Source organism: Anser cygnoides, chromosome 2, assembly GCF_040182565.1.
Source record: "Anser cygnoides isolate HZ-2024a breed goose chromosome 2, Taihu_goose_T2T_genome, whole genome shotgun sequence".
Taxonomy (NCBI): domain Eukaryota; kingdom Metazoa; phylum Chordata; class Aves; order Anseriformes; family Anatidae; genus Anser; species Anser cygnoides.
In genome coordinates, this window is record NC_089874.1 from 13,985,184 (window position 1) to 14,057,272 (window position 72,089).

General features: G+C 35.1%; 1 long non-coding RNA gene across 2 annotated transcripts; it reads right to left on the reverse strand.

The window, feature by feature from the left end:
* Window positions 1-13,397: 13,397 nt before the first annotated feature.
* On the reverse strand, window positions 13,398-49,766 carry LOC136790007 (uncharacterized). Of its 2 annotated transcripts, none has more exons than XR_010829073.1 (4): window positions 49,493-49,766; window positions 35,397-35,509; window positions 34,926-35,031; window positions 13,398-18,087 (listed from the first exon to the last, which is right to left on the reverse strand). It is a non-coding gene; the product is annotated as an uncharacterized lncRNA (long non-coding RNA). The 2 variants fall into 2 exon arrangements; XR_010829074.1 differs by lacking the exon at window positions 49,493-49,766 and adding an exon at window positions 37,074-37,377.
* Window positions 49,767-72,089: the final 22,323 nt, after the last annotated feature.

Sequence of the window (72,089 nt, forward strand, 5' to 3'; positions counted from 1 at the left end):
CATGCCTGTGAGAGGGACATATGAAGGGGCTGAAACCCAGCAAACATTTTCCAAGCAACTAATTATAATTTAATAACAATATTGTAGAGAAAAAAAGTGCTTTGCATTCGATTTAAATGTATAGCATGTATGCTTTATGCTTACTAGTCACTTTTAATAAAAAAATAAACCAGTAAAAAAAAATATTATTTGAGTGTCAAAGGCATCATGAAAGGAAAATGAAAAGAGGTTCTTTTCATATATATGAGAATATATATATTGTGTATATTTCATATATATATGAGAATATCTATAATAAAAAGGAATAAAAATCATTTTTATAGATAATATATTATTTATAAGTAAATAAATAAATAGCTTGGGATACTTTATACATACTTAGCAGCTAAAGCCCACAGTGTTTAAGTCTCTTGACTATACTAGAGACATGCCTTTGAGGTAGAAGTACATTTCATTCATAAATGAATCTACAGCAGAAGGACTGATAATCTGCTGTCTTTTCTAGACTGGAAGGGCCATCTAGTAAAAGAGCATCCTGGCACGTTTCCCTCACCTAATTTTAAATTTCTGAACTGCCCCCCTTAGACTCTCTGTGCAACCTAGGCTCCTCCAGAAGCAGTCGCTTCTCTTTCACACGTCTGCGTTACAATGAATTGAATAGCTCTCTGGAGATATTTCTTTGCACCAACTGTAAAAGAAGCCTTGGGAGTCCTGCTTCAGCCTCGATTATCTAATCTAAGGCAAAGTAACACCAGAGAGTACACTGGCATAAAGCTTTGATAATAGGAGTGTTCGGTAACGATTGAACAACTGAAAGTTGGTGAGAGGGCATTTGGTTTTGGACTCAGTAAGGGTCAGGAATCTGAATAAAAGGGTTCAAATTATATTGTCGCAAGAAATACATCTGTTTAGTTACACATTTCATTTATTATGATCTGTATATAACTAGAATCCAATTCCTTTTCCTATAGCAATTGCTTCCTCTGTTGGAAGTTAATTATTCTATAATCATAGCACAAATTATCCAAGAGAGATGGTGACATGTTTTACTTTATCAACTTCCTGACAAAGTCCCTGGGATGTAATCAACTTATAATGCCAGTGGAGTCTAGAGGATTACATCACTGGCAGATTTGACTCTTAATTGAAACCTCAGGAAACTAAAAATGTTGCCTTTCCTTTAAAAGTAAAAGCTAAAAGTTTGTGCAATTATAAACTGCTAACAGATTAGTAGTTGTTGAGGGGAGTTACTCACCACACTTAACTAACTTAGCTAGCATTAGCTAGCGAAGTGTTAGATATCTGCTCTAAACTGGTGTTTGTCCTCAACAAGACATGACCAAGTAAAGAAAAAACAATGTAATATATTGTTATTTTTGGAGAGGAAATTCCTGGCTTCTTCATAACTTCTCACTGATTAACACAGAGATCAATCAATTACTCTGCTTGGACAAGTATATAGAGCAATCAGAAAAGAAAGTTTGAAAAAAATCTCGTCTTCTATTTTGACTTTATAATCTTGGTCACATATCCCCAGATATATGTGTGAAAGGATTCAGTCGCTAGTTTTTTATAGTAATATTCATGTTCTAATCTACATTTATTGTGAAATACATTAAAACATAAAATTATAGATTTATGGTTGCAATAAGAGCTAACATTAAGTAGTGAAGAGGCTGGTATAGTCACAGTGACATAAAGGAAAGAAAGAAAAGATTCCAATCTTTATTTCACTACAAAACCTCTCCAGCTGGTTTTCTTGGCAAGAAACAGAAGAAAAGCTATGTGGAAGATGCAGCTTAATTTGACAGCCTTGAAAGTGTAAATCTGCTTGAAAAAAAATAATAAAAAAATGCATAAACTCTATAGAAAAACTCTAGATTCTGCCAAATGATTCATTATTTTAACATCTTCTGTTTTCATGCACACCCTCTCTTTTCCTTCGTGAAAGCTGTTTGAATAACTATTAAGGATTTAGCCTTATAATGAAGCTTTTATAACTTTCTGGATCTTTGTCATGTTGGCATGTGGGTCATTCCCTTTATGTAAGGACAAGAAGAAGGTGGAGAACAGTTGTCCTGCTGGGATAAGGAAGAAGTCAAACCTGAACTGGCCAAGTATTGCTCTGACATACAAAGTGAATTGCTTTTTTCTTTAGGAACTAAAGGCTGGCAGGTAGCAAGCGTGGAGGAAACCTGAAAATGTTTGAATGCTATCTGCATTGCAGCAGATGTCAGTAAGAGGCAGTGGTGTTTATGGGATGGCCAAATCAGAGACAAGCAGGTATTTAAAATCACAAAAGTATGGAAAAGATTTTCCTAGCTACCAAAGCAATGTTTCACCACTGAAACATTTTGTAGCTCCCAAATAAGACTTTACTTTGGATCCAGGTCTGGAAACAAACTCTTATTTTCCAGTACATTTCAAAGTTTATGGTAATATATACTCTTTGTAGAAAACTCTGTGGAGTTCAGGAGACAAGCTGAGTGCTGCTGCAAAGGAAATAGTGAAGGTTTAAAGTGCTGCTGCAAAGGAAATAGTGAAGGTTTAAAAGAAAGAGAAGTATATGCATCTCCATAAATGGTACATTTGTAAAGAAGGAAATTATATAATTACTGAACATTTTAATAATTTAAACTTTTTAGAGACAATTATATTGTTATTATTGTTGCTGTTGCTATTATTACTTTTATTGTTATTATTATAAGGCTAAGTGCCGGGTCCTGCACTTTGGCCACAATAACCCTATGCAACACCATAGGCTTGGGGCAGAGTGGCTAGACGACTGTGTAGAGGAAAAGGACCTGGGAGTGTTGATCGATGCTTGGCTGAACACGAGCTGACAGTGTGCCCAGGTGGCCAAGAAGACCAATAGCATCCTGGACTGTATTAGAAATAGTGTAGCCAGCAGGAGCAGGGAGGTGATCGTCCCCCTGTACTCAGCTCTGGTGAGGCCGCACCTCAAGTGCTGTGTTCAGCTTTGGGCCCCTCACTACCAGAAGGACACTGAGGCCCTGGAGCGTGTCCAGAGAAGGGCAACAAAACTGGTGAGGGGTCTGGAGCACAAGTCTTATGAGGAGCAGCTGAAGGAGCTGGGATTGTTTAGTCTAGAGAAGAGGAGGCTCAGGGGAGACCTCATTGCACTCTACAACTTCCTGAAGGGAGGTTTTGACGAGGAGGGGGTAAGCCTCTTCTACCAGATAACTAGTGATAGGACTCGAGGAAATGGCCACAAGTTGTGCCAGGGGAGATTTAGATTTAGATATCACGAAAAACTTTTTCTCTCAAAGAGTGGCCAGGCACTGGAACAGCCTGCCCAGTGAGGTGGTGGAGTCACTGTCCCTGGCAGTGTTCAAGAAGTGCCTGGATAAGGTGCTATGAAATATGATTTAGTAGCTTAGTGGGTAGTATTGGTGATAGGAGGATGGTTGGACTAGATGATCTTGTACGTCCTTTCCAACCTTGTATTTCTATGATTCTATGATTATTGACAGTCTGATTATTATCTGTACCAAACACACACACAAAATTAGGCGATAGAAGAATAAAGAAAACTATGAAATAACAGATGAATATAATGCTTGTGTAAGTTCTCAGGGACAAGGAACACCTCTCTGTTGTGTGGCTGTGCAGTACCAAGCACTCAAGTCTCATTCTGTGGCTGTTATTTTGGTGGTGTTGTGATACTCACATCAGCAAAGCCAATTGCAAACAAAAGTTGATGAACCATTACATCATATCACAGATTATTTCCCACGTGGTTTTAATAAGAACAAAGCATAGGCTACATTTATATTTGCTGTTGTTCAATCTGCTCTTTTTAGCAAACATGCAATTTATATGAATTACTCTTGGATTTTAGTTAATGGGCAGCGTTTAAGATCAGAGATGGGGGCAAGGTATGTAACAAGAAAGCAGAAGAAAGACACTGCAAAAAATAATACTTTCCCCTCCAAACCAGGTGTGCAGCCTGCAACCCCCACAATACAGCTAGATATTTAGAGGACTAAAATAGGAACACTCAGCTAGTGATGTGAGAGCATCAGGAACAGATGGTGGTATAGCACTCTCGTATTCTGTATTTCTCCACCCACCAGCACCTGCTATCTAATTCCCTTTCATTATTCAGCTTCCCAGTAACAAATTATTATATTCTTACCTTTCATTTGTTTTGATATTGGATCTATGTTCACAAACTGTGTCAGTTTAATGCTCCTGATTTATAGAGTTATAAGTGAGAGGAGAGGCAGGCCCTCACCTTCGTTAGAAATGTATAACTCAATCTCTAAGAATAATCTGCCCTTCAGAAAACCATACAAGCAATCATATCTCAATATTTAAGAGAAGAGAAACAACATCATGTGATAAGTATGCTATGCAAGGGTAATACACTTACTGTCTCATTTGTGCTGTCTGTACCTTCAGATTCATCAGCACTTTAACTAGAAATACCAAAAACCTTGAAGATTCTTGGAAGAACACAAATTCAGCTCCTTAGATTTTTATTTTTTTAAAAATAAGTATGGTCCTGACAAGCATCTGTGTCTCATCAAGAATTCATCTTCATAAGGAGGTCCTTAGTAAGCCCCTAATTGTGGGTTATGGCAGTCCAAATTTTGAAGATTGAGAATGTCAGCAGTTTGTAAAAGTATCACAGCCTGTCAATTTTAGAAAGGTCAGTAGGACCCTGTTACAGTCAAATGTTCTCTGCAAGCTTCATAATTCAATACTCTATCATTCCTTGCTCTCTGTATCTCTTCCTTATTACTTTTCCAAATACCCTGTATGAATAAAAGGATCACAGTTTTAGTGCAATAGAGATACCCTTTGGATGGAACAAATCAGTTCTGGGCCAGTAGCACAACTATTTCCAGGAGCCAAAATCTGCCTTGGATGCAAGTCAGTGGAAACATGCACATTCAGTGGTAGACTCCAGCCCCAGAAGTAGAAGGAAAGAGTAACTGGAACAGCTGAAACTGCCAAAGGGATTTAGGTTGGCAGAATGTGCTTAACCTAATTTGGCATGTGATCAGGACACCAGAAGCTAATAGCTCATTGCTTTAAAAAACTGGCTCTTTGTTTAATACAAATGTTCATGGTATTGGCTTCATATCTTATCTGTCAGCTCTAAAATAAAAAAGAAATCCCAGTTTCCATAAGGCTATTATGTGTGAACATTGGCTGTTTTGACTTGTTGCAAATCATGACACCAATGAAACTACCAGCATGTAGTCTCCCCTTGAAGATTCTCCACTTACTGGGCAGGCCTTCAGACCAAACCTGCCCTGTGGAAATGTTGGTACATTACCAGTTGGATGGAAGAACAACCTTGCATTTTCCCATTTCTCTTCATTGACATATGATTGCACAGTGGTTGTTCCTCAGAGATGAAACCACTGGACTGTCTTTTGTATTTCCAGGAATTTGAATTACCCGACTTCTTTCAACAAGTCTTGACACTGATTCTTATTTTATATAATTTCTTCATTCTCTCCCATTGTATACACAGAGAATTACACTTCCTTTCATTTTTTTTTCCCCTTTTTGTCTTTAAGTAAGGCAAATTTTGCTTGTCAAAATATCTTTTTTGACCCAGAGTCTCTTACAGAAGGTACTGGAAATGAGTCATGGAAACACCCACTGTTTTGATACTCAGTATTTCAACTTGAAGGACTATAACATCACTTCTAGGAAAATAATGAAAAGTAATTATGGAAAGCACACTCCTTGTCTGTAAACTTAAACTGTTTCTGCAAGGGTCTGTGTCTTTAATAGAAGATGGACTCTTACAGTCTTCAAATTAAAAAGTGACAGGCTTAGGTTAAACTGATAAGGGTGATTCTTAAGCAACTCAACTCTCTGAATTCCATGAAGGTAGCCCAGTAATAAAAGCCTGAACTTTTCAGGCTGCTGTATGCAGGTCTTTCCAGTTTTTCCTGCACCTAGTATCACAGAATCACAGAATCATCTAGGTTGGAAGAGACCTCCAAGATCACCTAGTCCAACCTCTGACCTAACACTAACAAGTCCTCCACTAAACCATATCACTAAGCTCTACATCTAAATGTCTTTTAAAGACTTCCAGGGATGGTGACTCAACCAATTTCCTGGGCAGCCTATTCCAATGCCTAACAACCCTTTCAGTAAAGAAATTCTTTTCCCAACCTAAACCTCCCCTGGTGCACCTTGGAGTCCTTCTTGTAGCGAGGGACCCAAAACTGAACACAGTACTTGAGATGCAGCCTCACCAGAGCTGAGTACAGGGGAACAATCACTTCCGTAGCCCTGCTGGCCACACTGCTTCTTATACAAGCCAGGATGCTGTTGGCCTTCTTGGCCACCTGAGCACACTGCTGGCTCATATTCAGTTGACTATCAACCAATACTCCCAGGTCCTTCTCTGCCAGGCAGCTTTCCAACCACTCATCTCCCAGCCTGTAGCGCTGCTTGGGGTTGTTGTGCCCCAGGTGCAGGACCCGGCACTTGGCCTTGTTGAACCTCATACAGTTGGCATCAGCCCATCGATCCAGCCTATCCAGATCCTCCTGCAGAGCCTTTCTACCCTCGAGCAGATCGACACACGCACCTAACTTGGTGTCATCTGCAAACTTACCAAGGGTGCAATCGATCCACTCATCCAGATCATCGATAAAAATATTAAAGAGAACTGGCCCTAGTACTGAGCCCAGTACCTCTGCTTAGTGCATTGCCTTTGTGGATTCCACTTAGAAGTTTTTAATTCTCCTCATATTTACTATAAAGAATTTAGATAACTAATTTATATTTTGGTTTGTGCAAAATGCCAGGGTAAGCTACAACCCTATATTATCCATTTTAAAGCCTCCCAGGGAAACTTATAGCTGCAAATATTTCAAGTCCTCCCCTAGCATTTTGAGGCTTTGAATTCCCCTCTGAAAAAGTCAGATGTTTTCTAATTGTTTCAAACAGAAAAGTCAGTCCACCATGTTGTCTACTGTTCCAGGCATTTTAAATAAATAAATAAATAAATTATCAAGACAACTCATTTTGTCATTGTTGCTGTCTCAAGAAATCTTTTTTTGCTTCAGAGTTCATGAATAGTTCTAGAATACACAGTATCTTGAAGCTGTGAACCAGTCTTACAAGAACTTGCAAAAGGAATACAATGTTTTCCCAAGAGCTTTCTTTAAACATATCTCTTGAAATATCATCGTATGGACTGTTAGGAAGCAGCCTCTAAAGACTTTAGAAGAATAGTTCTGGAAAACTGGTGGAGTAGAGCTCTGTTCATCATCATCTCCTTTAAAATCAGAAAATTTAGAAGTATCTTGAGATCGCGAATATATGACATACTCGGTAACTCCTAGAAACAACGAAACATCATAGTACTCAACAGTAATTTGTAACATCTGTGAGCTACACTATACATGCTCAGGCTGCCTCTGCTTTTCTGACTAGTGTATGAAGAGACCCTCAGAAGATTAATTAATTCTCACCTACACATATATCTAGTTCCACAAATTTCTATTCAACAGCCTGAGTAACCTGTTTGGACAGCCCACAGTGTCCCATAGGACCCCTTACACTCATTTGCAAAAGTGTCATTGAGTTCACAGACATCTTAGTGAATGTGATTTAATCACATTCTACACTGAATGTGTTTATGAATCAGTTGCTGTTAGTATATTTCAGCCTTGGATGTTTCTACATTCATAAATATGTAGATTCATAAATACGTTGATAAATGTAATAACCTGATTTTACCTGAAAAAGATATTCTCTATCTAAAGAGATCTGATCCCACTTAATTCCCGTGACTCAAACACATGCAGTGACTTTGGTGTTTCTTTCACTTGTATTACTTGAAATGGACTACTTTTTAATCTTGTATATTAAAGCATTATTACTAAAAGAACACAGAAAATAAAATATGTTTCCATTATTTTAAAAGTTGAAAAGACTCAATTCATAGGCTTTTTCTGTTTTTGTTTAAATACATATATATATATATATATATAAGGAAACTTTGGCTAATTGATTTTTTATTTTGCTGAAAAATTCCCCAGATGAAACTTCACAGTTTTGATGTTAAAGAAATTTTATTACTCAATTTAAAAGAGATATCAATATAAATGTTTTAAGAACCATAACAATGTGATGTTGATACACAAGTAATAAAACAACTTATACATAACTACATAATTGGATAATTCTAAACATATACTCTCAATTTCATAGATTAATTCCTAGATCTATAACTGCAAATTATATAAAAAGTTGAGATTCTGCCTCCACTTTTTAAGATACAGTATTTCAGAATGAAATCCATGTTAGAAGCCAATTCTTAATCTCACATTTTTCCTTATGGAGCAAATATCCTGACCTCATTGTTTCTTGCCAAGGTTTGGCCTTGAAATGTGCTATTTAAAAAATAAATAAATAAAATAAAATAAAAAAATAAAAGAACATGAACTTGTTCAGACTCTGGGAATATTTCGGCCTAAAGCTCAGCAAAGAACCTTTGTCTGAAACCAATGAACTTCTCAGGACTATTGAGAATTGACCAGAGGGGCCAATTAGCTGTTTCACAGTCTCACTGATTCTCTGTTAATAATTTATAAAATTTAGAGAGCAGACCTTTTTTTTTTTTTTTTGTTACTAGTTTAAAATTACAGTCGCAGTTCTCAGACAGTTTTTGCCACCCAGATTAATTCAGTGGACTGTCACAGATCTAAATGAACTGAGGAGCTAACACAAATAGGTACCTCATATTTTCAAGCCTATTCCTTCCTTCTAAAACTAAATTTGGTTCACCATTGAACAAACATATATTAGATATCCATATTATTTATATGGTGAAATAAGTTCTTTGCTCTTCTCTTTTTTCTCGGTGGTATGGATAGGTGGAAGCTAGCTGTCACCAGAAAGAGATTGGTTTTACAGCAAAGGCAGACACTTAAAGAATAATTTTTCTGCCTCAAGACAACAGCAACAAACATCTTAAAGCATTTTTAGTCCCCTCTGACTGTATCCTGTATTTTTTGTGAATACCTAAGAAATTAATTTGATTCAGATGCCATAGACTGCTTTTGCACTGGCTGAACATTATTGAATTGAGAATGTTTTACTGCCTATAAAATATATTGAACAAATGGATGTGGTATGTGGCTTTCTCAGAAAGACAGGTATCACAGGTAACAGAGCCTGCATGGCCCAACTGAGATAATCTATTTCTGCCACTGCTGAAGAAAGTGTGAGATCAAGATTCATGCTTAATCCACTTGTTTACCAGAATTGGGGCAGATTACAGTTCATTCTGGGATGTGAAGGGATGACATTACTTAGCAGGGTGAGTTTACTGACTCATTTGACATGGGTCAGAAAGGCTATCTAAAACAAAGATTTTTAGACTAAGCTCCACAGAAGAAAAATTGCTTTGTAGCTGCAGAGCTGTCTGGGCACACACTGCTGGTTCTCACTGCTGTTTCCAGCTATTCCTGAAATCTCCAATTTTTTATTTTTAATTTTTCCAGAGAAAAAGTCCATCAGTATTTCAAGCTAATGGTTTGAAAACCAATTAAAGTTTTCCATTCATTCTGAACATTAATTTTGTATATAGACATTTTTTCTTTTTTTCCCCACTGTTACCACCTTTTATTTTCACCTGAAGATTTATTGCGTCTGGTGTTATTTGTCTGGTTTTGGTTTGTTTGTTTGTTTGTTTGTTTGTTTTCCATCAATGGATCCTTCTTGTAGGTATTTTTTTTTCAGTCTTTGCTTGGAACTATCTTGCGCTTTGACAATGGAGATTACGTATATAAGAACCACATTCTACATTTAATTGGCTGCATTACTCCTGAATATTTCATCTGCATATTGACATTACTGTTCAAAGTGACAAATTAAATCATGTAACTTTCTATGAAAACACAGGGAAACATATTCAAAGTAATTTTAAACATCTTTAAAGACTTTTTTGTCTGATAGCAGCTGGTGGGAAACTATGTTTCTCTGTCTGTCTGGATTGCATTATTTCTCCCCAGCTCCCCAGAAAATGTGAACATCCAGATGGAAGAGTCTTCTAGCACTTTCTTCACCATCACATCCTCAAATTCATGAATTTCATGAATTTATTCATGAATCTTCAGCTTTCCACTGGAAAACTAAAAGACTTCTGGTCTGAAGTAGACAAGAGACAGTGCTGCAAGAAGGGAGATAGGCTATATATATATGACCCAGGAGAAACTGATAGGGTCCAATATAGTTATTTCTGATAGAGACTCCATTTTGTACCAGCCAAGAAGCTTTGGGTTTCTTTAAATATATGACCCAGGAGAAACTGATTCATTTTGAAGGCACAATAATCCTTTCCTGAAGCTACTGTATCTAGATATCTCTACTAGACTGTGTCAGGTTATTATACTCAAATCTAGGATAAGACCTAACTAAACTCATTTTCATGAGGTGTAAAAATAATGTCTTTAGCTTACTGTACTGCTGAAATCCTGACATTCCTGACTTCACAAAGATTCTGTTTATATTTCACTGTTAGAAGATAAATTTGCTTTTAAAAATGTATTTTTTTAAACAGTGCTTGATGGGTTTAAGGCTATGTCTTTTTCCATCAAAATCAAAAGTTAACTTGGAAATATATAAAAGAATGTAAATTAAATTTAGTGAATACCATTTTATGATCCATCCCAATGCATATAATTGCCATAGGTAGAAAATACATCTGTGGTAAAGAAGTGGAAAATTGGAACATTATGGAGTTTCCACCAGGCTCCCTTGTTAGTGAATCTAAACTAATCTTTAGTGAATTCCTGAGAAAGCATGAAGAGGTTTCTCCTCCTAAAAAAAATGCTGAGCAAGTGAAAATAGAGCCAGAACAGACACTGCCACTTTGCTTTAAGGATTTAGACATGTTATTTAATTTGATTTCTGCAAAGACAAAACTAAACAGTGATGGCAGTTGATTCTCCCTTGAGCATCTGGTAATCTATATTAAGTAAACTTAATATAGAATGTAAAACAAAAGCCTTTGAAAGAAAAGTTGTTCCATACTGGTGGTCAGACTGAATTATCTGGACAGATTCACAACACATAATGCTCTAGTTAAACTATGGCTAAGTTCACCCCCCTGTAGCAGCACACTATATTGTGCCCTTACGTGCTACAGTTTTAAATTTACCAGTCCAGAACCTGTAGCCAGTCATTTGTGGCAGCAAGGAGCTCGCTGAGGTCTAACTGACCTAGGTATTTACCCAGATGTTGGGACAGATATTTCAGACTGCTTAATGCCATGCTACTAATTTATTTAACCCTACTTTGATCAAGCTATATCACTAAGTCTCCTGGTTGAGTATTACTTGTGTGTATCAAGGATAAGGGTTTCTGGAGGATACAGACTGGTGAAACTCCTTTTATAGCAGCAGATGGAACGGAGGAGAAAAAAGGAAGATATCCCACACTCCTCACATCACACCTGTTCATGTCTGGCAGCACACTGGGAGACTGGGGTGGCACCCAAATGTCCTGTCCCACTCAAGCAATCCTTTCTATTGTGAAACCACCAGGATCTAGAGAGGGCCACATCTCACAAAAGGATTGTGACCCTTAGTGGTTACTAGTGCTACCAGATATAAAGGATGACCGAATGCTTAAAACACTACGGTCAGCAAAACAATGTATATTTAAGTAGAGTACCAAGAACTTGACGTTTCTAGCCCTGTTTCCCCATGAAAATCTCTCATGTATTCACAAAGCTCTGCAGTGAATGTATGTCTGTACCACAAAATTGTTGGAGATAGAATTGCTTCAGCATATTTGTCCAGACACAAGACCTATAATTTTATACCAAATTGAGTCTAATTGCCAGCAAAGGCACTGCCTGTGCTGAAGCATTCTCTAAGGGCTTGCTTTCTCTTCACAGAATGTCAGAACTTCCTACTGTCCACAAAATAAAGCCCTCTGACCTAAGGCTTTAAATGCAGACTAATTTATCTGGCTAGGATTACCCACTGAGAAAAGTATTGAGAACTAGCGATCTGTCCTTTCTTCTTCCCAGAAATGGGAAGCATGGTGCCAGATTCGAGCAAGAACTGGGAAGAATTAAAGAAACAGAGGGAAGTGTCTACAAAGCAACAGGGACAAAGTAAGATACTGGAGAGAGGCACCAGAATAGGAGACACTGGTTCAAGTTACTGAAGTGATGCTGTCCTGAGGCACCAAAAAGTACATTTTCAGTTTTGTAATAACTTCTCCAAATGCAGGAGAGGAAGAGCACTCCACTGTTCAGAGCATTAGTAAACCTGGATTCAAGTAGCTGTTCTGCCACAGACTTTCCTGAGAGTAGTCAGCTGGCAAATTTTTATGGCTCAGAGACATAAAATTGTAGTTACATTGCCTTTTTCTCCCCCATCTGCAAAATTGAGAATGACAGTTCTTCACTATTTCACAGAACACACTAAAGACTTTGAATTGCTCTAACATTACAGTAATAGGAGCTGTGGAAGCACCTAAGCCAGCATACTTTTTTACTTACTATTAAGCACAATTTCTTTTAAGGAAGCTACTTTTTTTTCCTATTCATGACTCTGCAAAGAGAAGAGATCTACATGTCCATTAAGACCTGTACAATAGTAGTCTTTGTCGTCAACAGTTTTTCCTAAAATGAAACTGTAAAAATATGAAATTCTATGCTAATATAGGAAAGTTATAGAAATTTACTTTAAATATGATACTGACACCTTAATTTCAGAACTTGGAGGAAAGAAATTCCAGATGACAGAACTTGCTGTACTTAAGATACTTGCCTTCTCAAAGGCAGCTACTGAGGATCAGTCTTAATCTTGTTTTTCTAGAATTACCATGAATGTACAAAAAGAAACAACAAAACTCTGCCAATGGTATTATTTACTCTTTTAGTTTTCTTTTGTGAGCACAGAAGAATCTCAATTCCAATGAAATGGCAAGAGAACAAGTGAAACATCTGATCAATAATGTGATGTTTGCTTCAGAACAGTCTCTTGACTGTCAGGGAAATGTGAGCAAGAAAGCAATGGTGTAGCTGGCAATATTTCATAACAAAATATTAAGCATACTGTAGGGGCTTTTTTTCCTAAAAAAAACAATAATCCTTTTTTTCAAATGTAATTGTCTTAATTGTTGGAAGACTCATTACGAACAAGAGAAGAGTTATTGAAGCTAGTCATTATACTTGAACTGTTGTGAAGTATTAGGAAGAAATATGGAGAAAAAAGTAGTACAGAGATTTTGTTCTCTAAGAAGCCATCAAGACAATTACTTTTCTTATTTATCAAATGTTAATAAAACATTGCTTTCTGGGATGTAGTGGAAAAATAATTCATTGAATAATATGTTAAAGTGTCTCCCAAATGGAGCTGAATAGCTGGATTTGCTGAGTATACTCAAGCATCTCCTGTTCTGATGTTGCTTGCAGCTAACAGTGTCAGCTAATTTCCGATATAGTCAGTGGTTGTGGGCCATTTGACTCAGACTTGGATAACGCCTAAGGCATCTATATGGATGTGGTCCATCAACAGTCAATTTTGGCCTTATGCTGTTGGAAACTGGATTATGCCATTTAGCTTTAATAGTTATGGAGTAAGTTGACAGTCTCAGATGAAAAATAAATTCATAACCGAAGAGACAGAGGTATGAAGTGGAAACCTAATCAGGATTTCTGCTTTCTTTGTCTTACTATTGTTTCTATCACTCTGTTGGTGAGAGCTACGTCCAACAAAACCAGTATTTAGCTTTGCAAGACTATGAAAATGCCAGTCTCTAAAGTAACTTATGTAGAATAAAGCATTATTAATTATTTCCTTCTTTAAATATACTTGCACTCAAATTACTATTGTTACTTGGTAAATGTCTACAAGACACAGGGGAATAAATGAAAAAAAAAAAAAAAGTCTTTATGTTTTACATCCCCTAACCCACAGATGAGACAAAGAAATGGCAGATGTCTAATTAAGTTTATTTAATTTTTTAAAAACAAACAAATAAACAAAAACTGATTCCAGTCAAAAAAATAGCTATGGTAATTTTTACTGTACTGTAAAAAGACAAGAGACTAAACCCCAGTTTTGTGCACATGGCCATTTGTAAAACAAATTAGCTTCCTGATTCTGCATTTGTCATTCTGCACATCTTGACACAGAACTGGCAAGAAAATCCATCTGCCTAGCAAGCCAGAGTCCAAAGGTGAGGTCAGTTACTGAGACAACCAGTACTTCAGGCCCTGGAGGAAAAGCTTTGTGCCCCCTAAGGAGTACATTTCCAGTTAGATCTCAGTTTAGGTAAGCTCGCTTACTTCTATCTTCAAGTGCATCCTGAAGGATTGCATAAAGAACAATATATATAAACATATTTTGAAGAGTGTTAACTAAAACAAGGACCAATCTATTAGATATAAAACAACAAGCAGCATATGCTGTGTAGAAACTCGAGATGCAGAAAAGCAAACTCCTGCATGCATTCCCAGCTGAATACTGTCCTTTCTCCCAGAATTACTGAAGCAAGATATTTCTCTTCAAATATACTATGGTTATATCCTGTTCATTTCCTTTCACTTGGAATTTTCTGCTTCCATCTTCACAAACTGACCAAAAATACAAGATCAGGCCTTTTTTTGTAGTAGTAGTAGTAGTTCTGTGACGTTCTTTACACAAAACCAGACCCAAGACCCTGCGATCTGGCCCACTTGCTGTCAAATGTGTTTGAATTTGCCCAAGTGTGTAAATATAGCATATCCTTCCATCTAATCCTTACAAGATAAAGTCATATCTATAGGTGTGTCCAATATTTTTGATTAACATAGAAAATTAAAATAACTGATTATTGCAGAATATGCTGGATTATTTTTGGCATTACCATGCTACAAAAATAAAATAAAATAAAATAAAAATTAAAATAAAATAAAATAAAATGTTTTCTAGTTTTATTGCCTTCTAAATGCAATAAAACCCAGGAACTTGAAAAAGAGGAAAAATTCTTAGCATGAACATTTTCCTTTTCCATTTTTCCCTGCTTCATCCACTGGACTGCAGAGGAGTCACCCCCATAACAAAAGGATAAAGCATATGTCAACTTGCCTCACCTACAGAGCCTTCAGGCAAAATACATCATTTTTTGGGGACTGTCAAATACTGAATAAATCAGAGATAAGTGGGTTAAAATGTCAGCACCCACTGGGACCAAAATAAATCTGCCGCATTTCTTTATCCAAGTAAAATGCTAACTGCTGTACCACCAGTACTTCCTTCATTCATTTAGGAAGACAACATAAAACTCTTAATGACTACATTAAGAGAGAAAGAGAGAGATAGGTATTTAAAAAAAAAAAAAAAAGTTGGATTTTTTTTTTCCCTCTCATAAGTCTGTGGAAGTCATCTTGTGTAAAAGGTTAGATAAGCGTGATGTGAAAGATGGTGTTAAAAGGCTTTCAAACTTTGTTTATTAATAGGTATAACCTTTTCACCTCTACTACATCTGTCACAGTTAGTTTAAATATCATTTATCTTACTGGTCACCTGATTTCTTGTTATTAGTACAGGAAAATGCCAAAAAAAAAAAAAAAAAACAGTCACAAATCCGTTACATAGAAATGAAAGAGAAGAATTGCCTGAGCCATCCTATTAAAACATAACCTAACATGGAGTAACTAAAGGCATTGAGGGTAGTCTTTAGCTTTAAAAACACTCACTAGGCCATTGATCATTGAAGACAACACACAGTGACCTCACACAAACACAATGTAAACTCCCAAACTCATTGATGGCATTCCTAGCTCTCTGTCTGAATTTATATTGCCGCTCTGTAAACTGTTTGACATAAGTAGTGAAGGATGGAAACAGCAAAGGGCCTCCTCACTGTGATGAGCATACCACCAAATGCAGCTGGATGCAAGAGAATTAACTGCAGCTTACTTTGATGTTCAAAGAAATCTCAGGCCAACATATGTGTTAATAGAATTTTTGCAAGATTCTTGGAAGTATATTTTTCCTTCTGGATAGCCCAGAAACATATTAGAGTATAGAATTCCTAGAGTCTTTTCTCAGAAGGGGAAGAAAAAGAATGGAAAATGTATGCTGTTTTATTATGCATTAATCGTGCAGAAATTGATTGCTATGTAAGTCAAATTGTGCATTCAAGAAATGTGTACATATGCATTAATAAATGTCCATGCATGGTTTATGCTAATGATTCTGAAAAGTACCTTCTATATTTCTGTTTTTTCCTGGATGAATTTTTGCATAGGAGGGGGAAAAATCTAGCTAAAATAGTTTGCTACAGTAAATTTTTGAGGCAAAAATAACATGGCTTACAAAATACTGTAGACATTTTGCCTAAAACACCTATTTCTTATGCTGGCCAATTCTGAAATGCATAGGCTGTACAGAATTCCTGTTAGGAATTGTTGCTATTAATCAACACTGACTAAAAAGTAACACTGGAATTGTACAGCCAGACTGACTAGAGAACTGATCACATCTCACAGCTTTTCGCATGAAAGACATAGGACTTCAATGCGTGTAAAACTGACACACACTTATGGAAAAAAAAAAAAAAAAAGGGACGAACTTAGAGTATTTCTTTGCCTCAAATGGTTTTGTTACCTAGCTGAAGTGTCACTCTCTTAGATATGCTGTTGAGAATAAAATCAGAGATATTTATTCTTGATAAATTTGAAATATAAATATTTAATATTTTCTTAAATAAATGCCTCTTTCCATCCTTACTCTCTTCCTTTCTTTCCCTCTCCCTTTCTTTTCCTCTCTCCTTCCCTCCCTTCCTTTACCCTCCTTTCCTTCCTTCCTTCCTTCCTGTAAACATCAGGAACGCACAAGAGCACAACCCTCAGTATTTTTTAATTTAATTTTCTAAGTATGTTTCAAATACTGATCAAATGTGTTTGTTTTCTAGTCCAAAATCATATAAATGAATTACGAGGCAAAATCCAAAAAGGTGAATACATAGAAATAGAAGAGAAAACTGAAGGAAACAGCAGAATGATATCATTTAATGTGCTAATTGTTTATTATTTTTTTAATGAATAGTTTTAATGCAGATCAACATTTAAAATAATGTATCCTCTTGCTTGGATTATTGTGGATGGAAAACTCAAGGATTGTTCTCTCTACAGAGAGACTGTTCAGTAGTTTGTGGACAACCTATTTTTGACATCAGAGATCTTTTTCTTGCAGCAAGTAATTGTGCAGGAAGGAGCTATCACTGGAAAGATCTCATATGCCTTTCTGTTTCCAAGCCATGTGTATTAGTAATAGGTAAGTTCCTTCCTATTCAAAAGAAAAAAGAAAAAAAATTAAAAAGATATAATTTTTCCTCTGCTCTTGGAATGATGAAGACACCGTTCCTAGGGAGCTGATTGCAGTTACATTACAACCCATTGCTGATAGGTTGTGAGATGCTACTATTTGATTATTTCTAGCATAGACTGCTATTATTATGCACACTAAAGGAACTGTTATAAGTTTTACGACTTTGCAAAATTGCCTTCCTGCTCAGTAAATATGTCAAGAATCCAGAAGCATCTCTTAGCTTACAGGTCTCAGCACACACAACTTCTTTTAAGCTGTGAGAAAATATCTAGGTTGGTGCCCTGAAAGTTTCCCTTTACTACAGCAGACAACAGCTAACAGAAACTGTATGGAACACATACATGGCAAGCACAGGTACATCTATGAGAACAACAGCTACAAAGACATGTAAATATATAACATTTTTCTATAAATTGAAGTTGAAATAACAGATCTTTTATTTGGATTGGGCACGTAGGACACTAAGACTAAAACCCCTGTGCCATTCATTTTGTTGGTACCTTCCTCTTTATCTCTCAGTTGGCAGCTCAGCAAAATGGATAGCTGATAGGAGCCTCTATGGGTGGACCTTGTCTCACATACTAAGAGGTATGAGACATTCCTGCTTGCGCCAGACTTTTTCTGAAGTGGGGCAAGTCTTATGTTCCTCTAGATCTAGAAGTTTCAGCGTCCCTTTTTTGGAGAACTTTCTAGGCTTTCACATGAAGATTTTCCCTCTGAGGGTCTGAGGTGATCCAGGTTTCTGCAGCGGAAGAAAAAGATTAAATCTTTTTATTTATTTATTTATTTATTTTCCCCAACATCAGTCTTATTTGCTTCAAGCAGAGGGGCTAAGCATCTCGTCCTATCAACCTAGGTGTAGAAATCTACAGTTTGCAATGAAAATCCAGGCAGATATTGACTCCTGTTTGATTTTGAATTTATTGCTCCCTGTTGACATAGCACCCTCCCACTTCTTCCAATATCCCTTCTATTCCGGAAGGGCAGAGAATTTGATTTTTTTTCAAATAACCTTTGGTAAATCTATCCATTTTATTTTAACTATATTTTCACAGCCTTTATCTTCCTTTCTCTATTCCTCCTGGAAATTCTATTCATTACTTATTCTTAGTTAACTATGAAGTGAAAATCACTAGAACTTCTCACTGGACTAGCTCAGCTCCACTAGCTGTTTCTTTCTTTTGATTACTATTAATCTGTGAGTGCACTGCTATACTGTACTAAGAACTTCAAGTCTTCTTTCATTTTCTCTTCACAATTTGCTTTAACATAGTAAAAAAAAAAAAAAAAAGTTAAGCATATATGTAAAAAAGACTTAACAGAACAAGCTAAGAAGGCTCTGCTGAACCATATAGAGACTATTTTCACCTTATGTGCTATGCACTGTACATGCATTGCTTTGCAAACACATACATAACTGTGCAGTGCACACAGAACAAATCTTTCCTCTTGGCACCAGATTTTCTATGCAACTCTTCTAGGACCCTTTTGCATGGGGTCTTGGCCATGAACCGGTGGACCAATGATTTAATAAGACAAAATCATTGGACACATCAATCATTTCACTAATCATTTCTGAAAATATTTATACCTTATTACATATGATTTTTATCTGTAGATACCATAAATATTTTCTAGTAAAACTGCAAACTTGTAGATAATAAATTTGAGCCTAGCAACAGTTGTTTTCAACATTACTGAAAAGTATGGTTTAACAATCATCACAGAAGTCTATTCTTTCCATATTTCCCTGTAGAAATATTCCATGGAACATGAAAGTCTGTGGACTACCATTTGAAAATCATTGCCTTACAGTTTAGGAAATTTTGATAATTTTAAATAAAAATAAGTTCAGAGGTTGTGGGAAATTTTTCATATTAAGAATGATATTTCTCTTTTTTTAAAGTTGTGGTCTTAACTATGTCTTCTTTGTGATTTCACCATCTCATATTTTAAGGCAACACAGAGTGAAGGGGATGATTATAAAACTGTGTGGTACAACTGGAAAAAGAGATGGGGGCCCACACTAAATTAAAAAAAAAAAAAAAAAAAAACCATACTGGATGAGTATTTCCTGCTCTGGGAATGCAGGAAAATAAAGTAGTTGAACAGAACAACAGAACTGAGAAGTGGGATGGGCCAAGGGGAGCATTGTGAAAGGCAGTCACTGAGGAGTCAGTGCATAAAGCTGCTTAAACATGCATAAGATTCCTAAAGACGCTAAGCACCGAAGACTGCAGATGAACTCAGAGGGAGATATTCCCAAAGTCATAACAGTCTTATCCCACTTAAGGAATTCTAGAAACACTTGTGAACATCTGTAGGTACATGGAAATTTGTTGAAATCTGACCCCGTTGCTCCAGTCCCAAATGTGAAGCCTCCTTAACTTCAGAGTAACTCTGATATATTCAGACAACACACACACACTACCAAATCAGTGACTCTGCAGAAAAATTGTCCTGATTTTTTCTTGTTTTTCATCTCTCTCACATACATACACAGTAGCACTTGATGAACAACCAGAATATATTAAACCATCTTAAGTGAATAAGATGAGTCTACAGTGGTAACCTCTCCTTATCTGTTTTTTAATTCACTAGGTAACAAATCTGTTGCCTACAAGTCTATTGCATATAGAAGAGAGGAAGTACTTTATGGTGGCATAATTAAAAAGATTCCTACCACACATGTAATGACATGATCTCTGCTTTCTTATTAAAGGTTTCCTTTTCTTGGATTTACACAAAATTAATTGCACATGTGACTGTTTTTGCTGCAATATCATCCTCAACTACTTAGCACACCATCACGCTAACCTCTCAATTAACCCTTGTTTCAAGGGCTGTTCATTGCAGATGCAGCAACATTTCTTTTCTGGCAAAGGACATGCTTTGCTCACTGCTAGTGACCTTTGTTATTGCTGAAGATCTGGGTGTGTTACATATGCAGGGTCTCAGCTAATTGCCTAGTTGGTGTTGTAGATCCACAGCTTGTAGGAACCTAGAAACTACTCAAATATAAACATAAGTCCTATGTCTAACCAAACACTGAATTTGTCCAGTTTTCTGTCAGTAAGCTTCACTCCAAAGTGTAAATCTTGTTTTAGTTGTCTGGAAGGTTAATAGACTTATACTGTAGGTGCAATGGACTCCTTAGCCTGTATGAGAGCAAAAGGTTAAAATAATAAAAAGAGCACAACCCAAAAGCTTTCAGAACATTGAAATGATACCATCTGAACAGAAGCTGTCTGTTATCTAGCACACATTTAGTGAGTATCTCCAGTAAAGAAATAGCATTAAATCTTCAAAATAAAAGACATCTGAGTCTCGGAAAAGAAAACTGACTAAACTGTGTTATAGAAATAGTGGTATAATGATAGCAATTACAGACAAAAGATCATCATGACAAATTTGTGTATTTGAATCTAATACACCAAAATTAAAAAAGAAAAAAAAAAAGTTTTAACATTAATTTACTTAGGATAAGCCAAACATAAGTTAAAAATAGAGAGAGAAGGGAGAGAGAGGGAGAGAGAGGGAGAGAGAGGGAGAGAGAGGGAAGAGAGAGAGAGAGAGGGAGAGAGAGGGAGAGAGAGGGAGAGAGAGAGAGAGAGGGAGAGAGAGGGAGAGAGAGGGAGAGAGAGGGGAGAGAGAGGGGAGAGAGAGAGAGGGGAGAGAGGGAGAGAGGGAGAGAGAGAGAGAGGAGAGAGAGGGAGAGAGAGGGGAGAGAGGGGAGAGAGGAGAGAGAGGAGAGAGAGGAGAGAGAGGGGAGAGAGGGGAGAGAGGGGAGAGAGGGGAGAGAGGGGAGAGAGGGGAGAGAGGGGAGAGAGAGAGGGGAGAGAGAGAGGGGAGAGGGGAGGAGAGAGAGGAGAGAGAGAGAGAGGAGAGAGAGGAGAGAGAGGAGAGAGAGGGAGAAACATTCATAGGGTACTTTCTTGAAAGTCTTATCTATTTTTTGCATTATTACTTTTTTTGTTTGATAACCTGATAAATACTGATTTCAGTGCTATTTTCCAATTGAATTGCTCACATAGGTATATACTTTGTCATACCAAGGTCAGTCTCTTTGAATGCTCAGTCTTTAATACATAAGGTAACATATACATGAACATAAACATTTAAAAAAAAAAAAAAAAGATAACTCAAAATTAAGAATACTTTAAAAGAGACTATAATAATGGCATTTCTAAATTCTTGTCTTGTTGATCAGTGATATCCATCAAAAAAATCTTACAATATTTTTTTCATTTGCTATCACTTGATAGGTTGGTAGCTTTTTTCATTTCTACCAATCACAAACTATATTTTCTCTAGTTAATGAAATTATATGATTCTAGATTTGATAGAAAATATCTGTAATTATTGACATTTCTCATGATGATTGTTGAACCTGTTTTTTCTTAACATCTCAGATAATTGTTAACTTTCCAAAAATAATTTCTGTATTATTTTGTCTACTAATAACTACCAGGAATTTCACAGCAAACAAGATGCATACAAAAAAGATTTTCACAGGAAAAAAAAAAAAAGATTCTCTCACAAGTGTATTCAAAATTCATAATATTATTATTACCATTAAATTGCTATCTCGAAAAAAATAAAATCAACCTTCCTAATAAATACAGTTTTTAGTGGTTAAGAGAGATCACTGTCCTGGATGCAGCTGAGCACTGGCAAAGCTTATCAAGGCCAACATAAAGAACTCACCATCCAGCTTCACTCTAGCCACTCTGATGACAAAATCAACTGAAAACCAGGCAACTGTCCCCAGAATAATAAACAATCATTTTAAGAATCCCGAATAATTTCTAAAGCACTATAGTCTTTGTTCTTAAACTTTTCTTTGAATTATCAAATAGAAAGTTAAATGAAAATAGGAACCAAAAAATTGTTCATACATTCACATGGATTCATAAGCTGGAATGCTATGCAGAAATGTGCATAGGGAACTTCAGAGGGTGACTAATCTCAGTCTGGGAAAAAAGTCTAAAATAAGCTGGTGAATCACCTTCTGGAGGCATCTTTTTCTTTCTATTAGTGTGAAGTGCTCAAAAGTAAGTTTTATACCAGCTGGCATTCATTTAATCTAAAAAAATTTAATGTTAGTGATAAGACACAAACTGACAACTTATTTTTGTTTTCTGTCATGCTAAACTGTACTTATCAGGCAGTAATGTTATTTTGACAATGGGAATATCATCTGGGAAAATGAAGTTTGAGGCTCATTAATGTATGGATACTGTTGATTTTTTATGCTGACTAGATACATGATATGCAACAGTAATTTAGATGTTTTCAGGATGAATGCAATGTGGGCTTCAGAACGTATTCAAATTTAGAAATGAGCTGCTCAAACAACAAGAACTTTATTCACTCACAGTAGCGCCTAAAAGGAACAGAAGTTAGTGAATTTGCTCTATTTGAAAATAGCTTAAGCAAGCATTAAAATTATTATTATTATTAAATCAGGATCAGCAATACTTGAGTACAAAAAAAGTTTTTTTTTTTTCTTTTTTTTCCCCCCCCTTGGATTCTTGTGGCTGATTCAAGATGACTGATTCAAGAATGTTGTTATGCTGTGTGTCTAGTAACTATTGTCACTATTCCTGATTTTTTAGCCAGATCCAAAATCTTTAAGCAGGTATCTTCAGACACTTTCACCCTAATATTTGTAACATCTTCCTTAACAATGTCTGTTCTAGATGATCAGATTTATAGACAAACAGAGAACAGTAAAAGGATCTCTTATTTACACAGTTGGAAAATGTAAAAGTTACGTATAGAGTTTAGCACCATGTATGATTAAGGAAACCCAAATATTCAATAGGGTGTTTTTTTTTGTTTTGTTTTGTTTTTTTTTTTTTACTCTCCAGCACACTCCTACTCTTCTTTCCCATTCCTCCTTGCTCTTCTTGTTTCATACTGATTTTGTGGCATGTTTTAGGCAATGCAAGGCACACCTACATCTTCTACCTAATATTAGAGGACATCACTGGAAGAATTGTTTATGAGGGCTGAATACAGTGAACTGATTGAGAATGGGAATTATTTTATTTTTATTTTTTAGAAGCAGGATGATTCAGACTCCATGGACAAAGGTTCAGTCATTGTTTCATCACAATCCCTTTCTTTCCGAATATCTTTTATAGGGGAATGTTTCCACTTTTTTTTTTTTTTTTTTTTTTCCTTTAAGAGTAGGTTATCCTACTGATTTTGGCCACAGAAATAATTTATCCATTTATTTATCTCTGCTATATAATTTGTCTTTGCTATATAATGTTGGAAACATGTACATCTGAAGTTTAAGATTCTGCTTTACTCAATCTCCTTCTTTCTCGGAGTTGAAATGGAACAATAGAGGAATTCCTGAATAAATTCTGCCTCTTTAGGGAAATAGGTATAGAGAAATATGTATAACATGGTACTTCCATATAGCTGTGTAGGGATTTCTTTTTTCCCATCACCTTCTGAAAATGTTGGTATATTTAATGTTTTACGGTCAGTCAAAAAGATTATGTTTTCCAGAATCCTGTCAAATGAATATGATTGATGCATTAGTGGAAAATACATATTGAGGAAATTAGAGTTTTTATGCATTAAATATACTAACATTCCCTATTTCAGAGGTTTACAGACAAATGAGCAATTAAGCTATTTGATTCTTGCATTTCAATGTGGAAATTGATTTCAGGGAAATAAGGTGCACTATTTAAGGTGATGGTGGATGCCACAACATTTACATTGCACCATATAACCCATTCCTGGACAGGACTGTAAATTTTTGTCATTTTGCTGGGGAGCTTTATAGAGGAGAGGAAGAGAAAAAAAAAAAAAAGTTTCAAAATGCGTATTCATTGTGGAGGGGAAAAGATTTTATCATTTCATTTGTTCTTCAATTCAGGAAAACCTCTCCTACAGTTCCATCTTAACAGTATTAATTATGACAGGCTAAGGCTCATACAAACTGCAGTCCTTAAAGAATATATAAGCGCAAAACAATTATTTTATCTCATAATTAATAATCTACTGCTGAAGTATAACAGAGATGCTCTAAAATTTAAGGTAATATTGTTTTGTATACTGATAATTACATTATTTTAATCAGTACTTTCTACAGAAATTCTTGTATAGTTCTTATATTGGAATTTTATTTTTTTTTTAATTAAATTTTATTAAATTCATACCAGTGTTTCATGGTATGAATTTTAAATTCTCTTTAGGACAGATATAAGTAAAATGGATAGTTATCATCTTTTTCTTGCTATGATTTGTTCTAGAATTTAACTTTTTTTTATATCTAATCCTCCAAATACTGTGGTTCATCAAGTAATCAGACATCAGCTGAGCTGTATAATTTTTTGTTTGTTCTTCATGCATTGACCATGATTTGCAAAAGTATATCAACTGTGAACCAAACCGTCCTGCAATTGTTTTTGCTAAAAGCAGATGTATGGTTACCACAGTTCAGATATGATACACTAAATTTAAGTCACCATTATCTAATTTCTCATTTGTTACTTTCTAACTCTTCACATGGGTAAAAAGGGGAGTAGACCACAAATGTTAAACTATACATTTATTGTTAGTCTTACTAAAATCTAAATAAAATAACAAAAAAACGAACAACACTAAGAACAACAACAACAAAAAAATCCTATCATTATTAGTTCACTTACAATTATATTAACCTTCACCAAATATTCATGATTCTTCTAGTCCAATTTCTCTATTTAATGGAAATCAGATGGCAATAATAATAACATTAAAAATTATTATGTAAAACATTTTCTATGCCTTTTCCCTGCATGTGCTCTTTTCCACCACAGCTCTATATCCTCAGGCCAGCAGAGAGAGTCTTCCTCAGAAGGAGCAAGACATCTGCGGCAAGTAAACAGCATCCCCAAGGAGAGTCATGTTGATGATGGGATTTCTTCTTTTCCTTTGCTGTGAGCAGTATAATGTTAATGGTTTCTTTCTCCTTCCTGTAGGGTCCAGGTGGGGATATTTTTATACATCTTTATAGGCTGCACATTTTCATACCTTGCACTTCCTTCACTCTACAGTATACTTCCGTGTAGACTATATCATATGTTTTACTTATCTTAAACGTTTATTCTTTACTCTCTTCATTATTACTAAATCAGTGTTGCCCATCTCCCACTCCTTTAACTGATCATGGTTGAGTTTGGTCTCCAGTTTTGCCCTGTCTCTTACCTTCCATGCCCCACACAGCATCCTGTGTTCCAACTGACATCACACCACATCTGTATTACCCTGACACTGCCTCATTATGTTGGGGTCACTTTTTTTGTTTTGCAAAGGGTAACTACTTGTTAACACTATCTATAGAAAAATTACAACTCATTTTTGCACTATTACACAAAGACAAGCAAAAGTTAAACAAATTAAGAAATTGACTTCCGGTCATTAGGAAGTTGTTACAGCTTATCAAGGTAGAAAAACACTCAAAATAGGCCAAGAAAATTTCAGACAAGATCTGGCAAGTTATCATACCAGATGTTCTTTCCTGAATTGCTCTGTAATACCCAGTTTAGTGTCTTTAAAAACTTTACATTTTTGCTGACTTATGTCTCCATACAATGTAGTTTGAATGAAATATATGTATGGGTCTCATGACTGTTTTAACTGAAGAAGTTCAATGCATTCTTGCACTCTTGCCTTTTATCAGTCTCTTGACTTCCAAACATACTGTCTCTCACAAAAGCCCTAGAGGAAAGGATTATTTTCTACACCAACCTACTAGTAGTGAAGTATGAGAGATCTTAACCAGATAGCATACCACACAACTAACAGTGCTGAGGAGAGTATTCTAAAAATATTTTTGCCCTGTATGTCAAGGTAATCACTATTAAAATAAACAGGAACTTTTGCTAATTCTCTCCAAAGACCCCCTCCTGTCATATCTATTTTGTCAGGATGTGTTATCTGAGTGCTGTGTGGAACTTTCTTTGCTTTGCTATTTGACAGTCTAGGTTCTGCAGTTCTGTTCATGATGTCAAGCCAACAAAATCTCCTGACATTTCATGTAATAATTTTTCTTTGCCTAAAATTCCCATCTTAAGGCATGATATGTCTCATATTTAGGATCATTTCTTACAAAGATTCAGAAGCACTGTCTGATTCCTTAGTAAGCTGTCAACAGTAATCAAATGTCGTTTTGGAACATTATTTTTTGCCCTGCATTTTATACATTGTTTGGTTTTAATCAAAGTTATGTAGTTTTAACTCACTCCATATGTTTGTATTTTTTTTTTTTTTTTTTTTTTTTTTTTTCACTGTCTCCATTTGATGTCATCTACTGAAGTTTTCCCAAATAAGGCAGAGCAAGCAAGTTGGTCATATAGAAGGAACAGTTACTATGGGATTAGCTGAAATATCAAGGAAATAAGCATGTTATGCTAATACAGCATTTTTTCCCTGTGAATCCATGCGTGCACCTGCTTTGCGATAAATTCCTTTATTGCCATTGGGTTCCTGTTGGTCTTGGCACAGATTGGACAGGTGCAATGGAAGGGCACTGCACTAATTTTTCAGAGATTCCTAGGAGCTTCAGGATTTCAACACATTCAGAAAACCATGTTTTAGTAGAAACCTTATCACCTCCCCTAGAAAGTCTGCTATTTTTAAAAATCAGATAGAGTCTTTCTGCCTCATCTGACCTTTACTTCGATGAATTCCTTCAACCGTCTGGAAACAAAAAGAAGTCTAATGAGAAAAATGTTGTCTATTTAATGTCTTAGAGAGAAAGAAGTGACTAGGACTCAAATATTGGATAAAAGCAAGTCAAAAAAAAAAAAAGCAGAAAATTCTAAAGTAAGAGTGACATTACAGTGAAGTAGCTTCTCTGCAATGATTCCTCTAACACACTTGAAAAGCTCTACTGACATATTCAAGTTTTGCTCCTAAAACCTGATGCAATATAAAAACAGGCAACACAAACAGTTAGAGTGACAATGGAATGGAATGATCAAAAAAGAACCTAGAGAAGAGAAAGCAACGAGGAAAATTCATTCTTGCTGGAACTGCAGCTTACTAAATATGTTTAAACCAAATTATATAATTATATTGCTATCAGTATATTTTGGATGTTTCATTGTAATTTCTAAATCTATTCCTTCATTTCCTTTTGAAGTACAGCCCCCCCCCAAAAAAAAAAAAAAATTATATATAGATGATTCATGAGGTAAATTTCCAAATGCAACTAACATTTAGGTCATTAAAAATAGCTGATTATTAAGCTGTCAATGAGAAAATTGACATTGCTGTTCAGAGAAAAGAAAGACTTGCTGTACTTTGTATTCTGGGCAGTGACAGGAACAGTGCCTATTTTCCCTGTAATAGTCTCAAGCAGAAGTAACACACTTTTTTGTCTAGTGCTAAGCTTGTTATAAAAATCATTGTAACGTTGCTGGCTACACATCCTGTGCCAAACATAGTACCTGGTATAGATTTGCCACTATTAATCCAGTTAGTGCACATACTTTTGGACTACCCTGGGAATCTTTCATTCAATAAAAAGGAGAGAAGGAGCAGAGCGTCCCGGGGACAAGTTCTCCCATTCCTCTGTGCTTAGAGGTGAAGCCTAAGGAGGATAAGGATGGAGTCAATAACCGCTTGGAGAACTCAACAGATGCAAGTCCACAGGACCTGCCAAGTTGCATTCAAGGGTGCTGAGAGAACTGGCTGATGTGTAAGGCCACTTCTTACATCTTCCAAAGGTCGTGGAGAACATAGGAAGCTCTCTTTTGTTGCTCTCTTTTCAAAATAGGCCAAAAATACAGTCTAGGGAACTATAGGCTGGTCAGCCTTATTTCAGCCCCTGGTAAAACTGCAGTGTGAGCCTTCTTAGGCCTCATTTCTAGGCACGTGAAGGAGAAGAAGGAGACCAGGACCAGTCAGCATGGGTAACCATGCTCATAAACAAGTGTAAATCATTCCTGACACACTTGATTGCCTTCTATGATAAAATGACCAGGAATAAGGAAGATGGGAGATTGGTGGGAGTCACAGAATCACAGAATCGTAGGAGTTGGAAGGGACCTCAAGAGGTCATGGGTCCAACCCCCCTGCCAAAGCAGGTTCCCTAGAGCAGGTTGCCCAGGTAGACGCCCAGACAGGCCTTGAATATAGCAAGGTATGCCTCACACAATATTCCTTTACTGAAGGTGGAATTTTACAGTCTGGGTGAGTAGACAACTGGATGGTTAAAAAACTAATTAGATAGTCAGGCTCAGAGGACAGTCATTGATTAGTAACCAGTAGAGTATCACAGGTACGTGTCTTGTGATCTATCCTCAACGTCTTTAAGAGGAAGACAGAAATGGAGCATACACTGTATAGAGCTATGATGGGCTCTGTATAGATGCCTCCTCCACTCTGGAGGAGACAAGTGAATGTGCTCTGACCAGGTTTGCAGGTGACACCCAATTTGTGGACAAAGCAATATGCTCAAAGGTAGGGCTGTCATGTGTCAGTCTGTGCTCAATGAAAGGAAGTAGAAAAACAGCTGTTTTCGGTTCTCATGAGTTTCACATTTTCCTTATTTCTGAATCACATGGGATAAATTACCATAGTTCTAATCTGACCTTTTAGATACAGCTGAAATACAAAGGAGAACTTATACTCAGCCTGATACATTTTGAATAGTTCTGAGTTGAGAGCATGAACAGCTACCAAGCTTGAGCAAGTATTTTCTCAGAATTTGTGTATCAGCCCATTTCATTTTAATTAGACCAAAGCTTACAAACATTGCTCAATTATCCAGTCACTGCTTACTGACTACTAAGTGTCAAAAAGCCCTCAAAGGAGTTTGCTTTCACCTGATTGCTGTTTTATTCATATGATTCCAGCCTGAAGGAAGGAAAAAAATATAGCTCTTAGAAAAGTTGTTTTCTGATAGATACAAGGTGCCTCACCTATCACATTTGTAAAAGCCTACCTAGATAATTATTGACTCATTACAGCTTATTCTTGTGAGAACCACATTGTTAATAATGTATCATTACTGTGTAGACCTCAAAATAATGGTTAACTTGCAATTCTTTCATTAATAAACCAAATATTTTGAAATATGTCAAAGCCAAAATTAAATGTCAAAGAGGAAAAAAGATTAATTTACCTATTTAATCTAAATAATACTACTTAATGAAATGCAGGAAAAAGTATAAAATATCTTTGGGAAGTCAGCATAAAAAATTTCTTCATACTTTTTTTTTCTTCATAAAATGTGAATACAATAGAACATTTTATAATCTATATAAGATATGACTTTTCATATCTGTAATTATCTGTACCTACAAAGTGTAACAAACTGTAACACACACACAGCAGTCAATCTTCCACCAAAAGCAAACTTGCCAATGCCTAGCCCATGAGCCACATCTCACTGATCATATTCTGGTCTCTGGGACAATGGTGATGAATTCACTGATGGAACTGTAGAACTGATCTGTTCCAAGACTCCTTCCCAACTCAAAGAAAATTTGTGCCTATGAACCAGATTTACAAAGTGGACTGCAGACAGTCTATTTTTGCCATTCCATATGTCACATCATAGATTGCAGGACAAAGCAGTACAACCTTCCTCACCTCTTACCACTCCCATGCCATTTCTAAATAGTGCCCACAGCTGAGCTTGCCTACAAACACAAAAAGCATTCCCCAGTTGCACAGCAATTTCAGAACTGGTATTGAAACATTAATAATGATGCCATGATTCAGAAATTTTGAAAACATTCTGGGGTCACAGTATTGGAGGGTTGTTCTGCTCTAACAGTTACTGTATCACATCTGCTATTGTGGTTATATCTTCTTCCACTCATAAATCTAACATACGTATCTTTTATGTGGAAAGAAGGTATCCACCCCTCCCAAATTCCGTGTGGACTGGCCTGGCTTTTCTAGTTCCTTCAATATTGTGCATAATATCTTAGATCTAGAAAAAGCATTGAAGAACCTTTTTTTTTTTATATATATATCATTTACCCTTTTTCCAGAAATCCCTTAAATAACTAGCATTCAAGTCTTTCCAGTAAAGCAAGAATCAGTGACAGAAAACGTACAGACAATCACTTGCTGGTGTACAAGTAAGGCTCATCTTCTAATGAAAAAAATAAAATTATGTGACCACATAATTAAACTATTAAACTCTGTGTACTCGTGCCTTTAAAAAAAAAAAAATAAAAAAGAACTAATTAAGCCTTCCTGACTCACCTAATTCTAACATTGGATCTATGTTGGATTCAACCTTTACAATCTTAAAAAAAATAAAAAAATTTAAAAATATCCTATTGCAGAATCACACTGATATCTTCTTGGCTTACAAATAACTTTGGGATCCTATTACAGCACTCTGGTGAATGTCTGACTGGCTGGTGGGAATGTGACATCCTTGTTTCACAGCTGTCAGTTCACTGCAGGGAAAGGATGTGAGGGATATTAAGATTTAGGAATCCTGATCCTATTTATTTATTTTTTTTTTTTCACAATTAGAGACAACCCTGTCATTGTTTCCACAAGCCCAAACTCCTGCCTGCATCTTGGTCTTCATCCTAATCCAAGGCTTTCTCCGGTACTGCCAATAACATTTCTATTTGTTTAGAAGAATCTCACAGTGGCTTAAGAACAGTAAGTAATTAGTCTCACACATAAATCTGGATGTGGATATGCTCCCAGTGGGGTTGCTAGAGCTGAGCAACTACATGACTCCTCTTCCATGGTGTGAATAAGGCACATACCTCAACAGAGAGTGCTAGCAGGGTGGAAAGATTATACCCTCTTTTACTTGATCTCTTCTTATTTTCTATTTATTTATTATTCAGTTCTGAGGTGCTTTGTATGATCTCAGGCAGGAAGCTGAGACAAAAACAGTGGTTAAGAGCTAGCATATAACATTGTGCTCATCTGTTTGGTTCTGCAGGACTGAATACAAAATTTTGTATTTAATATAGTTGCTATGTCTATGCACAACTGAGGATATAAATAGCAAAAGCAGGATACAAGGAATGCAATTTAAATAATCTGAAACTGTTTTAAAGAAGGCATCTGGAAACTATCTGGGAATAACCCATGAGGGTGAGACTTATTCATAAAAACATAATGGAACAGCCTTGCACTGAAGCAGAAGATAAGAATCCTAAATGTATCAGATAAAGACCCAAGTCAAGGTGATAGTCACATTTAGAAACTGAAAATATTAGACCATTCCAGATCAAAGTTAAAAACAGAGACTAACAAACATATAGATTTGTATGGACAAAAGAAATGATTATGAGAACAACAATGTCCAAATAAGTGTGTAAAATTTGTGAGTGATCAGAATCTGAACAGCTCAAAGATAGGAAGAAAATAATGGGAAGACAGAGACCAAACAGGATCCATGTTCAATATAGTTAATAAATAAATAAATATTAGTAACAAGGAGCAAGATTCAAGTTCATAATGACAGGAATGGACTAAGGATCTAATCCAAGGAAGAAAGTACCTCTGTAAGAGAAAAGAACTGCAACAGAAGTGCAACTCAGATCTCTAATATATCCAGAAGCTGGACAGAGCATAATGCAAATGTGCTTTAAAAAAATAAATAATTAAATTGTTTGAATTAGTAGTGAAATGAAGCTAAACACATTATAATCAAATTATAATCAAATTATTTATGTATCTAGGTATCAAGTTGGAACAATATTCCTTCTTACAGCTCAAAGATAGCTTGAATTTGCCCACTATTATATATTATTATATGACAGATACAGATGGAAAAGTAGGACTTCTCTTTTAACTGCCAGATGAATATAGAGCAGTTACAATTCCAAATACAACACATAATGATCATTAGGAAAGGAACACACTTGTGCTGCCGGAAACACAAGAACATCTAGGATAAGATGGTATGATAAACAGCTGATGTATAATTACAACATATTAAAGAATGCCAGACAACCATATGAGAGAAAGTTGGATAGCCAAGAATCACAGCCCCAAGAATAACTTTGGACATATGGCATATGAAATGGTCAGGAGAGACAACAGTCATTATTCATGAACAAGCTGTAAGATAGCTTGTTCTCATTGTGTGTTGTTTTGCGCAGTTTCAGTTGTGTCATCTTGTGCCAGTATAGAAACTACTCCAGTAATGAATGCAGTTTAGAATGAAATCTGTGACTCCCTGATCTGGAGTGACTTTGTGTTTTGCCTGAGTCTGGAGCTACCACTAACACTAGGTGACCTTTGTGACACCAAAAGGGACTGAACTGCTAAGGTCACTGTTAGTGGGAACAAAAATTTGAAAAGAAACAGCAGACTGTCACAGGCTTTACACAAGTGTTCCAAAATCTTCTGTCAGTTGTTAAAACTTCTAAGTTTCAGGAAGTTTTAAATTAATTATGATTCACCTACTTATTTCTCTTCAAATAAAATAAACTATTTTGCTTTGTTAACAAACTAAAAAGAATAAAAAATAGGTGTCGCCCTAAACAGGTGTTGTTCCTGTGAAAACTTTATTTTTATCTTTCTTGCATGGAGCTCTTCTACTGAAAAGATCTCAGAAGAGATGTTACATTTCCTGTTAAGGAATAAGATTACTAAGAAAAGGAGAACTTAATAATTATTTAAACTTTGGGGTTGATTTTTTTTTTCTGACAAAACCTTGATGCCTACTAAACATTTTACTATATCTATATTTAGTTAATATATTGTTATTATTATTACATATTATTATAGATATTACTATATCTATATTTAGTTAATTCAGATTTATAATAATCTGAAATATTCAGTTGTCGTTTTTCCATAGTTACTTATTTTGTCAAGCAGAAGAATATGAAAGATACTTAAGAATATTTTCTACTGGGTGGGAAATGGAAGTATGTTACAATTTTTAGTAACATGTATAGTCATTGTGCTATTTAATAGTAAACAATTTGGTGTATGATTTCTAGTCACACAAACTCTCTTGAAATTCAAGTCACTAGGAAAGCTATTTAAAAATGAAAATGCTATTTTGCAGAACAGCATTTATTATTTGCACAAACCAAAGATATAGTGAAGAATTTCAGAGCTTATATTCAATAAACATTTGTTTCAGAAATAGTAATGAGAACTATGTTCATTTAACTCCTTTTTTTTTTTTTCTTCAGTCAGAATAACTGGGTAATAAAATAGTTTATCTTTGATCCATCCTAGCAATTTTGTGAGTGACTTATTTCTGTTTTACCACATTGTTCTCTGACGTCAGTTTCTGAGTTGATCTGTGTGACCCATTTTGTTATTGAATTTACCCCAGAGTAATGTGGACCAAGAAGAAAATAATTTCTTGTTAGTTTATGAGACAATCACTGATGTGAGAATTCCATCATTATCACTACATAGCCTCAGTCAAAATTACAGATTATTAATCTAGGTTGAAAGAGAAAAACAGAGATATTTTGGTTTTATTTTCAGATTCAAAAACATATATATATATATTTAAATCAGTGATATATATATATATAGGCTATTTATGTTTTTATTCCAGTCTTTTGCATATTTTCCTACTAAATGAAATATTAGAAACGAAGATCTGAATGGTGTTTGACATAATGGGAGGACACTAACTCACACCAGATTACATTCTGTCACTGTACTATAAGTGGTGCAGATGCAGTTATGAGGCCAGTAAGTACCAATGTCATCACACACAAGTAATCACATTTTCTCTGTGTGTTGTAGAGAGTGATCATCTACTTAATATAAATCTTTTCCTTTCCCACTAATCCATCTGGGTGTTCACGAGGAATGAATAAATTGTTTATTCATCATAAAGATTAATTTCAGCTGGTGCTGCTTTGCTTTCTGTAATGAAAGGGAAATAAGAAAGCAAAACAAAACAAAATGCAACAATCTTTAACTGAAAGAGTAGCTTCGTCTCTCTTATTCCATGCAGATGGTGCTGTTTACCAGTTATCTCTCAGAGCAGGGAGGAGACCAAAGCCTAGATGAATTACAGCTGGTTCAAACTAATCCAGAGAAAAGCTGAAGTTAATGAGGAGAAGAAAAGTAATTTGTCAAAATGTGTGATTACCGTGATCTCACAGCTAGTCAAACTATAGCCCCACTAATAGTCTATTCTGCAGGCAAAAATCCCATCTTTGATACTCAAATCATAGTGGTGCCAAGAAAGTTTTCTTCGTGAAATGTTTACAAACTAACCCTTCTCTAATTTCTGATTGAAAAAAAAAAAAATCAACTTTCCACTTGAGAATTAATCTTTTTTTCCTCTATCTTTTAGGACGTTACAACTAGCTGACTTCAGTTGGAAGGGGAAGGTCGTGCAGGAGCTGCAACTAAGCTTTGTTATGAACTAGCAGCTCTAAGGAAAGAGACAGGGAAGTGAACCCAGTCCAGGTATTCCATAAGTCACAGGGTGTCCCTCACCTTATTCGGACAGATTCACACCTATAGACTTTATTCAGTCAGGAAGGTAATCATCTATGGCTACTTAGTCTGAGAGACTGACCAGGCAATATTTCTTGATACAATTGCAGATGAATACCAACAAGAAGTAAGATGACAAACATCACTTACATCTGAAAAGGTCTAGATGGCTCTGTGCTATGCAGGGTGAATGCCTCTTCATAGCATAGTGGCTTGAAGGAAGAATATGGCAGTAGTTTGACCAAATATCCAATTGCTGTAAATAAATGAAGAGCAATTTAAAAAATCAGGGAGGAGGGAGGAAGTAATCAGCTGCACACGTCTGTGATTTCTGGATGTAAGGGATTTGTCTTTTGGTAAGCTTCCACATGAAACTGCTGGCTGCCAGCAGAGCTGTGGTGCAAACAGCAGCCACATCTGTGTGAATTAGACTTTGCTTTTCAGAAGCAGCATTTCTAAACATTAGCAGAGAAATCTTCCCTTTGTATAATGCAGTTCAGTGTATATAAAGCACATTATTATTCTTGGCAGAATAAATTACTAATATTTTCTTAGCCACCAAAGTGAATATAAATATCTGTTTTACATGAAAAAAAGGCATATGGATTCTCATGCACTTACTTTGCCTCAGGTACTCAGGTGAATTTGGAGCATGCTGACCTAAGATCATAACCTTCCACCCATTTGAATGTCCTTTTCTCATATGGCTAGAGAGTTTATGCATTCCTTAGCACCTACAAGAAGATTTTTATTTACTGATTAGTGAAGTGAGAAGTCATAGTTCTTAAGCTTAAATGCCATTGCTGGAAGGAGGCAAATGTCACATTCATATTAAGGAAACACATGAGAAAACACACAGTGATGTAAAGGGGCTTGGGCTAGACATATGAGTAGTCACCTTATTGACTTCCAGGCAATTGCAAGAGTTAAGAACTGACGAGATAAAATCAGCTGCTAGTACCCATTTCTTGGAGACTGGGTTAGACAAACATCTGTGAGGAATCATTGATCTTGCCTTCAGGCAAAGCAGTGGACAACATGACCTCCAAAGGTCTGTTTCCAGCCCTATTTTTCTGTGATAGTACAATGAGACCTAAATTTCCTTAGGAGGATCAGGTGATTGAGCAGAAGCCTTCTTGTTAAGTTAGCCATCAGGCTTAAAAAGATTTTCACTATTGGCTGTGTAAATATATATTTTTTAATCTGAATTTTTATTGCTTTGATTATTTTTCCATTATGCTAGCATAGGTGTGCACTATGCTGAATACCTTAGGCAATGTAAGTCCTCAAGGAGAGTATTAAAAATCTTATTGGATTAATGCATATTTTTCCCGATATTTTTGCTGCCTGCAGACAAGAATAATTTTTTTTTTTTTCACCCTGGCCATACTGATTCTGAAGTAGAACAGCTTTAGGAGTCTGAAAGTGACAAGGAGCATAGACCCTATTTGCAGAGAGACCTACCCTTTCTGTATTTTAGGGTATCCATACTGTATTGTAGGACAGCTTGATTTTTATTTCCTATTCCAGTTAAAGGAAAAAAAGAAAAAAGAAAAAGACGCAATTACATACAGATAGCTCTCCATTTATCCAAAAGGATGTTGTTAGGAAATATATATATATATATATAAAAGACCACAGTTTCATTAAATATATACATATATATATATATATATAAAATTATATCTTCAAGTTGTTGTTCCTTTATAAAGAATTAAAATATTGGCATTCCTTGACAGGCAGAGTGATCACTTGATAAGATTACACCGATAAAGTGACGTTCATCATTTTTCACACACAATTAAATACAACAAAAGTAATATTTTAAATAGATAAGCAAGCACACAATGGGTAATTATGTGTATGGAGCTTTCTGTCTTATAGTGTATAGAGCTTAATTAGACCTTAAGGGACAGTGCAAATTTGCTAATCGTATGTGCCAGTCACAGCCAACATTTTGTACCGAAGTTCCAGACTCCTGTCTACATCTGCACATAATTTACTTATTAGTTTAAATGCACAATTTCAGCTCTTTAACATTCGGTTTTGATTGGTTTTACTGTATTAATGGGATAATAACATCATTCATAATCAATGTTCTCCAAATGTAAATGATTTTAATTGTTCACACATAATAGTGTTCTCTATTAAAAAACACATACTGATGCCTAGCTGAGAAAATTAATTTGCTGTGTTTGTTACTATAATGAAATAAAAGTTGTTCCAATTTAATGAATTCAGCAGTAGATTTCATAACTTCATTATGAACGCAAACTCAATTTTCTGGGGGTAACTTACCATTAGTTCAAATGAAAAGATTCATTCTCTGGAAAATTCAAGAGTCACTGGTTCTATTTCTTGGGGTCAATCCAATTAATAAAATGAGAAATATTTAACAATGCCATGGAGTGAGTATTGCAACATGCAATTGAAATAATTCTTCCTGCTTCTTGAATTTCAGAGTTTCCCCAGCTGAATTGGCTGAATTGCCATTTAAAAAAAAAAAAAAAAAAAGTTTCTCAAGGGAGAAAACAGAAGGGAAAAGAGAGAGAGAGAGAGAGAGAACATCATTTAACTGTTTTTATGCTAAATTATTATTATCATTGCATCTTCTCTTGTCAACTTGAAATCAGTGGCTCTGTTTTTGTTCAGCAGATCAATGGAATAAAATGAATTACTGAATTCTAAAAGTTTATACTTTTAATGCAGAGATGTGGGAAACATCAACACTGAGGATTACTTAATATGTGACATACTTCTCCACTGCTGGGCATAAAACTGTAGATATTAGAGATATTAGTTCTGACATCTTGTGGAAAAAGCTAATATAGACAATGAATTTAATTTGATAACTGACATCTGACATACAGGTGTTTTGTTTTGTGTTTTTTTTTGTTTGTTTTCTAGGTCTTAAAACCATCAGTTATTAAACTTTGAGGCCCTGGGAATGAAAACATGGGGCTACCAGAATAGAAGTGAGCTAACATGGCTAAAATGAAAAATGTTTTCTTGAACCCTGATATCACATAAATTCCTCAATTATTTCATATGTCCCATTTCCAATTAGCTTATTATTTATTTACTTAAAGAATATTTTTGGCATGTTTCTGGGCTCCTAAAGTCCTTCAAGAAAGTAAGTCCCAACCCAATAAAAATTGTAGGTATCAATTTAACAACCTGTTTTATGTGTTTTTATGCATCTTGGTATTTACATTCTCTGAATGGTTCACATTCTCTGCCCTGTGCCTTTCCAGAACATATAATTTAGTTAAATATTGGAGTCAATATTTCATGTAGCAGGTCAGGATTAACAAAATAATGCTGTCTTCAGGCCTGCACACAGAACTAGAACTTTCACAATATATATATATATATTTATTTTTTTTCTTCACAGTTTTTAGACTTTAATTCATACCTAACTACAAGCATATGGGTAATTCTTACTGAAATAAATGGATAAAAAAATTCCACCCAATTAAAACTATATTGTGAAACTCCAACCTAAAGGTAGTTTACTACATTGAGTTACTCCTACGATTCAAGGAAGGTTTAAATTTGGCTGGATTTAGTAGAGAACATTTAATACTAACCTTACAGGACTGAGCTATGTCCGTTTTGAACAAATGGATGGGTGGTAGATTAAAGGGAGAAAAAATAAGGCATTGTTTTCAGCTCTGACAGTGTCATTGGCTAGTTCACAAGATACCTCATTCTCATTCATCTTTCTGAAATCAGTTTTGTAAATTCATTAAATTAGGGCAGTTCGAAAAATTATCCTGCCTTTCTAACATTTAGTCTCAGTGAATGGAAGCTTCAGACTTTTTTTTTTTTTTTTAATAACACTTGAGAAGAATGACATATTCTTGGATACCCTCCAATTCTTGGTAGTGTGATAGACTTTTTTCTATTTATAGAGAAATTATACCACTTCAGTAGACTACCATAATTGTCTGTGGAATTTTCAGATTGTTGCATTGTGCAGTCATCTTCAAGTATCTGCCAATTTTTTATAAAATTCCAGTTTTCCATGGAATCCGGTTATTAGCACCAAAGCAATCTATTATATTGCTACATTTGAGTTTTATCTCATAGCAATCCACAGTTAAACAAAAACACACACAAAAAGATTCTCTCCTGAGTATAGTCCAAAGACAAAACATTTAAAGTTGTATTAGCATTGATAACTAATTCAAACTTTAATGCTTAAGTAAATAAAAAAAATAAATAAGCAAACTGTGTGCTCTCACACTGAATTTACTTTTGCTCTCATTTGTTTCCCCAAGGCATAAAAAAAAAAAAAAATACTTCAACTTATTATATTACCACCCTTTTCACCCCTCTCCAAATCCATCCATGAATAGCCCTTTCTCTTTTCCCCCACTACAATTCCATAAGCATCTGTTTGCTTCTCTTCTTATCCTATAACAAGAATCCAGCATATGAAAAATATTGAAAAGAATGGTTTTCATTCATTTTAACTGGAGAAGTGTGAGAAGGAAACCGTCTGAACAACCAAACTGCCTGTGTTACAAATTGCATGTTAGACTACAGATGAGTTCTGGCAGGATCTTTTTGTTTTCTTTTCTCCCCCAAATACCCAAAGTTTTATTTCTTAGCAGAGAACTAACTAAATAATCTTAAATGTTCTTGGTGATGACAAGAAAAAGAAAGTTGCTTTTAAAAATTTCCTGTTAGTGTCACATATATACAGTTACCAAAGGAGGGGCGAAATCACAAATAGTGATATAAATAAATAAATAAATAAAAAGAGTGAAATGTCAATACCATAATAAGAACATTAATGAAATAACTTGAGTTTCAGATTTGAACAGATATATATATATATCTTTCTTATAGTAGAATTAGAAACTAATCTTTTGCATAAGCAAATACCACTCTCTAATATGAACCACCTTTTGTAAAGCTGCACTTCCTGAGATTGATTTACACACAGAGGTAGAGGAAAATTTAAATTTTATACTTTGGTCTTCTTTGTCTTTTGTGTTTTACAGAGAGGATCAGGTTTCAGGCTCTAGTGGCTTCCTAGCTAAACTCTACAAAACTTTGTAGTACATTTTTAAAAGTAAGTTTTGTGTAGGATCTATAATAAGGCATTTCAGGTCAATTCATTAATCAGTTCTCTTAGGATTACTTTAATTACAGTGTTCTGAAACCAGAGGGAAAATGGTAAATGCTGTAGCACCAACAGACCAATATTGTTAATTAATATGGATTGCAACAGAAAGTGTTGACTAAAAAGGCTTAGATGAATTATCGGAGGGATAATGAATTATGATCAAGGGGGGTTTACTAAAAATAGACCTGCTAACAATACTAAAATTCTATGCACTTTCTAACACCTTTAATTCACTTACAATCTTTACAAACATTAATTAATTCTCCAAACATTTTAACAGCTTAACTAACTGTTAGTATTAAGCACACTGACACTTTATCAAATTGAGAGACCTGCCTTAAAAACAATAGTATTTCCTTGGGAAAAGATATTGACTATGTTGTTGTTGTTGTTGTTGTAGTTGTTGCTTGCTTGTTTGTTTTCTTAGTTTTAGTATGCCAGGCCTCTTTCCTTTAGGACCCAATCCAAAACCTACCAAAATCAGCAGAAAACATTCAGCTGACCTCATGGGACTTTGAATTGCCCACAAAGAGACAAATCAGACTGTTAATCAGGGCTATTGCCAGAAAAAATATTAAATTGCAACAATACAGAAAACCCGTGGTATTGTGGGTAAGGACAAATTGTCCTTTCTCCTTCTTCAGGGTAGTCCTTGGATGGTAAATGAAAATCTCAGGGGAAAAATACATTTTATGATGGTTTCCCCCTACAGCACTGGATTGGTGCCAAAGTGTAGTATGACAACGTACCATATTCTTTTTGATTATTTTTTTTTATGAAAGAAAAAAGTAAGATCTTATTACTAAATGACAACTTTTCCAAAAGTATTGATGACAACTCCATCTAACTGAATTATAGTTATTTTGTGCCTCTTTATAATACCTCAAATTTTTTGAAGTATTACATTAACTTATTCCTTTTATCACTCTTTTTATGCATATGCTTATTTATATGCCAGGAAATATTTGATTTGCTGACTGGTTTTTTTTTTTCTGTGTACTGTTTTAAATATGCAGTGGTTCACTTCCAAATGTGGTTACATTTTGGTTCTAGTGATGCCTCTAAACATGACACTACAGGACAAAATCTTCACATATATATAAAAAAATAAAAATAAAAAAATTGACTTTGACTTTTTGTATGCAAAAAAAAGTATATTGAATGTGATGTATTCTATGATCTTTTAGTATGGAAAACACTTTTTTGTAAGATGTATTGTTATTATGACATGATATTTGTACATTATTAAATTCCTTTTGCTTTGATAGGTAGTTCAGTTATACCAAGTAGCTCACAATGATATTTTTTTTCCAAATTTTACCTCATATGACCAAATATTTGTGGATGAAATGCTTTGATTACAGGGCCAAATTGAGAATTTAGAAATCCAGCCTTAAATGAAAGACTATCACATACATATGACAAGTTAAAATATATGGAAGAAAAGCAAAAACAAAAAAACAAGTATGAACTAACCCTGCATTTTTTAAGTAAGCTATTACTTTAGCCTATGAGTAGAAAATTTTAGCAATATTTAAAATGAGTCCTGATATCAAAAAGGTTGCAGCTAACCTGGCAAAATGGAGCTCTGATTGGTCACCAGAGGGCACAAAATGCCGTTGAATGAATGTAAGTGGAAGATGTACACCAACATGTTCATACTAAGTCCCTGAAGCTAAGTATGTAAAATCCAATTTTTTAATGTTTAAATAAAAACTTTGTGTTCAGAGGTAAATAGTACAACCTAGTGAAAGGTCTTAGCTCTCATTTGAAATTAGACAGCCATATGTGTCTTGTTGAATAAAGCCAAACCAATATACACAAAATGTTTTTGCTCTCATCCTTTGTTTGAGAACTAAACCCCAACTTATGAAAGCATGTCTGTAACTTTAAGGTATTAATGGACAAATTCATACCATTAGTGTCATTATGTGAAGCTGGACCCACCCATTTCAAAGGTTGAACCCATGTCTTTCTACCTGGGGAGAAAGGAGAACCAGAAGTAGTATTTCTAGCATTGTGAGTTTGTTTGCTCTTATGTGTGAAGATGCTCTGTCACAGGCTGTTTCCAACACATGCTTGTAACCGACATAACTGTCCTTGGCTGGGTTGATCTTTCACCTTGCTTTGTGGCTAATAGGAAGCTAAGAACGGCAGTATCACAGGCTCTGGCATGATACAGGGCTTTTTTATTTTTATTTTTTTTTTTTCAATTATTTATCTGCTTCTTGCTCCCTTTGGTTAGCCTGTGCTATCCATGCTTACGTAAAGCACTGGGTTTAGGAGTAAGAAAATATGTTCACTGACAAGTTCTGTTGTCAAGACAAGGTGGTAAACCATTTAATTTGTAAAATATTGCTTATCACCCTTCTTTTGCTAATGTGGCTGTGACTATAAAATAAGACAGAAGCCCAGCATTAATAATGTATAAATTTCTCCCTGTTCATCTGAAGATTAAGTGAAATAAAATATAGTGAGATTGTGGGGTAAAGATTTGTACTGTTGTACTGATAAAAAGATCTGGAAAAAACATGTAGGGGGTATAAACAAATCCTCTACTTATTTCAGATTGAAGTCTGTCCAGCAAATTGTCAAACTATGAAAATATACTGAGCTTTTACTTCATGAATAAACTCCACTTGTGAAAACAATATTAGCAGAATCACACTTGTAGAATGTGGATACATGGTCCTAGTGCTAATGATTGTTTCACTATCTGTTGTTGACATCAATGACATTAAACAGCTATTAGTACCAAAAACTTCTCTTTAGTGTACTCAAGGCCTTTGCTTACCGTGCTAAAGGTCCAAGTTTCGGTCAGCCCCTGGCTATCACAGACACACTCCACTCCAAGATGCCTGCTAATATCAACACTATCAGGTAAAAGAAAGGAGACTGGTGACTTTATCTTTTTTTTAGATTTCAGTATCAAATGCTGTGCTGAACTACAAGGCAATTCCCTTAGGTGACTTGGAAAGTCTTCCAAATTAAACATGCTGTTAAACTAGATTAAATTGACAAAAAACAGATAAGTCAGATTAAAGTCTGATCCTACTCCAACCTTAATTCACACTGCTGTAAAATTATACCATTACAGCACACAGAACAGTGAATTAAAGATGAAGTGCCAGCTTTAAATTTAATTTCCTCACATTTGCCAGTTTCAGATTATCTAGTGTTAACAGCATGACTGACACTTCACAGGCATGCCTGAAAATAAATTCCTCTAATCCAGGTCCTCTCCTGCCAACATCTCAGTTGTCTCTCGGGCTCTACAAACTGGGTAGATTGAGGACCTGGTGGAATAGAAGGATATTAGAATACAACATTAAAACTAAGGACAACTAAGGCACAAGTAGATTAAAGATGAGGAAATAGATAGATTCAGAATATATGTGATGTGGGGAACTAAAATGCCCTTTGTTCCTACTTTTAAACATCACCTCAGGAATACCTGTGAGAGATGTTTCCTTAGCAGGGGCAAAAATCTGGGCCTGTATTTCTATAATAGGTTGAAAACCATGGCAAGGCATTTCAGCACAAGAGAGAGGTCCACCTGCGTCTTCTTCTCCCTTTAAATACTTTCAGATTCATGCATAAAACTAGGAGAGGTAGTTTAGCATATAAGGCTACTGTCAAGTGCAATGTATTTGAAGCACTGAATATACTTATTCCTCTGCTTCACAGATGTGAGGAGGTACATTATTTTTCTTGCTAGACATCCTATAACCTTCCTCAGATACTGCTTAGCTCAAATGATGTTAGTTGGACTCCTTCTCCACATTCAGACCTGCCACAAAGTGTAGCCTGTTATGGAGGGTGTTAAAACTTAATACAAACTCTCTGTTCATTGAGATCCTCATTTCAGAAGTAATAAAACAGTGGCTTAGTTGTACATGACTCAAGAGATTTTCTTTAGTCTGCATTCTACATTCTGCACTTCCGAGCATTAGTACACAGTATTTAAATCTAGACCAGTCTGTTCCTAACAAAGCATCCTAGCCACTACTTTCTTTCTCAGGAAATTTTTTTTCACAGTATCTTAAAAGGCAAGAGTGAAAGAATACCCCAAAGATGCTTGCGTAGTCTGAATGTTAGAAATTGTGTCTGGTTTCCTTCAAATGGAAAAAGAAGCTGAAGCTAAATTTGCAGTACCTCATTTGAGAGATCCAGTCACAGGACTAGTAGGCAAAAGGTGCATTAAAAGAACAAAAGTCCTTTCCTTCTCTGTGTTTTTATAAGATCCAGCCTACCAAAACTATTCTGAGGGATGTTGTCAGCTCAAAGTTCTTAAAGATGATGAAAACAGTGATGTCCATGAGCTCTCAGCCATGAAGCACTGCTGGGGCAGAAGCAGTTTTGGACAGGTCTACTGAAATCTCGCTTCCAGGTGACTGTGAAAGCTGAGTGACAGTTTTAAGAATCTACATTTTGGATTTCAGCCTTTATGTTACTTTGTCTTTTATCTTTAAGCAGTCAAGTAGAGAGGCAGAAAACACTGAACAAATTGAATAGTAGTGTAAGCACTTCAGATAGAATAGACCCTTCAAGAACAGACTTTAGGCCTCATTACTTTCTCACCCACTCCCAATTTCAGCTGAAGTGAGTGTCACAGAAATGAATGAGATGAGATAAAAGGCAAATGATATTGGAAAAATAAATAAATAAGTAAATAAAAATACAAAAAAAAAATCCTGCATTTTATCGTAAGATCTGAAATACATTCAGGTTTTGTTCTTCTAAGTAGCTGAATGAATAAAAACATATCAGTACTCATGCAGAAAAGAGAAATACATTAATTAGGAGAGACATTTATAAAACTGGAAAATTCTGTCTCCATACCTTTTTCTTCTACTTAAACTCTTATTTCATTGAAAGGTTTTATTTATGTATGTATGCATTTATTTATTTGGAGGGAAGAGGTGTGGAAAGATTTGCCAAGTCACTGAAGCCTTGTCCAGGATGAATTGCTACCTCCCTGCTACAATACGAACAACAGTGTACCCATTCAACTGTTTCCTAACAGAGAACAAGAAAAGCCAGAAGCATTCAAAGTAAAATTGTAATTGGACTCTTCAGAGTTCCAAAAACAATAGGAGCTAGAAGAGGAACATAACGATTCATTTTGGCTACTCAGTCGTATCATTTGTTCTTCCTTGGCCTTATAAACCGATACATAATGACTTTTAGAAATACAGGAAAGTTAGAAACAGAAACCAGATGCTCAGAACTCATAACACCTTTCCCTTATTTCTTCTGAGTTAGAATAAATAAATAAATAAATAAATAAATAAATAATCAGTATTTTGTATGTAACCTTCTAATATCAAAATGAAATCACGTGTCCTAGTAGCTGATTGCAACAGTAACTCTTCCCTGCTTTCTGTTCTCAAGTGGCAAATTGATACGACACAATGCAGAAATGTTTTCAAACACCCAGTCTGAGAAGTTTAAAGGATATCTGTAATAGATTAGTTTCTGAAAACTTAGATGTCTGTATAATGTGTCCATATCTGTAAATTTCTGCAAGAAAACTAATCCAAGCAGATCTGAGCTAACATCTGTCTACAATATCAGTTACTTAAGTCAGTATAATGGTCAAGACTGTATCTAGGGGAAAAAAATAATGAAAAAGATGTGAAGTCAAAATGTATAATAGCTACAGTACTTCATATAGAAATTTGACATCTGGTCTTTAAAAGTTTACTAAAGTTTTTGCTTCTACTACTTCTTTCTCTTGTGACAAATAATAACAAAAAGAAAGGCTGAACAATTTTGTTTTGTAAAGACATTCAAAATTTTATATCTTGTCTTTGTGAATACATTTTATAAATATAGTTTGGACTAAAAGCTTTAACAAATAACTATCCTGGTCAACTCTATAGAAAATTGTATCTGGATTTATTTATTTATTTATTTATTTATTCATTTTTACTGCTTTAGAGTTACAATGCAACTTATTTTTTCAGAGTACAAGGATTCGCCTTACCAGCAACTCCTAAGAAACATTGTTTCATAGACCAAAAAGTAGATAGATAGATAGACAGATAGATGGATAGATGGGTAGATAGATAGATAATGTTGCCTAATCACAGAGTGATGAAGCTGATTTATTTCCTGTAACTTGCAAATCAACTCTGTCACATTTGTGCAGATGTTAATAAGTTTCATTTCCACATAACATTCTCTAAGTGGCTCAGGCTCAGGCTGCATAGAGAATGCAGCAACTGCCCAAAGGCAAAATAAATACAAAATATTCCATTTATATATTCTAGCATTTGCTGCCATAAACTGTAACAGCAAGTAATAGTAACTGCAGTAAACAGTAGAATCAGACTTACACAGCTTATAGATATAAGCTTTGTTTCAGTAGTATGAAATCCAGAAGTATCAAAAAGCAGATACAGAGACAGGTTCAATCCCATTCTGATTAGAGATTTTCTGATTAAATAGGTCCATAACACTATGAGGCTACAGCACCACTAAACCACACTAAACACCAATCACTGCTTAGTTGATAAGGCAACAAAACACCTATCTCTTCAATCCTACCTGTACCTGAAACATCCTACCTGTACCTCTTTATTCTAAGAAAGTTCACATGATAAACTCAGCATCAACAGTGAGTCTCTTCAAGATATATATATAATCCATCTAAATACTATTATATGAAACTTTGGTATTTAGCAGACTTGCTCCTTTCCAAAAATGATTTAATTCCTGCAATATATTTCCATCTTTTCTAGAAAATCCGGAGTATTGCATTTTTGGCTGTGAAAATAATATTAGAACAGAAGAAATATGTCTTTGTATGTCTTTCTGTTTGGAAATGTCAACATGTTTCCTTTCTTTACACTCTAAACAAAGCATTTGCAATCAGATTTCACTTCAGGCTGCTGCAAAGTGGTCCTCTTGTGCCACCTCATGTTTTTCCCAATTGTTTTCCATAAGCCAGTCTCTCCTCCTGACACTCAAATATATGAAAAAGATACTGATCTGATACAAGAAGAGAAATATCACCGTAACTGTCATATTGGAGATTTTGGACTTTCACTGAAAAGATTTCAGTATTCATATTCAGGTTGGGTAAAGGGTGACCTTTTCCATTCACCCAGGTCTAGAGATGGAAGCCATTATCACAGAGAATAAACCAATCAGAAACTTTCAGTCATCTCTGAAAGTCACATAGGAACAACTTTCCCAGTTAGCACCTTTCTGAATGACCACCAGAAACAGAAGGAAAATCAATTAAGGTTCGGGAACAAAGTGGATTCCCATATCCACTGCGATTTTTGACAACATTTTTTATAGATATTACTTTATTTCTGATTCACTTCAGTAGCTTCCACAATCACTCAAGCTCCTGTGACTTCACAATAAATTTTTATGAATAACCATTTTTAAACAGGTGAGATTTGGAGAGTATAAGAAGGAATTGAAAGGGTGAAAAAGAGAAAGTTTTGATCAGATGAGGATAAGCATTCTTTAGCAAGGAATGCCCTAGTTTGCACTCCTTTTAACATTATGTAAGCAATTGCACAGATCAATTTTCAGATTTATTCAAGACGAACCATTGACACAAATTATTTTAAGCTGCCTTATAAAATAACCACAATAGATTTTGGCTCCACTGTGTGTCTCTTCTAGTTTTCCAATGGGATGAAGTAGTTATGAAACACTAACACTACACTGTGGTATGTTTTGAATGCATTTTTCAGTGTTATTATGCAAGATTCAAAATAAGCCAGAATCAGAAGGTCTGGCTTATTTTTGCAGACATCTTTGTCATGTTCAGTATTCATATCCCTGAAGCAAAAACCTCTTTTAGTGTGTAATTCAGGAGCTTTCAAATGTGGACTTCTGCACAGCAGACCACATTGTCTCTTACAGAGCCATTATGGTCTTCCTTGTCAATGGGAGCTTGCTTATTTCAAAAATAATATGCTCTGTGGGGGATATGATCCAGTGGATGAGCAAAATAAAGACAGATGGCAATGGATTAACTCTGGTGTATTTCATTCCAAGGCACAGTTTACAGTTAAAAAAAGCATGTACTAACAAGAATTTGCCCAGTTTTATGATACATGAAATTGTCTGTATGATATAAAATGGGCAGGATCACAAGGTGGATGGATGTGAATTCATATCTCTATCAGTTTCAGTACTATGCTGATTTATTTTGTACCCAGAGAACCTTGGGTACATTACATAAATCTTCCACATATTCATCTAGACTCTGTATAAATATTATTACTTCACTTTATTCTGTTATTATTAAATGTATGTATAATTCAGCACATAAATAAGTCAACATTTTTATTCATGAGATTAGTTCTTTCTTGTTTGTGATACTTAAAGCAAGGAGAGACTCTCTGTTATTTTGGCAGAAAGGACAGTGGCCATTTTCCTCTACAGTTAAATATAAGACAAGCAGTTCTCTCACAATCTTAAAGGTATCCTCCAAAAAAGCACTGGAGAAAATTGATGGGAAGGGATACTCCCTTCATCCATTTTATACAAACATTTTCTCTTAGTTTGTTCTCACAGATAAATCTGGTAGGTATTAGAAGTGAAAGTTAGCATTAAATAGCACTTAAGATGATTTCTAAGTATATTTTTCTTAAAAGCCAGTGATAGATAATCCTGTTTAGAAACCAAAGACTGCTTCAGGAATTCTATAGTCTGATTGCTGCTTTCTAATTAATTACACAGGATTTTTCAGTAATGATAAAGTGTCCAGGAGAGGACAGCATTCAAGCTGATGCAACTGATATGTTTTATCAGCATTCAGAGGTCTGACACACCACCTACTCTGTATGTTCTAGTAAAATATGAAACATCATGGAAAGGTTTATATCAGTTGCAACTTTATAATTATTCACCATTTATAGGTTTCTGCAGGAGTTAAATATTTTTCAGTTTATGAAATAACAGTAAGGAAAATACCACTCTTGGAAATTACTAGAGCATTGTTTGACCTACAGTGATGTGTTAGTTCTATTTCAATTCATACAATGATTAAAAATAGAAGCTGATTATGTTATGATTAAATAAACAATAATAATAATTATAAAAGAAAAAAGTCAGTATAGGAAAGAAAACAAACAGTTTTCAAATCCTTAATCTCGTTCTACACATGTGAAACTAGTTTGGGCCACTTGGTGTTTCCCAGACTTCCACAACAGTAGGCATGAAAACAATATGAAAGGCAAACCTATCGGTAGTTGTCTTTAACAGATATCAGAGGAGCCAATACCTCTGAACAAAAAAAAATATAGATAAAACTTTGTCTTCTGATTCACCTCAGTGAATCAAATGTATCTGTGCCTTTGAATGGCAATTGTGAATCCTGCCCTTTAAATTCTGTCATGTGCAGAGGCACTTTCATTTATGCCTCCTCATCTTTACAAACATAGGTCACTGAACAGCATCAGCTTTACTGGAAACAAAAGATACCTTACACAAAAAGAGAAAAAATAAAGTAGCTGTTTTTACAGGAAAATTAATGTCATAAGATCAATATATGGATAAAAATAGAACATGGATACTTTCCTCAAATATTTTTCTGTACTGGGCTTACCCACATTTTGGAGCAATATGGGAAGATACTTCACATTTTCTATGACATGATGATTCCAAGCCAAAAGGTGACCATGGTGAGATCTGTAGCATCTAAATCAGATATTTGTGTTTATCAGCATTTAGTAGGTCAATAACCCTCTCAGTCCATTTCTGTAGTGAAGACTCAAACATGCACCATGTGTTTCAACAGCTGAAATGCCACTTCAGCATGCTACCATAAGTTATTGTTAGCAGTATGATACATCATTCATCTACAGCACCATCAAACCACCAAACAATAAATATTGGCTAAATATTGGCCAAAGTAAGTAAGTATTACAAAAAGTAATGTCATTTACCTTAGAACAAAAAAAAAAAAAAAAAAAAAAAAAAAAGTGTAGGTTTTTAATTGCATACTTAGGCATAGATGATGGTCAAATAATAGATCAATGTCATATTTCTTTTAAAATCACACTGAAAATAGCTTTGGTACATAACAGTTTATCTGTGAAAGTTAGCCAGGGATTTTAGTTTAAGAGAAAGGCTCAAATAAATATAGTGGTTACAATTCTTCAACCAAATTGAATAAGACAAAAGCAATTTGTTCTTTGGAAATGGTGGAAAGCAACAGTACTTTTTGATGAGTCTTTTCTATAAATAGAAGTGGGAAGGAGAAAACAGAGAGACTTACATTTGGTTACTCATGTGGCAGTAGGTATGTCATGAGCAAAATGGCTGATATTATTAACCATGTGCTGACAAACATTGAAGGATGAACGTATTGCCATGACTTTAAACAAGGCTTTTAAATATTTGTACTATTCACTCATTTTCATTCTACCTGATCATTTGAAGCCAAAATTTGATGAGAAAAATTTTGTAAATAAGACCAACCTGCTATGAATATTCTAAACTGCATTTTACCACTTCCAATTTGTGGCAGCACACCTCTTCCACAAGTGCCAGTTTGTTTTATCTGTCCAAATATATTTGCAACATATGAAATTTGCTTCTTATTCAAGTAATAACATTTTTATATTTTTATTTTCCTACTTAAGAAATGATATGTGCAGCTATGAGAAGAATGCTAGCTTTCTTGCTTCTTTTTCCCCTCAAATCCAAAATATCTGCTTTCTTTGTCCATGTTAAAAAAATCTTAGATCTTATGCATAATCTTCTAAGTTTTGCATCTCTTTTCCATACACTGACATAGCTACATCTGTGAATAAAAAACAAAGAGAGGAGACATACAGCTTAAATATCTTGCTGGGGCAGAATAACTTTTCCAGTATAAGTTAAACATTCATGCCAGACCAACTAAGAAAAACTGAACTGTTAACTTTGAAGGGAGACCTTAAGAGGGAATAGAAAAATACCACTGCAGCCATCCAGTCTCTCAAAATATCATTGCTGTAATTGCCAGAATTACAGCTTGTGGTTATCTGCCACATTCTTTGGTGCTCAACTCATGGTCATTGTGCTGCCACAGTTTAAAACATTGGCTCAGAGCTGTTTTGCAATCCACATAATGCTATATGTACTGCATACAATACTGTGTCAAACAACAAACACAGGCCTTGAGACAAACTGAGTTGAAACATACCCACATTACAAATGACATTTTAGATAAGTAGGAAACACTGCACACTGGATGCCATTCCAAAGGATGTGTTTCAACCTTTGGGTCTTAACCAGAGTGTAATAACAACAAAAATAAACTGTACTTTGCATCTTTTGATTTCAGTACTCACAAAAAGGGAAGAAAAAAAAAAAAGAGAGACTTCCAACATATGACTTGTTTCCCAGATTTTCTTGCTACTGATTATGACGGCAACTTAATAGAAATCATAGTAGGCAGTATATTCATACATAGCTCATCTATGTCACACTGTTAGCCTTGTTAAATGTCTTGGTAATAGCAAAAGTATTAATTTTTTCCTGACAAGAAATTGATTTCCAATACCTTATTGTATCCAATTTGTAAATTCCCTTTTTTTCTGTCAAGTGGTTAAATCAGGGGGAGGTGTAAATCACAATTTATTTATTTATTTTTAATTAAGTTGTTATTATTAACAGAGTCAAACTTCCAATTAATAGCAGATAAATAATACCACAGTACTAATGCACCAGTGGCTTCTGGAAGATGTTCAGAAAGTCCTTCAGAGCTTTTTTTTTGATTCAGGTGTGTATATAAAATCCTATTTTTATTGTTTTTACATTATCTGCCACCCTTTTCTTGGGTGTAGTCTGAGTTATACAACGTGGATGGGGTGGATGTGTGCTGGTGGCCTGTGTCAAATTCACCAACTCTTTATTGTTCCGAGTTTATAATTTCTTTCAGTTTTAATAAGAACAATAGTATCCAGAGATTTTCAGTTCTTGGAAGACTTTCACATGCTCGCTCTCATAATTTTTCTCTCCTCACCTGCTGGTTTTGGTGATTATTTCTCCATCCATACACATAGGTACTTATAAAGCCATTCACACAACCACACAGAGAAGGGTGTGAAAAGCTAAAGCCAGACCCATTTAAAGAAAAATATCAGTGACCATGAATACCCTGGTCTGGGGGAGAAAGTGCCAATTTTTTTTAAAATGCTATGGTTCCTATAGATTTTAAAATAAAAGGCAAGAGAATTTTATATATGAAAATGTAAAGTGAATCTATGTTGATTAAAAAGTCAGAAGACTTGTGAAAAAAAAAAAAGTTATTTTTAGAGTAACTTTACAGAATTTGACATTTTTACTTTAAGTCAGAAACGAATATTGGATATAGAGTTTTTCAAGACACAATTAATTTTTATTTTAATCTACCATTGTTTATTTTCAGTAAAGATTTAATGAAAGATACAGAACTTGAGTCATTAATCCTCGTGACGCATGATGTAAGTCTTTATATAGGTGCAAACTACATAAGGTCATCTGAAGTTTGGGCAAGAAAACAGTCAACTTACTTATTTACTGGCCTTTGCAGCTACAAAGCCTGTAAGATTTTTCTCTCATAACTTGAAACAAATTTCTGTCCATTCTCATCTACAAGAAGCTTTGGAAAAGTCACTTGTTTGTATTCCAAAAGTTGCTTAAAGTTTCCGTAAGTACAAAATTGGCCTCTCAGTGGCTAGATAATTCAAGACACGTTCTCTTGGTTCCTTGTATTTTCATAACACATTTAGACTTTTCTCATTTCTCTAAGTATTTGGCCTTGACCAGACTCATTAGCATAGTATTTTAACACCATTCAGAAATTACTTTTTTCTCTAGTTATTTCATAGCATAATGTGGAGAAGCCTTCCCAAAGCAAAGACAAATGCTTTTCCTCTATCAAACACATTCCAGAGAAGAAGGTAATGAAGTTTATAGGACCCAGACTGATGAATGGGCCTGGAACATGGAATATCTGAATTTAGTCCATGTTTATCCCAATGTCCTTCAACAAGGTTCTCTAAATTTGTCCAATTTTAGCTGTTTCCCAAGTTGCTTTATGGTTGATATTTCCCAGATTTCCACACAGAAGAATCACAGGACCATCTAGGTTGGAAAAGACTTTCAAGATCATCGAGTCCATCTGTCAACCTCTCCACCACTCCCCTGTGGTGAGGGACTCCACCACTTCCCCTTTCCACTGCAACCTGTTCCAATGCTTGACTACCCTCTCTGAGAAGAAATTCTTCCTAATATCCAATATAAACCTCTCCTGGTGCAAATTGAGACCACTTTCTGCATCCTATCACATGTAGTCTGAGAGAGAAGAGGGACCAATACCCACCTCGCTACAACCTCCTTTCAGGTAGTAATAGAGAGCAATGAGGTCTCCCCTCAGACTCCTCCAGACTAATAACTCCAGTTCCCTCATCTGCTCTTAACTCTCATTTTCTAGTCTTTTCACCGGCTTTATTGCTGCACATGAGGTGCAAGTGTCTATTTCCATAGATGGAAAAATGAAAGTTCTGCAGCATCAACATAGCTAGAGGAATAATTATTTTAATTAGACAGATGTGACCATTTACTATAGTAAAGGAAAAATGTCATGATAGCAAGGAATTTTGGACGTACCCCAAGAGTAATGTCTCCTGTCATGGAAGTTCACATAAGAAATATAGCCTTTGAGTCATGCATTAAATATCTGACCTTTACTAAAAGATGTGGTATGACTTACACATATAATTTCATCCTTGATGGTGGCCGCTTGTGACTTTTCTTGGCAAAGCTGTAGTAATTTTATGTTGCTTTACACTGCATTGTCTCCATCCCAGTACCTCTTGTACCTTCCAAATCTGAACAGATTAGTGTGAAGATATTCTATCTGACCTAAAACTAATCGGGTTGAGTACCTTTTTAGTCAAAGCAATACAGAAATCATAATACATTAACATAGCTGGCAAACCAAAGTGTAAGATAAAGTGTAAGTACATCTGTACTTACAAGACATCCATTTTGTTCTTTAACTATAGGGGAAAAAATGAACTTAAAGAAAAAAAAAGGAATAAAAAAAAAAACTAAGTCAAGAAAGACACACCTGAGGTCATATTGAAGGACGAAATCTGTAGAATCTCCATTAAATTAGTTTGAGGGTATTAATAAGAAGTCAACAGATTCTTCCGATGAGAGCACCAAAATACAGGATGTAGTGGAACTGAAATAAGCACTATAAAATTATGTATATCAGTTCTAGTGTTGAACTTGAAAGACTTCCAAATATATTAAGATACAAAAACACACAGTCAAAACAACATAAGTTTTGCTGTTTAGCAGTGTAATGACCCCATGAAATAACCATGCAACCATGAGTGATGGATATAAATGTTTGAAATCCCAGATTCACTTGACCTAATTTTTATAATCCTGTTTTATTTTTTCTTCTCTTTTTCACACAAGGTATTTTAGCAAAGTAGAACCTCGAAACTCAGAAATTAATCTTATGTTCCACTGCATAATTTGTAAGATTTATTTAGGTTTCAGCCCAAATGACAGATACGTGTACTTTTAGATTTGTATCAAATCCATCCACTCTTGCATTTGTCCTGGGGATTTGTATTTAAAGATAAAGGTTTGTTAAAATGAAAACCACAGGGAGAAATGTCAGCAAGAGGAACAGCTAAATAAAGAACAACAGATATTAATGAGATTCACTTGCTGTTCAAGTCTAGATGCTTAAAATATTAAAATCCATTTGTTTCTTTTTACAATGTTAAAACTAGGCAAGAGTTTCAATTTTCTTCCAAGACAATAGTATCTCACTGTACCCTCTTAATACAACATAAAGATAAGAACTACACAATAACTGAGTTTTAATTTAAATCAGTTACACTAGGATTTTGCTGCTTAAATTAAAAACTAATTTAAAGGAGGTGCTTTTTTGTTTGTTTGTTTGTTTGTTTTTCCTTCTAAAAAATGAATTTAATTTAAGAAGTTTGCATATTTAGGTCTCCAGTTTACACTGGATATATGGTGGAAGCATTTAATCAAAACACTGCCTCTGCTGAAGCTCTACTCAGCACCAGAAATATTGAGTAGTTGGGCTTGTCATTCAGCATCAGCTAAGTGCCCCTCTACCCACAGTACAGAAATTTTTCTTCATTATTCTCCAAATCAAGCCTGCTTCTTGAAAACACAGCCATCTCACTTAAGTGAGTTAGCTTTCTCTGTTCTACAATACTTTTCTCAATGAAAATCTTCCCTGTTATAGATACAATCTTCACCCTTTGAATGCATTATGAACAATTAAAGAATATCAAGAAACAGTTAGAGGATGAGACGTAGCTGAAAGCACTAACAATTTTCTTGTGCATGAAGCAGATGTCACCAAATACTTAATCAAGATAGGTATGCTAGTAAAGTTTGTAAGGTTTGACTTGCATATAGCAAAACACTATTTTCAAATAATACTTTAATCCAAGCATATACATAGTCAAGTCTATTTAGACTGATCTGTGCTTCAGCTCCAAATAATGGATGTCATTTTGACAATGGAGAATGATTCATTCTGTATAGAAGGAACACTTCAATTCATCTTAACAAAGGAAGTGCAGAATTACAGTTTCATTCCATTAGATGAAACATGCATTCCCCTTTTGCTTGAAAACTGATTCTGAAGAAAGATTAAAATATATAGCTCAATTAATCACTTTGTTTGTCATTTAGCACCACAAGCCAACACCAGAATCTTACCACCTGAGGAGACACTAGAACCTGGGACTTTGGAAATTCAGCTTTCAAGCAACTACCCATTCACCCAAGACTCACCCAACCTGGAGATGTCGTATTGCATTAGAAAATTTCTGGGAGAATCCTAAGGAAATTTTGTAGTGTACAGAGATTCTGATTTCAGTAGTGCATTTCCACATATTCCTCATATGTGTAAGAAGCAATAGCTGCTGGCAAAAGAAACTTTGAATGCTGATATATATCAAAGACAATTCTGCTAGGAGGTTAGTGAAAAGTCTTTTCACACACAGCAGCTAGCAACACCAATTATAAGAACGATAAAACAAAGAATAACTCATGGGACCAACAGGTCCTTCAGTTTTCTTGAAAAATCTTGTATTAGACTCCAACCAGAGAAAAAAAACACAACTCTGAGAGGTGGTAGGGGAATGGCATTGTATTATCAACATTTAATAAATTTTACTATTTGAAGTAAGCACTTCTTTTAGTGTGGATGTGGAAGGAAGAGTGCAGGTGGGCATCCAGCCAAAACAAATATCTTTTAATTACGTGTAGAAACACCAAATCTTTATCATGAGTCCTTCAAGGAATTCCAAATGTCTCAGGAGAAAGGGAAAAATGGAAAAAGATCTATGTCCCTAAGCCTTCTTTCATACTGGCTTTGTGATGTTGTCCAGTGCAAGCTAGCAAAAGGATTTTCAGAAGACTACCATCCCACAAAATTGAACAGGAGAGCATGTTGAGTTCTTTAAGCTCTTCTAAAGATAATGTCTGTCTCTTGTTTCTAAATATCACAATAGTTTCTTTTAGAATTAATGGGCTGAAATTAGGGGTTTGTGTATGCAGGAAAGAAGCCTGAAAACTGTTTTATTTATAACAGCAGTAATAAATAGGCAAAGTTGATACACCTGTGAAAACTGAATGCAGTCTAAGTTTTTTTATGACTGAACTGTTAGGAAAGATATTTTGAATACATCTTTAAAGATAATATTTTCAATTTTTTTTATTTAAATATTTTTCTGCCTATTGCTAATCTGTTCAATTTCTTGTTATTTCGAGATGGCACTCTGCAAAATTTAGCTTTTCCTAGATTCCTTAAGAATCTCATGCACAGGAAAAACGTATGTAAATAGCCCACAGGAAATATGTATCTGATAAACACAGGAAGTAATTATTCAGCAGGAAAGTTTGGAGGAAATGGGTTGTTTTTCTGTCAGTTCTGGTGTTCTGTGGTTTTCAGGACATCAGCAGTAATGAAGGAAATAGATTTGCAATTTCAGGGCAGCTATTGTTTATATAGTGTTGACACCAAGTGTCACTCTTCTAGAATTTACCTTGTAAAAATAATTTAATATTGTCCCAAAGCAAAGCAGTCTTTTTTTTTTTTTTCTAAAAAAATCACAGCAATTAGTCTTAACATCTGCACTGAGGAGGTCTGAGGGGGAAATAATTCACCTGGTAAAGTAGTAAAATCAAAGGAAAATGTATTAAATAACTTCCAAGTATTTATTAACAAAGCTTCATTTCTTGTTTTCAAGATGACAAACCTTTATTTTAGAAAAAAAACAAACAGTTTTGGGGCAGCACAAATCCCACCTAAGAAAATATGAGATTTTAAGTTGTTGCATTAAAATTATTTAATAAATCATTGAAATGAGTGAAAGATAAATAAATAAACCTCTTATGAAGTAAGATTTCCCTTGAAGTTATTAAGGGATTCTCATTCCTGAATCAACAGATTATGTCTTACGCAAAGTCAGGAGCCCAGATTCTCTTTGCCTAAATCAGTTCAACTGAACATCAAGTTCTAACTAAATATGTTTGCTCTTCTTCTGAAAACTTAAAAAAAAAAAAAAAAAAAACCTTTCACTGAAATAAATACATATTATATGCCTTCAGGTTTGACAAATTGATATTTTCTTTGTGAAAATATGTCATGATATTTCCAGCCTACATTATTTCTTCTGAAGCAAGGTAAGATGCAGAAAACATTTACAGCTGTGAAAGGAGCTGTCGTATGCTGATGATGAGGTAGCCAGTGTTGTACCTTGACAACATGATGGTTTTGATACCAAGTTATGTGGAGAAAAGGACAGAATAAAAACCAAAAAGAAATATCCGGAAGAAGTAACTTTAAGTAATATATTGCCCTTCTTATATGCACAAAGAGTTGTCCAGGAAAGCAGGATAGCAGTAATTACTCTACTTTCTAGCCCCCACTCTAAGGATTACAGAAATTATCAGCAACCCTGCTGGGCTAAAGATAGAACTGAGACAGATATCCCTCAATGGCTCACCTGGTGTTACCAGAAAAGACAGAAACAGAGAAAGTTCATATGGCTTCTTTGGTGTATACTTGTTCAAGCTGTCAGGAATGGGTGATAATCCTCTGGCTTGACCAAGCTCGGTAGCTTCTTTGTGCCCATGAATGTGGGCCCCAGGAAGGCAGCACACCTCTCTCAAGGGATTATCTGGGAGGCAATCTGGGAGGCCTCTCAGAGAGGAGTCTCTAATTACCAACAACCTCCGTGCTTATTTATGGTACTGGTTCTTATACAAGAGGTTTGCTGGTCCATCTTTTTGCAGTTGCCCTTTCCTGGGTCTTGACTGTTACTATTGTTATTACTGACACCCTCTCCTTTTTGAGCCCCAAAGCATCATATCTGTTGCATAGGGGCAATTCAGGGGCAAGGAGGTGATTCCTCACTCTTCTCCAAGCAGAGACAAGGGTCCAGCCTCCCTTGTCTTGCAAGTCTGCCAATTCTTCTGGTTTCAGGCTGGAAGCCACTTTACCACCCTCCTGCGAGGACTTAAGGCAGAGCTGTTGCTCAGCACACGTTAGCGCATGACTCCCACACACCGATCTCTTGCTCAGACTCCTGGATGCATCGCAGCCTGCTGACCTCCTCTTGCAACCTGGTAGCTTGTTCCGAGTTCATCTATATGGTCGCATTTGCACCCACAACACCCAGCTCTGACTTCAGGCCCTAGGGGGACCTCCAGTTTCTGGAGTTCCCTGCAACTGAGGGTGTGGGCAGCTCTTTCAGTCCTTGGGAGGTCTTCCTGGGCAGAGTTGTCTGCCAGGGCGGGTCATGGACCCTCCATCTGGGTTTCAGTCAACCCAGAAGGTGCAGAGGGTGGACACCATTTTTGCCTTACTGGAAAGCCACTGCATGTTGCTCTCAGAATAGAGGGTAGAGTCCAGTGGAATTCTGTATTTTACTTATTTACAATGGGATTAATTTTGCTGTACTTCTCTGACTTCCATTGGATTTAGTCAATGATTTGGGTAACTATTTCATTTAATGGCTGAATATATTATTAAGAAAATTTCAGTTCAAATTACTTGCAACATTTTCTTCAAGGATTTTGATGTATTATTTTGATTTTAGCCATTCATAACCATAATACTGTGCTATAAACAGCTTATCTGTAAATGTAATAGACTTTGTATTAGCAAAATTCACACAAAAAATACCAACTACTTTAAATATATCTTCACATTTTATCAGTTGATATATTAGTCAGAGCTGACCTGTTTTCACAAAGACTGTTAGCAATAATATAATACTAGATTTTGCAGATTAACATTTAAACGAGCAATGAAAAACTATTTAGTAAAAAAAAAAAAAAAGTCTTTTCCAGTTCAGACTAATTTTATTTATGAAAAATGAAGTACACTCTTCAGGCAGTATTGTACTCAACCAGAAATACAAATTTAAAAAAAAAAAAAAAAGATTTCTTCCTACTCATTTGGATTGCTTTTTATGTGTACTGTCACAACAGCTCACCTTTAGGATAAAAAGTAGTTGCTTTAAGGATAAATTTAGTTGCTTTTAACATTGCTTATCCACACTGATTTTTCATCCAAACTACTAGTACCTTTTATACAGTGAACATAGCATCAGTTGACTGGATTAGCTTCCTGTGTTACAGATATAGATATGACTGAATTTAAAAAGTGACGTTTCAAACTGATTTTGAGAAAAACAAGGTCAGACAATGCAAACACTGTCATTCTTATTAAAAAAATTTACTGCAGTAGTTCACTCAAAATTCAGCAAGTGGTCTGAAAAAACTCCATTTGGGCACAGAAGAATGGCCTGGTAGAGTAGTCGGAATTTAAGATACAAATGATTTTCCAATTAGAGAATCTGCAAGACCGCAATAGAGCCCTGTATTTTGGTAGAACAGAACTATGTCAGCTCTGAGCCCCATGAAATTGGTGCAACAGAAAGATAGTCTAGATATGGAGATTCCTGGGAAAATTTCACAGAGGAGTTGCTACAATAGTTTCACCATCTTTGCTTCAAAATATATGTCTGTCAACCTTTTCCTGAATATGTCCAATATGCAATGACTGTTCTATCAAGCATCATGGAAAGGTGTTAATGAGTCCTATTTCCCCCTTGATTTCCTTAGTGAAATGATCCCCAGATCACTCTCTCTAGATCTCTATACTGTCAGCATTATGACCATTAGGACATTCTGACAATGAATGTCAGAATGCATTATTGCATTTTGTAGTAGAAATTATTTGATTGTCTTCAAGCAATTTTCTTTTGTCATTTTATTAGATTCCTAGGAAAACAATATGAGTGGGACATGAAAGGGCAGCACCATTTGAAGAACAATCATGATGCATCTCACTGACATAATAGTTGAGCCTGCAGAATTATTCTAACAGAGATTCACTTTGGAAACATTATACCTTTTCAAACTCTTACCCCGTCATAAGGTGCAAAAAATAGAATTTCTTTGGAGGCTAAAAAACCTCTGTATGATGCTTTTATACAAAATTTGACACTCCTGAGCAAATATATTATGACGAATTAATATCAAGAACAATATATATATTAACTTCAATTATTATTATTTTTCAACCTTAGGTTTGGATGATTTTGTGGAGTATGTCTATCCCCTAAACATGTATTAGTTAGACTAGAGCTTTTGGTTATCAAATTTCAGAGATTTAGCTCTAGCCTCCAGCTACCTTTTAAAGATTCTGCAGACCTCTTGCCTCTGGGTCCTCTGTACTTGTTTGTGACTTTCAGAAAGTTTTCTTTCAGATGACCTATTTGCACGTCTCGAAAATAAAATGATGGATTATTAAGGAAGAGATTTGAATAAGCAACTCAAATCTTTTGAAATACTAAGAGAAGGTAACTGAAAACAAACACTGTGACCCCAAATTACCTTTTGTCTTCATCATCTGTTTTTCTCTCAATAGGATTTTTATGTAATAAACAATATGGTTTAATAAGTTCTTTTATTTTTGTTGTGATCCTTTCAAAAACTAATTATACTTGTAATCATGTGTTTAGAAATGACTATGAGAAGCAACATTTTCAGGGTAAAATCATTTGTTTCACTTCTTTTTGTTCAAAATTTAGGATACAATATCCCCTCATGCATTTTCTTTTCAGGAAGCATCTTCCATTTATAATACTTATTGAAGTGAGTAGTATCACTACCAGTATAATAGATGAGGAGGATACATGCATGGAAGAACATCATGGAAAGCATCCAGGACATTTGACTCAAAATGCAAAAAAGACAAAATGGTTTTCCAGTAACATCTTTATGAAAATCAGGGTTTTTGCCTAAACATGTTCCCTGGAATGCCTGGATTGCGTGGCTTTCTAGCCCTTTCCATCACACTGTAGCACTCAAGGTTTTCTAGAACATTTTGCAGTGCATGTGTACTGTGTGGAAAAGAAGAAAAAAAAAAAAGAAAAAAAAAAAGAGAGAGAGAGAAAAAGAAATGGATAATAAGATGTGCAGCATCCTTGCTACAAGCCATAAATGGCTGGCATAGTCCAAAACTGATTGAGACCTGTCTTTATGGCTTAATCCTGCCCTGGAACTCTAACTGTATCTATCATTTTTCTACTGAGAAAGTTAGATAAGCATAGAGTTAATTCCAATTTGTGTAAATCTGAGGATCTTTGAGTAGAGTTTGGGTGACAAGAGCCACTGATCAGGTTATTTAGCTCCCTTTGTTTAATCTTTTTTCTCTCATTGTCATGGTCTTTCTTTGTAATCCATCAAGGTAGTTATGAAACGATTTATATATATGTGACATCACATTTAATACCATAGATCAGAGGCCAAACTGCAGTTCTGTAGTCTTTAGCTATACTTATGCTGTAGAATGAAGTCTCTCCCTCCCAGTTGCCAAGGTATCCCATAACAACTTCAGTTCTGAGCTCCACTAGTTTGAGTTTACAAAGAATTCCAGTGTGGACAAACTGGACATGGGCACATATTTATGCTCTATTCAGCTTTCAGGCACTCTAGATTATAGCAGCAGACTCAAGTGCTTCCTCTTCATAGCCTTGAGACTAAAATGTATCCATGCTTTTGTGGGTTAATCCAAATAGAAACAGATCTTTTAAACATAGTCCATAGTCATTATTTTCAGGAGTTAAAGTATTATCAACATGTTGTTCTACTGTGTGGAGTCTATTTCACAGTTTAGGTTTTTAATGTTGATAATAAATTAAAAATGAATTATAATTTACAATAATGCTCATTTTCTAAAAACTGATCCCAAGTTAGAGATTTCTAGACTGAAATGTTTTCAGTTTAATGTTTTATGATAATATATTAATTATAGTCTTGAATATTATTAAATATAATAATTATATTCTATATTAAGTGTTAGAATTGTTATTCTCAGCTTCACCTTTTTCCTTCATTTTTTTTAATAATATTTTTTCCTCCTGACTCATAAGCAGTACATCCAAGGATTCAGAAAAATATGAGACTTTTTCTTGATATACTAACAGTGGTTTTCAAAACATTATTGGGACCTTAAATGCTGAGTTATATCTAGCATCTTTATAGCATGGCTTTTTATTCTGGCTAAAAAAAAAAAAAAAACCAAAGAAACAAACAAAAAACTTCCCAAATGTTGGCCCTTTAAAGAAGCCAAACACTTTGAAGGCAAAACCATTGCATTACAGACTTAAGTAGCAATATTTTAATATATTTGTACAATTCTGTTTGGTGGGAAACAGCTTCATGAAGAAAATGAACAAACACCTTTCCATCCAGGAAGAAATGAGTGATTTTTTACTTTTTATTTTTTATTTTTGGTCAAGAAGAAGAACCAAATTCTTCTGGAAAATGTTTCTTTATTCTGATGATTTGGATGATGTTGCTGGAATAAAAACACAAATCTCTCTTCACATTTTTGTAAGATTACATTGTTTCAAAACTATTTAAACTGTAGTCATTTAGTTATCATCGTGATTACAGATTAAATGCAACTGCATTGAAAAAAAATCTTTAAAAAGACAAGGTTATGTGACCTAGGCAGTGGTACTGGCATTAGTGGAAGAAACAATAGTCAGGAAGGATGTGTAGGTCACTGCCCATATGAAAATGAAAATATTCTCCAGTTCTATTAATAACCAGAGGCTATTTCATTCCTACTAACACTAGATACCCTCTTCTATCCACCTACGAAGCAGAAAGCATGACAAAACAAATGAGAGAGAGAGGAAAAATAAATAAATAAATTAATAATAATAATAATAAAAGCTGTAGATACAATCAAATCATTATTGAGGCTAATGCAAGAAAACAAAAGGAACAATCAAAAGATGAAAAGTGCAAAAATAGGGAATCAGAGAGGTTCCTTATTCTCAGGTAGGGCACAACCAATAATAAACATACCACCAACAGCACTCATGACTCCTAGAAATTGTCCAGGAAGCTGATAGGTGCTGGTTTGGAGGTTTGGTAGGACCAGGGAGCCAACAGTATTCCCACAGTTTCCAGAATTCTCCTGCCAACCTTCCAAATTTCAGTACAGCTTTCCCCAGAGGTACTTGTCGCCTACTGACACCACATTTCTAACATGCACAAATAGTTTACTACCAGCTGAGGAGACACAGACCACAGTATCTGAGGTATCAATATTGGCTTCACGTGTCTGTAGGCACTTCTTAATCAAATTTATTCCTGCTTGAGCTCCATCTTCTACTGACCTGGTATTCCTGGACACAGGAATACCAGGTGGAGTGGACCTTTAATCTAACCTAATGCAGCCATTGTTATATTAGTATGAACGAATCTGTGATCAACCACTTCCAGAAGAGTTTTTGTATTCTCAGATATAAGAACTCTGAGCAGACTGGACTTACATACCTGTCTTTTTACTGTTGTTAATCAATCTTATGCCTTCTTGACACATTAGCTTGTTATGTTTTCATACCAAAAAGATGAATGACTAAAAAACATATCCAGGACCTTTTTCATGCATTTTAATTTTCCATGTCCTTCACTTTCTAATCTGATTAAAACAGTGTGCTTTCCCATTTACATTCCCATTAATCAATAAAACTGCTTCATAGGGCAGCATATTAATCAATATAAGATCCATATTTCTGCAAACTAAACGTATGATTTACTTACAGCAATAATGTGGTATAATTTTCTTCTTTATGCTGTTAGAAAGTATCACAGTACCTGATTTCCTACAAAATATTCTACAAGAAAGATTTAATTGGGTCAGAGAAGTGACAAAATAGTAGTCATATCTACCTATATATAATCTTCATTGATATATAAGACCAGGTAAATTGAAAGTTTTTCACTGGATGCCAGGATTTTCTAATGACTGAGTTTATCACCAGATCTGAGGTTTCACAATTTGCGAGCATATCCTCTGAGTCCAGAGGCTGGCAAAATCAAATTGTTCATGTCAAGAGCATGCTCCACTTGCTGGTGTGATCAGGTTGATGGCTCTGTCTATCACTTTTGCTATTGTTTAATTCTGGGTTATTTGTGAAACACACTGAGTGAAAGGTTTACCATAGCTCTAGAAGAATACCCTACTAAGGCCTACCACCGCTCTGAAGGAACACAGTACCCATTAAGAGGTTAGTTTTATTGTTTGTTTTTTCTTTCTTTGTTTCAGATCAGGATAAGCAACCAAAGTAGAGCCAATAATCAGATTAGGTTTGCAACACAATAATTGTCAAGATTTGTTTAAATCAAAAATAATCCTGATTATTCCCTCAATATAGTTTTGATTCATTTTAGCAGTGACAGGATTAGGCATTCATAATTACAAACCCTAGAGTAAGAATGCTGAATTTGTCAAATTGGAGGTAATCATTACACAAACTTGATGCAACACTGTGTGGTGGGTTTACTGTGCTAGGCAGCTGTACACCACAACCGCTCTCTCACTCTCCCTCCTTAGATGAGGAGGGGAAGAAGTAAAGGAAAGAACAACTCACGGGTTGAGATAAGGATGATTTAATTAAAGGAAAAAAAATAATAATTATTGAGGAAAGATTATTATTAATTAAACAATTTAACTAAACAATTTAACTAAACAATTAACAATTTAACTAAAGGGGAAAAAAAAGGAAAGGGGAAAAGGGAGGGGGAAAGGGAAAACTAAACAAAACAAGTAAAGGCTATGTGGAAGTGCAGAGGAAAGAAATTACTCTCTACTTCCCACAAATGAGCGATGCTTGACCATGTCCTTGAAGCAGGGCCTCAATGCACATAGCCGGTGTTCAGGAGGAGGACAGACGTTTTCACAACGAGAGCCCACCCCACCCCTCTTCCTCCTTTTTCCACCTCTTATTGCTGAGTGTGACATCATATGGTATGGGATATCCCTTTGGTTGGTTTATGTCAGCTGCCCTGGTGATGTTTCTTTTCTCACATTTTTGCCCACCCCTACGGGGGTTAGAGAGAGTCCTGATGCTGGGCCAGCACTGCTCAGCAGCAGACACAACACTGGTGTGATACCACTGCTGTTTTAACTACGAGTGCAGAGCACAGCACTGTATGGGCTGCTGCAGGGAAAGTTAACATCCCGGACCGACCCAGTACACACTGAGCAGCAATGGTGTTCCTCTACTAGAGGACATTTCTCACCACCTCAGAAAGGATGGCTAAGTACTCTTTAATATGATGGATGGTGACTGCCAGCCACCAGAAAACTTTCAAGAAATGTTTTTAAAATCCAGGTAGGAAGTCTCCTGTGAAATCAAAAGTATGACTTGGCTCAGTAGAAAGGAAAAATTCTCTTTCCGTATTAAGTTTTAAAATGGCTTGGAACAGATATCTCTTTTCCAGAAATTTCAAGAAATATGTTCACCTAGATATATGTTCACCTAAATACAAACCAGAGCTCTGTATTAGCTGTGCAGCCTGAATACTTGAATAATTGATTTTGTCTTGGTTGCAAACTTCTTGGGATATTGTGTTTGCATATTTGTTGGTTCTCTGGTTTCTTTGTGTCTGAAGGCTGTGGTTTTTGCACTGTTGCCTTTGTTTGACTGTGAGTTCTTGGTGTTTTGATGATGATTTTTGTTGTGGGTGTTCTTTGTAGCATTTGGAAACTGAGAGCTTTTAACTCTTTTTCTGTCCTGCCACAGTTAAGTGCAATAATAACCTACCTAAGCATGTGAAGATGACAATGGAGTAAAACGTGCTGATATTAAATAAATAGATTTTACTAAGAGGTGCTCAGTTTCTTAGCTCTTTTTGATACCTTCTTAAACACAGCTAGTTGTGATGTAAACAAAAAAAATGTTCTAATAAATAGTCCTTTGAAACTCATATTGAGAGGTACATGGTGCAACATATTGCCCTAAAAGATTTTTTAGATTAAATATAATTTTTTGCAGTGAAGCATAAGGTATGGAGCAAGCCCTCGTGTGATCTGTCATGTAGAAAAGTGCAAAGAAGTAAATGGTGTAGTCCTGGGTGCCTGAGTGTCATCCTTTTCTTGTCTGGAATAGGGTTAATTTTCTGAAAAAGATCTGAACAATAAATTTCCTTCTAAACAGTGAATTATCCTTCTAAAGGGAATAAATTAACATAAAGTAAAAATAACATAACATAACATAACAAAAATAAAATAAAATATAAAATAAAATAAAATAATAAAATAAAAAATAAAATAAAACAAACTTTAAAAATTCCACTGTTGCTTGTACAAAAATAAGACCTTTTTAAATTTCAGAAATTTCCAATCAACAGAATTTCCTAGCTTTGTCAAACTAAAGCATTTATGGCATTAGGAGAAATGGAGATTAGACACATTTTCTTGTTCTTCCCATAGAGAAGTATATGGGCATTTTCCAAAACCCTGCACATTTTCCTTCCACTATGTTATCTATGTCTTTGTTGCCACTTACATTTCAGACAATAAAATTGCATTAGAGGAAAGGAAAACAGATGACAAGTTGGCACAGTTAAGCTGGAGAAAGAATGTCAGTGCTGTTAGATTAGCACATGAGTTATGCCAGAGTAAATTAAATAACCAGGAGAAATGGCTCAAGGTTTGAATGCAAAATTTTGTTTTTCGACAACATATGTTGTCAACATTATAAATCTTTGTTGGTATTGTCCTGTTGATCTATCAAGTTTGTGCAAAAAATCCGAACGTTCACAACCTCACAAACCAGAAAGTATTCATCATCACAGTATCACTGTCAAAAATGGAGATGTGATCAAATTTTGGACATAAGTTATAGAGAATCAGGGAACAAAGAAGGAAAAAAAAAAAAGAAAAAAAAAAGAAAAAAAAAGAAACCAAGGGAATGAAAAAGAATAGAGAGATATATAGAGATAAAATGCTCCCTTAAACAGACTCTAGGAAGAACCACAGTGAAGAATAAGAACTTTAGCTGAAGAGTCCTAAGATTCACAGACTTCTACTCCTTTTTATGTTTGTGTGCAAGCAAAATCTGCAAAACTGTATCAAACAAAACACATTAAAAATAAAGTCTTGAGACAAGTGGTGGATGGAACACTACCCATTCATAAATTTTTAACTATTTTTAATTTCTCTTTTATTCTTATGTTCTTAATTTCTTCACTATTAAAACTGTACTACAAGAACAGTCTCTGACTGTATTACACATGGTAGTCAAACACCAGAGAAATGCAGCCTAAATAAAATAATTTAACATTCATCTTGCACAAGACTTGTTTTTGTTATTGTTTGTTTGCATTTCCACTGTTTTAATTTCTGTTACTGGGGAAGAAAATTTGTAGTGGTGATTCTTTTTTTTTCTTGGTGGTGTTTTTTTTTGTTTGTTTGTTTTGTTTATTTGTTTATTTGTTTCTACACAGCTGTATTCTGTCTATTGGTAACTTAATTTTACACTAAAACAAATAAATTAAAAAGAAATCCAGAAATTTGTGAATTTGTATGTGGGAGGGGGAGGTTGGCTTGTTTTTGTTTTTTACTGTTAAGCTTCTTTTTCACTGTTCTATGTAAAATAAAATATCTATATTTCAGCAGTTAATTTCAAAACTTTTGTGAGAAACTGAGAAACCATCCAACATCTCCAACATTATTTTTAGGGTAAAAGACATATTGTTTCCTCTAAAAGATAAGGAAAGAGCAGTATTACTATAGGAAAATGATATGTCCAAATTAATTCATGTCATTAAGAACATTGATAGAATTACAATAAAGATCAGTTACTCTTCCCTCATTTTATGGTACAGGATTATTTAATAAATCCATAAATATCTACTCAGTGAAAGCATGAGGTGTTTAAAATAAGAATTTAACATACTATTTTTAGAATTATTGTCTTCATGGTGTTTAAAAAATAAACCTGTACAACATTTTGCTTCAAAAAATACAAAGAACACTCATAACAGTAAACTTCCCCCACAGTTTTTGCTCTTTTTAAACATTTGTTGGCTCAGTTTAAGAACAGCTAATGGCAGAACAGCACTAAACCTGACAATGTAATTTTCCAATATATTCCCAATTAGAATGGACATCCAAAACATTCTCTATTTTTAGTATACATTTATCTGAAAACTGTTTTTATGCACATCATCAAGATAAAAAATAATAATAATAAAATAAAAAGTACAAATTGCCTTGGCACTGGCATGTATAGAAAACATCAAATTTCCACCAAAAATGGCTTGCTATTGTTTCTGAACTTAATTTATATGCCATGGGTTTTTACACTTGTTGGCATATATATGCTGTCATGAGATCTCACAGGTGCAAATAAAGCAAGATTAATGTTTCCTTGGTTTTTAGGGAGTAGTAAAGCATGGACTACCAAGTGCATTTCAAATAAATTGCCTATAAAGTAGACTGGGAATTGCAATTGGTTACTTACTGTGAGAAGGTGGTTAAATACCTTTAGGAAAACTGAAATGTAAATGAAGCTGTGTGCTATTCTGTTAACCTGTGCTTTCATTCATTTTGTTAGCAGGTCATTTCAATATACATATATATTCATATGTAAAATGACAGCTCTTCCCATTTATGTAAGTGGTTTGGTTGGTTGTTTTTTGTTGTTGTTTTGTTTTGTTGTCTTCAAGATCTAGTTGTGCTGAAGATTCAGGCAGTAGATATTGTACTTTTCAGTAAATTAACACCACCTTTTTTGTGCAATATATAGGAAAGTTCAAGTACAAACACATTCAGAGATGGTTTTAATTCATGGACTAATACACCTATATTTTTATGTCTGCATACTTTTGTTACATAAGTAAATTTCCATTATTGAAAATAGACAAGTAAGGATTAAATCAGTTGCCAAAATACTGATATCAAAAAACAGCTGAGAAGCCAATGGCAACCTCCTAGCTTCCACCTGCCTGCCCAGAAGCTGAAAGCTCGCGTCATATCTGCCAACCCTTTCACAGTGACTGCATTACTCTAGGGAGTTTCAGCTGTTTAACTAAATTAATGGAGACTAATTCTACACAATTAGTGGGATACGGAGGTATTCAGCTGGCCCAGTGTGGTTCTTTGCTCTAGGGTGATATAAATAGCTTTAACAGTCCAATGACTATATTAACTAGAGCTCTATTAATAGTAGTGGGAATATAGATACCTTGTTAATGTACAGGTACCTGAATTTCAAGCCCCACCCTTCATTTCCCTCTCTGTTAAATATCAAGATGTTTAGATATTTGTAGATTCAAAATCAATGAAGAAAAGAGTATGAAGATCTAACTGGGATTCTCTATTTAAAGTGGTGGTTTTGAACTACTATGCAAACCTATCCATTATCCACCTGGGGAAAATGGTACTGTCATGGTGACTGAAGAAACCCAGAAACCCAGGTTCCTCAATATAACTTGATGGCCTTGCTAATGTGCTCAGATCCCTATGCACGACTAAGTGCTGCTCTGTGGTGTCTCCTCCTCATAAAATGTTGAAGCAATATGTTTTGTAGCTTTAAACAAGACTGCTGTATAACAGTTGAACAAATAACTTATGAGCTTCTAATAGATATTTTCTTTCACTGTAACTTAAATTATCTGATCTGAATGTAACAGTTTACAGCTCATGGGGCCTCACCTTTTCCTATAGGAAATGAAAGGGATAGCAGAGCCCTTGGCCAACTTTTAATATCAGGTGTGAAAAAAATCTGCTCTTTTGATGATATGACAGATCATGAGATACATAGTTTTATTTATGAGACTATTTTATATAAATAATAGTATGACCATGAAATATCAATAGCCAGTTATAACCAAGATGGAACAACTATATCCTGGAAAGGGATACATCATTATTTGGCCACAGAATTGCGAATCTGATGAAAATTTAAGTGTGGGATGACAGAAAAACTTGAGAAGTATGGGCCTACTTTTTATTTGACCATTAGCAGAGCTACATGCAAGAAGATGTCTGAAGCTGCCCTTTGATTTTGTAAGAGCAAATCTAGTTGCTAGAGAAACATAGTAAATAGATTTAAAAGCTATTATTTGGTTATTCCAGTGGTCCTAAAGACTAAATAAATCCATGTATATAAGATAAAGCCTCTTCCCTTCCTCCATCTAAAGAAAACATTGAATGAAATAAAAAAGATTAAACAAGTATCTTGAGAGAACAAAAAAAATCTAAAATAATCCTTTTTATCTCTTTAAACCTGATACACAGCAGATCCGTTTTTCATAAGATCTTTGTTTACCCATGATTAACATCTGTAGTTGAAAACAAAAGCTCTTCTCTCACTAATCTCTGCACTTAGATTCCAAGCAATTTGTTGGTATTTACATTAGAATTAGGAACGGTAATCCTAGAGTTGTCCAGGACTGTCATTTAGAAATGATTGCCCATTACTCATACTAAAGAAGTTATTTATAACTTGGTCACTACTAGACTACAGAGAATTACAACCTGTTTATTTTAGGTTTGGTAAATTGCCCTTAGGTTGATGAGCTGTTAATTATATGTTTCTTTCTTCAACTGATGTCTCAGGGTATAGATATAATGTTAGTTATTTGCTTTAACAATTAGGAAATTGTTCAATTTGTGCTCTAATTGACTAAATTACACCTGCGGAGGTCTAAAGAATTTTCATTATCACCTGCGTAAAAGCAGCACGTGTTCTATTACCTACTCCTGTGTATTTTTCCCCAGTTTAACCCTATTGTGACCAGTTTTGTTTGTATTATTGCAATTAAATTGTAGTCGTTTCCAAGAGCTTTAAACACATTTCTTATTTGAATGTATGCCAATAACTACTACACTAGACCGGTTCTGTTTTATATTTTGATTTATTTTCTTTTTAGAGTTGCAGTTCCAAAAAGTCCACAGAAATAATCCAATGCCTAGAGCAAAACACTGTAAGTAGCAGCAAGATAAAAATATTTTCTTAGAGAGATAAAATTTACAAAGTCATTTCTCTAAACAAAATCTATAACATCATTTTTAGACAAAAGACATAATATCTAGTCCATTGTATATTGATATATATTTAATAGCTATTTCTGTCAGATGTATGATAAGCTCTCTAGGGCAGGCATCTTGCACATTGGAATAACAGACTACCTTCTGGATTTTCCCCTGGGTTTTAAAATAGTAAACACAACAATTAATTGAACTTCATTCATCTCGCTGAATTCAAAATTTTAATCTCTCTATAAATTTAACTTTCTCTCCACCAGTTGCCTAGACCACTATAAATGTTCCTCTTGGTGTAGTTGGTGTAGTTGGACAGCAGCGTAAACTTAAAATTACAGCTTCATGGAAGAAAAGGATTACTAAATTATTTTCCACGTCAAATAGGATTTTATGTTTGTGTTGCAGCCAAAATTTATCAAAGAAAAATTATTAAAAAAAAAGAAGACATTTTGTACCCATGTAATGTTTTCAACAAATTTAAAACTCTCATAATTCTCATGTGAGAAGCAAACAAATTTAGTTACTACATTGCACTTCAGAGGTGTAATGTTATCAAGTAACTTAGTAGCTTCTTATGTTCACGGCCAGATCCAGAAAGCCAATATTACACTGGCACTTCAGAGTGGTGCATGGGCCCCTGCTGGGACTCATAAAAACATCTGACAGAAAGCAGTGGTCACTGGCCTAAAGCAGGGATTCAATAGCCTACACAACATATGTCACTGACATTATATTTCATTGTATATGTTGTACATTCTGTCTCTGCTGCTGGTGTGGGTAGGACTTTTTAGGT